This window comes from Marmota marmota, unplaced genomic scaffold (genome assembly GCF_001458135.2).
Source record: "Marmota marmota marmota unplaced genomic scaffold, marMar, whole genome shotgun sequence".
In the NCBI taxonomy this organism is placed as follows: Eukaryota; Metazoa; Chordata; class Mammalia; order Rodentia; family Sciuridae; genus Marmota; species Marmota marmota.
The window spans coordinates 16020643-16092731 of NW_026000164.1; the positions used below are offsets into that span (position 1 = coordinate 16020643).

Genomic DNA, 72089 nt, shown 5'->3' on the forward strand with positions numbered 1-72089 from the left:
ATAATTGTGCTGGTCAGGTCTTTTAGTCACAGCAGTGAAAAAGCTGACTAAGACAACCTGCTATCTGAATTCTAGAGGATTATTAGTGAAGAATGGCACTAAGATGAAAGGCTCCAGTAGAGGATAACAGATGGAAAGCATCCATATTCCATGTTTTTAATGTATCACAGATATGGCCAGCTGGGAGCAGACCAGTTCATCTTTTTAGCCATCTTCTTCGTCTAATCCCTAGGAGTTCTAAATTAAATATTGAATGGAGAGCAAGTAGCAGCGAAGATTTCAGACTTTACTTCCTTCAAATGTCAATTTTAACTATAAAATGAATGTAAGTAAACTAAATCCACCAAAGAAAACCTGAAAAATGATAAATAGCTGTAATAGCTATTAAAATTGCCAATTTTTTTATAAGACTTTATCACTGAAATGGCCTACCCTGACTACTCTGTACTATATACCATAATATTTTGCCCTTAGCTGAATAACATAAGAATGTAACAAACCCCAATATACCACTCCCTCTGCTCAGGTGAATAAATCATATGCACTATATTCTACATTCCCCAATGGCAACCTTCAATTTAATGACAAGGAGAAGTGTCAGGGTGGTAAAATGAGTGCAGTCCTCTGAGTGTTAACAGGAAGACAGGAGTACAAGACTAGTTGAGACACCAGCCTAAAATTTATCAATGAAAACACTTGGAGATGTCATTTGCAGTCACAGAACTTTATTTTTAAACCAACTTTACGTACCCAACAATTAAAGTTCAAAAAACTAAAACAAAACCCAAAATGAACATAAACAGCCATAGTTGTCTATATTGTACTCATTCTAGTGGCCAAAAAAGAATTCTACTGAATGCCAAACAAAGGATGACTCTGGACTAGAGAAAGTTAGGGGCCTTGCTGTTGCTGTTATTGTAGTGGCTGCTGGCCTTCCTGAAGGACCCATCTGTGATTTTCCCATTAAATAAATGGACCTCTGGTCTTAATGACCAAAGCATCCCCTTTCCTAGAGGAAAAGACTAGTAATAAATACCTACATACAGTGTATTATCTAGTATTCCTTACTATCATTTCAGAAAGTCTTATTAAATAAAAGTGAACTACTTATTGAAATAGTGCCCATCCATGGTGACTCTATAATGATTTATTGAACAATAAATACCTTAAACTTCATCTCCACCTGTTACTCTTCCAACTCAGAAACTAACAAAACAACCTCAATTAAAACACCCCTGGTTACTAATTTGTGCCTAATTCAAACGGGCCTAGCAGGAAAGCTAACTCCTAAGACTAATGCCATTAGTTCTTAGGTACTCTAATACTTCATCCCAGCCTGGATAAGTTATCTAGTTACCTATACAAAATTCTGCTGCGCAATCTATCCCTGGAAAAAATATGGAAAATCAGGGGGAAAAAAAGACAGAAATCAGCACCCGTAACACACTGCATGCCATTCCTTCTGCGTCTATTTCTAGGCAGTACTTGGAGACACTATGGGACTTTTTTCACTTTTCCTTGATCATCCACTTTCTTAATGGCTTGCTGGATAGCCTCTTGGTCACCCAGAAACTGGTGAGGCCCAACAGCACGCAGGTTTTCATCCAGTTCCAGGAGAATTGGGACTCCAGTAGGGAGAGTAATGTTAATAATGTCTTCATCTGAGATACCTGTTGAGCAGAAGAGAAAGGGACAAGTGTTAAAAACAAACTTCAGAGGGAGTTCTGTTTAATTGTTTAACTGCACATAGACTTAGTTCCATATTAACTGTTTGGTTGAAACCAGGCCAGGTGCTGTGAGGGTTTCCAACTATAATTTCATAATGCTGGGAACTTTCTAGAAATTTAGGGATTCACATCAAGTGCTGAATCTTAAAACAGTATATAACTTCAGGGGCAACCTGCTCCTGCCTAGTTACATGTGGAAGGAATTAAAATCATCTTTTCCACACTGGTCTTAAAATTAGGATTTTCCATTAATGTCTAAATCTAGTTCATTTAATGGGAATGTGGCTGCTTTTCAAACACTAAGTGAGCTTGGAAAACCCCAGGAATTCAAGCAGGAATTCTCCCCCAAGGCTTAGGGAACATAGCCCAGGGGAATCAGGAAAGGACTTTACAATATGCTTTGTAAACAGCCCTCATTCTCCAACTGTCCCTTTATATCCCACTAAGAAGATATGCATAATGGACAGCTCACCTTTAATCCTTTTTTAAATACAAATAAATTGTTGGTAATTCAATCTGAAGCAGAAGAATTACCATAGTTGTAATGGTCGCTGTGGTACTAACAATATTTTCATTATTACAATTACTTTTAACAATAAACAGCTAACATTCTGAGCACACACTACATGCTAGGTACTTTTCTTTTTGTGAGACAATTTCCCTAAATTGCCAAGGCTGGCCTTGAACTTGCAATCCTCCAGCCTTAAGCCTCACAGGTAGCTGGGATAACAGGTATATACTACCATGCCTGGCTTACTTATTCTAAGTACTTTATATGTATTATATGAGGCTATAAGTTACTGTTTTCTCCATGTAACAATTTCTGGCACACAGAGGTTAAATAACTCAAGACCACACAGAACAAAATGACAAAACTTGGATTAAAACACAGAAGTCTATACCTGGGCTTCTCCGAGTTCAAAATAGAAAAACAGAAGATATGAGAAAAAAGATGTAGCAAACTAAAAAAATATTCAAATTATTTACTTAAAAAAACAACAGGCTGGACACAGTGGTGCATGCCTGTAATCCCAGCAGCTCAGAAGGCTAAGGCAAGAGGACTGCAAATTCAAAGCCAGACTTAGCAATTTAACAAGGCCCTAAACAACTTTGTGAGATCCTGTGTCTAAATAAAATATTTAAAAAGGGCAAGTTTGTGGCTCAGTTGTTAGGTGCTCTTGGGTTCAATCCTACATACTCCAAACAAAACAAAACAAAAATTCAAAAAACATAAATGCTCTATAATCTCAGTGACTTGGAAGGTTGAGGCAGAAGGATAGCAAGTTCCAGGCCAGCCTTGACAACTTAATGAGACCCTTTCTCAAAATAAAAGATTAAAAGGGCTGGGTGGGATGTAACTCAGGGGTAGAGGGCCCCTGGGTTCAATCCCCAGTAGGGGTAGGGGAGGGGGGACATAAGTGTTTTAATTACATAGACTTTTAAATTCTAATCATATGTTTCTATTCCATAAGATAGAAAGGATCTAGGCAGAGCAAATTGTGAGACGAGTCCAAGGTTGTCCTTATTTGATGGTGGCAGAATAAATTATTACTAGTTAGCTATAAGTGCACTTTGTCAATTTAATAAGTCACTGGTCATAACTATATTAGCCAAGAGCCACAGAATCAATGCACTGAATCCTTACTCGTGGGATGGTTCTTTATTCCAATTTCAGATCTAGGACCAGAAGAGCTACCTACTAACTCTGATGCACAAACTATCCAAATTAGAACAACTACGAAACAAAAGAATCCTAACTTGTAAGAGATTGTCTCTTCCAAGTGTGCCGGCCAATCACCTCCCTTCAATATACTAACTGTAAAATTTTAGGTAAAAAATTTCTCTGGGCTTCCAATCCCTCTGTCAAGTTAAAAAGAGAAGAAAAAAGAAACACATGCTTTACCTTTCCGACATTACCAAAGGTTGTGGGATAAGAGGACTAGCTTAAAAATGAACATACAGGGAAAAGTACCCATTTCTTCTACCCCTAATAGGTAGAGGACTTAAAAGGAAGACTGTTTGCCCTGCGCTCATCTCATGCTGCAGTCTTACTCATGATTATCCCCATAAACTAAAGCTGGCAAGAACAGATGCATTCAGACAGGCACCCAGCTGGTTAGCTGGGAGATGAGCGCTCTAAATTCTAAAAGTCCTCTGCCTCCACTGGGTCAGGAAATGTCTGCTGGCTGTGCGGGAGGGGAGTTCAATAGTATGTGGTTTAGAGCCAGGGCACCATTGGGGCTTACAATCCAGCAGTTCTCCCTCCGAAATCCAGGGAAAATTCTGGAAGTCCTCAATCTCGACTCACCCATCTAACCAGTAGCTGAGTACAGTACTCTAGAGAAGAACAAGTGTGACTTTGGCCAGGATTTTACCTCCAATGAAATGAGGGAGGATAGTTTCTTCCAAAACCAGAGTTTCTCTATTTCATACTTAATGGTTAGGAAAAGCAGAGACATCTTAGAGGTCTGAGAAACACAGGGACACCAAGTACTTTCTATAATCATCTGTTGTGCAAGACCATGTTTTATCTGTTTTTAGAATCTATAAGCCTCGGAGAGAAAAAGAGATTTCATAGATTTCTCTAACTAATCTGGTTTCGTAGGTCTCAGTCATGGTTGGCTGGCTCTGTTGCTCTGAGCCTGAGGTAAGGCAGAACATCATGGTGGACAGGTATGACAGGAGGAAAGCTGTTCAGCTGATGGTAACCAAGAATCAGGGAGGGAGGAGAGGCAGGGACAAAATACAGTCCAAGGCCACTCTCCAGTTACCTACTTCCTTTATCTGTCTACAGTTACCACCCATTAGTCCATACAAACCATTACTCTACTAAATGGATTAATGCACTAATACCACCCAGTAGTCCATACAAACCATTAATCTACTAAATGGATTATCCCTAATCATTGCCTAAAAGCCCCACTCTGATTCTTGCTTTATTAGGGATCATGCTTTCAAAACATGAGCTTTTCAGGGAACTTTTCTAGGCCAAAACCATAGCAGTCCATCAACTAATAAACAGATAAATTAAATGTCACATAATCATAAAAAAAGGAATATTATTTGAGAATAAAAGGAAATGAAGTACCAATACATACTACTTACATGCTAAATAAAACATGCTAAATAAAAAAGCCAGTCACAAAAGGACCAAATATTGTATGATTCTATTAATATGAAATGTTCAGAATAGGCAAATCCTTAATGACATAAAGTAAATTAGTTACCTACAGCTAGGGGGAAGTGACATAATTGTGGGTGGTGACAGCAGAGGGGTACATGAAGGTAATGAAAATCTAATTAAACATCTATCTTCTCAGTCATCATTTCTTTATAGTGAAAACATTTAAAATCCTTTCTTCTAGTTTTTTAAGATATATAGTACACAATTGTCATCTATTGCCTCTCTACTGCACAACAGCACACCAGAACTTCTTACTTACATTTAATTATAACTTAGTACCCTTGGTCAACCTTTCCCCACCCACCTCCTAAAGTAATTTAAAACTGATTGTGGTGGTGGATTTACAACTCTGTGAATCCATATCCACTGATTCCTCACCCATGGATTCAACCAACCAGGAATGGAAAAGACTTTTTAAAATATATCTATATCAAATACGGATAGACCTTTTGTTCTTGTCGTTATTTCCTAAACAACACAGTACAACAGCATTTACATTGTATTATGTATTATAAGTAATCTAGAGAAGACTTAAAGTAAATAGGAGGATATGTGTAGGTTACATGCAAATACTATGTCACTGTATATAAAGATCTTGAGCATCTGCAGATTCTGGTATCTGCAAGAATGTCTGAACCAGTCTTTTATGGATACTAAGGGATAAATGTATACTAAAAAGCAATGAAGGGCTAGGTCTAGGTTTAGCTTAGTGGTAAAGTGCTTGCCAGTGTGCATGAGGCCTTGGGTTTGACCCACAGTACTAAAAATAATAAAATAAAAATCACTAAATTGTACACGATGAGTGATAGATTGTATGTGAATTACACCAGCAAAAACGCTGTTACACAAGTACAAAACAGGTTCAGAAAGGTTAAATAAACCTGCTCAAGTCACAAAACTGTTAAGGCAATCAAAGTGGAGCTGTTCTTAGATTTTGTTGTTATTGTTAATTTCCAAATCCTAGGGCTTACACTATAGTCATCTGACTTGTTTATGGTTATTTCCACCACCACAGAAGGAAAGAGGTGCAATGTTTATATTTTTTTCTGCTCTTGTGACAGGCTAGGTTCTCACTGGACACCAGCACCTGGTGTTCCTAGGACTGAAAAAGGGCATAGACAGGTTTGGCTAGCTCTTGAAGTAGCTAAACACTGGAATTGTGATGGGGCAGGTTTAGGGTACTGTCTGCATGACCCCAAAAAGGGTTTGAGGTCTTTGCAAAGGAGCTAGGGCACATGTGGGACCCACTTGTTTGTCCAGGACTTCAAATCTACCTAGGTCCTCTCTTGAATAACATTCTCAAACTCACACCTATAGCTTCGCTAACAACCCACTTTTGTGTGGTCCACTAAACAAAGGCCACCAGAAACATCATCTTTCACTTATAAAGGAAGAAGCACACAACAAAAATACTCTTTTTCCAATAAATAAAGTTAATATTCCACTTTATCGACTCTTCAGGCCATTCACACAGTAGACTAATTACTTTAAAAATATTTAAAATACTTAGACTGGTTAATAATCAGTCAATGAGACTTAAGAAATTGAAATTTTAAAAGAGCAAATTAAGAAAAACCACAGTGAAGCCATCACTCATTACTCAATCTTGGCATAAGCTATGTTCTCCATCCTAAGGAAGTTAAGCCAACAGAACTCCTGAGGCTAGAACACTGAATCTGCACTGGATTAAACCAAAGTGAATGAGGGGTGTATTATATAATCTTACTACAAACTCATTCACTGGGGCATGACTTGAAAGCTAAAATGAGTGGCTAGCTAGCATATCACCTATTTGATAACTGGCTCTTTTTTTTTTTTTTTTTTTTTAAATACAGTGCTCAAGAATGTTCTACAAAGAAATATCACCAAGTTCTCACACTGAAACTACTTATCTCCATCGTGGTCCCTTTATAGACATCTATTCATGTACCCACTGTCTTTCTAGAATCTTCTTGTAAGGGGCACTTAGGAGTTAACTGTGACCAATTTAAATGACTGGAATATTTCTAGTAAGAAAGTCAAGGGTGTAACTCTGCCTAGAGAGTCATTTCCAGAAAGTCAAATCTGCAACTACAAGTGCCTCCCCCAAGTCATTATAATGAGAACAGTCACATACACGGTACATGGATGGCAGGGCTTACCACTGTGCCTTTAGTGAAAGGGCGTGTGCAAGTACTAGCTTCTCCCATCAACATTATGAATTTCTTGAGTACAGGATCTATGTCTACTATATCTAATCCATTCCTATATCACCCTGGCTCTTAAAGTAAGGTCTTACCATTGCACCAATTTTTATAAATATTTGTTTGACTGCAAGTTAGCACTATTATGGGTTAGCTCCTAGGATCCAGAATATATTTAGTTATATGGTCCACCATATAGACACACTAAATAGACACACTCTATTAATTTATTTACTTTTTCTTTTATTTATTTTTGCAGTACTAGGAATTGAACTAGGGCCTTACATGTGCTAGGCAAGTGCCCTACCACTGAGTTACATCCCCAGCTCCTGTTTTACTTTTATTTGGAGACAGGGTCTCACTAAATTGTCCAAGCTGGCCTTGAACTTGTTATCCTCTTGCCTTAGCCTTCCAAGTCACTGGGATCACAGGTGTCTACCACCATGTATTTATTATATGAATATACTTTTTACACATAACTAAAAGCCATGAGGGATAAAAGATTAATTAAAAATTTCAAAACATAAAGCTAATGTATGAAAGCATTCCAATTGGCCAGATTTTAGACAGATTAAAAGGAAAACATAAACTCCTCAAAAGGCTAGACCTTGTATGTCTAATTCACATGGAGGTGCTAAATCCCTAGGCCCAAAATCAGAACCTGATTTTGTGGACCCTGGGCACATAGCTGAACTGAATGAACTCTAATTTCTTGGGCTTTGAAACTGAATCTAGTCTTTTATGGTTGAAGCCTTGATTAAAGATTGTGTTGAACTTAACAAGAAAAAATGGGAGGGTTAAAAGGCTCTTAGTCCTATACAAAAAGTTGCTTACATTTAGTGCTAATAAATACTTCAAACTAAATGTCTTGAACATATTCTTTGGTTTTCTCTAAACTGTTTGCTAGAAAAATCTTGAGCTTCAGGAACTGGGAGAAGAGACAATAAGGGAGCCAGAAAGATTTGTTAGAGGATAGACTGAAATGCATACATTTTGACACTTTAGGATTAGGAGAAGAGAACCAGCTGCAGTCAGTTCACTCAACTGTGAGGTTCCACCCATTTCCCACTTCTCTTCCAGTCAAGCAAATCATAATTAAAATTCTAGTGACAATTTGTGATAAGAGTTCTATATTTTTCTGTCACCAGTAAGAGCTAAAAGAAGAGATTCTGAATTTCACAGATGGTCAACCTGTTTTTAGTTTTATTTCCTTAAAATCTGAATGCTGTTTATGTACAACTTTAAAACAGGCTAGGGAAACAATTGAAAGTGAGATATTTGACTATTGTAACATGACGATAGAATGGCAGCTTCTGATTTAGAATAAGGCAGAGAGAAGTATCCATTCCACATTTAATTTTATAGTTAATACTGCATATAAGGTTTAAAAACAAAGGTTACTATAAATCTTTTATACTGAAACACAAGAAAGCTTAAGCATACCACCAGGCAACTGAAGAGAGGCCTGAACTTGCTGCTTCTGAAAATATCACACTAAATGCCAAAGGTGACTAATTTAGTCCCCATCCCCACAGCTAGTCCCAAATGACCTTTCCTCCCCAATTCTCTAATTTCACCTGGCCACTTCTTTGCCTTGCTATGCATGCAGCTCCATACAATTCTTCAGGGATCAAGTCTGTCTTAACGTGAGAGTCTTGCCTGCTACTCTTACTCCAAACTTGAACTGCCTAATCCAGTGCTTGGACCTAGACTAAACATTCTACTTCCTCTGGCAAGGTCAGACTACATCCAACGCTCAGTTTGGTACCTGATTTTTCCTTCAATGTGGACCAGCAGGAAACAAACAGGAAGCGACTATGCTGACCACAGAGAAAAGACACACACGCCTGTCTGGAACACTACAGAACAGGATGCTTTTAGATACTAAGACTGTGTTGAAATTTTTCACGGTGCTTTGCAAGAAGTGTGTCTGAACCTGTCAGAGGTGGGCCCCACTGTAACCTGGACTTACTAGCATAGTACAGGTCATTATTTATGTTTCTAAAAATCAGTAAACTAATCCCTTAAGAAGAAATTTTCCTACTATATAATATTGTCATTTTTCTTTCTTTTTCTTCTTTCTGATACCATGGATTAAATCCAGGGGTACTTAATCACTGACCCACATCCCCAGCCCTTCTCCCTTCTTCTTTCTTCTGAAAGTATTAAGAACTATCAGATTAAAGAAAAACAACACACAAACTACATATCATTTACAAACAAAAATATTGTATAAATAACTGGGCACAGTGGCACATACCTATAATCCCAGTGGCTCAGGAAGATCACAAATTAGAGGCCAGCCTCAGCAACTTAGCAAGGCCCTAAGCAACTTAGTAAGGCCCTGTCTCAAAATAAAGAATAAAGGGCTGGGGATATAGCTCAGTTGGTAGAGTGGTTTGCCTCACGTGCACAAGGCCATGGTTCAGTCCCTAGCACCAAAAATAAAGAATAAAAAGGGCTGGGTATATAGGGCTGGTTAAAGTGCTTCTGGGTTTGATCCCCAGTACTCAAAAAAATTATATGAATAAGTCATTTGACATAGTTGAGGCATCTCCATCAGCCACAAAGCCTTACCTAGGCACTGACATGTGTTTCCCATGCTTGCAATTCTTAGACAAGAATGTTACTTAACTCTGAATCAGTAACATTTACTTGTACTATTCATCTGCATTGGCTCCAAGAGGTCCTTGTTGACCTACTCCTAGACTAAGTGGTTGTGAGGAAGAAAAACAGCAGGTAGAAGCTTAATTAAGGCTCCAAAGTTCGGTGGCAAAGAAGCAGTCATAGTTCTGAGATGGAAAAACCTTTACGAGAAGAGCTCATGATCTTTAAGTAACATTAGCAAGACCCTAACAAAAGCTCATGGTTGGATGGAGGATGCAGCTCAGTATAGAGCACTTGCCTAGCATGTATGAGGCCCTGGGTTCCATTCACTGTGACCACAAAAACAAAAACTAAAACCTTCAAGGTCTAGCACCTTATAAATAATTTAAAAAGGCAATTTCCTCTACTGACCATGGTTTGATGTTGCTAAACAGAGGCAGCACCAGAGAGCTCCTGATGCTTTGAGAAGCATAACAAAGACCCTCCAGGTGAGTGCAGGTAGGTGTGTACAGAAATCTTCGGTTCATTCTACAACAAGCTCCCCTTGGCTATAAAGCAAAAAATCAAGGTTCTAATTAGGGCAATGGTGTTTTCATTGGATAAAGCAGGTCTTTTTTCAAGGTATAATTTTCATACCGCAACATTCACCTTTTTTGGTGTATAGTTCTATTGGTTTTGACAACTTCATATAGTAATGTGACCACTACCAGTGACGAAGTAACACAGCTTTATCATCTCTCCAAATTCCCTCAGCCTTTGCAGCCTGCCCTTCCCTGGATGATCTGTTCTGCTTCTTCCCAAATGCCACACAAAAGGTATTATACAGTACATAGATTTTTGAGCCCAGTTTCCCTCACTTAGCATAATGCAATTGAGATTCATCCACCTTGTTGGGTAGATCAGTAGTTTGCTCCTTTTTATTACAGCAGTTTCTTTAGGCAAAATAGCTTAGTGATCAATAATCAAATGAAATAAAAATATGACCTAGATACATAACCATAACTCTCCAGTGAATTCAGAGTCACATGCAAGTTTCTACATTACATGAGATATGCATGTAAAATGTCTCTATTCATATACACTCCCCAAAAGCCCACCTTGTAGAGCTTAGGGAGCACAATTCAGATCACAATATTATGACAACAGCAGTAATGATTTAAGACTCAATGCATTCATTACATTACCTTTGTTGTGGTTTACCTGCCAAGGACTCTCTGGACTCAAGGTGCTTACAATATAGAGTTCTAAATAAAGAATAGATTGAGGAAATTGATATTTTTCAGGAAAAAAAATACACAAAAAACGTCCAGGTGGTAATCACATGCAGCGACTCCTCAGACTGGGTTTTCACGATTCTAACTATCATGATCACGGCCAAGTCATCTGAGCCTCTCTGGGTTTCATTTCCTTCCACAGCACCTGTCTCCTTCCCCAATAAGGAAGAAGCATCAGCCAGGATTTGACTGCCTATATGGTAATGCCATAGTACTGAACACTCGAAAAACAACATAACAACTTAAGAACCACCACTCTCTGTTGCTAAGGTAAACAGAAGACACCTCTAAGTGTAGATGTTAGAGCAGATGAGTAATACTAGCATATCTTAGTGGAAAGATCTTCAGGCACCTTGAGATTGCAGGGTAGACCAATATTCTAATTAGGTATTTAATTGGGGTCCTCATTCTTCCTACCCCAAAATTACAGCTTTTAAACAATTAAAAAAGACAATTAAAAAAGACAGAACACTATGCTGTCATTGATTCCATCTGTCACCACACCTTTTCCCCAGGCATAGGTAATATGCTTTAAGCTTGATCAAGCTGTTTAAGGCTCAGACAGGGAAAAATTGAAAGAGTCCATTTTATGAAAAATTTTTATATAAACATGCAAAAAGCATGACTAGGAATCAGATAAATATAATGACCATAAATATTTTACTCTTTTAACCAATGTAACTTCCCTTATATATAGAAAAATAAGCTTTTTTCCTATATATCTAATCTTACCTTCTATAAGTAATTTCCCTCCATCCCCACCATGGGGTGTCTCTCTAACTACCACTGGTTAAACCTTCTTCCCATTCCCCTTAAAAAGAACAGTAATAAAGAGTTAAATTAGCAATGCACTAATAGGAGAGGGCATCTGGAATGAGCTGTAGTTGGGGCTGCAGAATAATCTGAAAGAGATCTAACTTGAAGGCAGGTGAGGAATAAAAGGCACTAAACAGCAGGGGGCTTTTTTTCTTACTTTTTTGAAGGGGAGTTTCCTGGGCTAAGAAGGGGAGGAAAGAAAGATCCTGAAGGAGACAGTGGTATTTTCTTTGGGGAAGGGAGCCAATAAGATCTAAGCCTCGTCTCTGGAAAAGGAGTTTGCATAGTTGGATAAAACATTTTCTGGCAGAAACTTTGAAATTCTGAATTTCAGTTTGCTGTTGTCCGACAGGAACCTCAACTCTTCTTCAAGCAATAAAATATTATAGTCTATTATGATGAAGTTACATGTCACTTCATCAAATACTTGATTCTTCTGAACAAGGAAGAATCATTTTCCTTTACTTAGCTGAGTAAATGTGTGCGCACACACAAACAGATCAAGTGCCATGTGTAGTCAATGAAGTTATTAATAGCTAATAAAGTCTGTAGATTTTAGATATCTGCCTGAGTAACAGATGTCAGGTGTACAATTATAACAAAGTAATCTCATTAAGATCACTTTATTTTGTTACCAATAGCCTCCTTCTACTTATTCCTTCACAGTATTAACTTTTTCACCTTTACACAGCCTCTTCTAGAAAAGCAAAGCATAGTAAAAAGGAATGATGGAGAAATGAGTCTAAAACCTGTAAGCTAAATGCTAACAGTGATGAAAACAGAAAAATAGAGTAGACTACTCAAACAGCACATCCCTGTGGATTAGTAAAGGGAGGTGGGATGAGGAATGTCCTGAAGGTGTCAGTGCAGTCACTACCACCCCACAGAAGTGAGCCAGAGTCCTCAGTAGGGTTCCTGTGACTTAAGACAAAAGGTTAACAATAGAGTACGACTCAGCAGTTGAAAGAAAATTAAGGCTGATTATCTCCAAGCTTTTATTAGACTCAAGATAAATTAAAAAGCCAACTGTGGCTATATTTTCCTCCCCTGGAACGTTCTCCCAATCAGTGACTAAGCCTGATTTAGGAAAACAGGACTGGAATAAAAGAATAGGTCAGGAAGCCAGGTCTGAAAACACAGTTACAACTGTTTAAAGGTGGAGTCCCCCCCACTGGTGGGGGTCAGCCAGAGCTGGTGGCCCACACCTGTAACCAGATACAACGGCAGGCTAAGGCAGGGGATGGCAAATTCAAGGCCAGCCTTGGCAACTCAGTGAGACACTGTCTCAAAATAAAAAATAAAAAGGGCTGAGGGTGCAGCTAGCTCAGTGGTAGAGTACCCCTGAATTCAATTCCTAGTACTGCCAAAAGAAAAAATCAATTTAAAGTTTGAAGAAAGTGGGCAAAACTGAAGTCTAGATAATTTACTTAACTTGAAAAACTCAAATAAATTTACTCTCAACTCCAGTTTTACAATTTCTGCCCTTACTAGACTCCTTTTATCTTACAACAAAAAATCTTTATATCAGTGCTTCTCAAAGTGTGGAACCCCAAGCAGCAGTGTCAGCATCACCTGGAAACCTCTATGAAACGCAAATTCTCAGGCTGCACCCCATACCCACTGATTCAGAAACTTAGAGGGCAGAACTCATTATCTGTCATACAGGGTCTGAAAACCTCTGCTTCAGGTACTATAAATGTCAAAGGCACAGGAGTTTGGATTTTGGGAAAAAGTTACTTAAGTCTGAAGTGACAAAGGGACAAAGACAAGGAAAGTCTATTATGTAAATAGTGTTTCAATAGCTTAATTTCTAGATTAAGGCCCAACTTTAATACTCAGTGACCTCTATAAGTAGTACCTTCCAGATGTTTCAGGAGTGCTCTACTGCTGTTCCCATGAGCAGATATCAGAACAGTTTTTCCCTTTAGTACTTCAGGCGCAATTCTTTCATTCCAGTAGGGAAGGAGTCTCTCCAGGACATCCTTTAAGCTTTCAGACCGTGGCAGTTGATCCAAGGGTACATCGCACAATTTATACCTCCGGTCACTGTAGATTTCATGGTAGTAGGGATGAGACTCCTCAATGGGAGGTGGGGTCACATTGTAGCTTCTTCTCCAGAGCCTCACCTGTTCTTCACCATGATTCAAAGCCATTTTCTCCCTGTTCAGCCCAATCAAGGCTCCATAGTGACGCTCATTCAGACGCCAGGAGCTTTCCACAGGAACCCATTCCTGCCCCAGCTCTTCCAGGATCAGCCAGGCTGTGTGGATGGACCGATTAAGGATGGATGTGAATACGAGATCAAACTCAAAGTTCAGTGATTTGAGCTGCTTCCCACAGTTCCGGGCTTCCTCCACTCCTTCGCTGTTAAGTTTCTGATCCACCCAACTACAAAATCGGTTCTCCTTATTCCAAGCGCCCTCTCCATGTCTTAGCATAATAAGTTTATACTTGGACATACTGATGGCTGTGGTTCCCTGACGTTTTCGAATGGGATACTGTTTAAGGACAGCAATACATCTAGCAAGAGAAGAACAAAAAGTACAAGTTATATTCTTTATTCAAATGACTACCTAGGAAAGGAAGCATAGTTTTACAACAACCAGTATCTAAAATAAACTGAAATTCCTTTGAACAGTTTTGACGTCAGACATCCGGTATTCATCTACTGTAGTGCATACAAGCGTATTCTCCAGACAATTAATTACAGACAACATAGTTGACTTATATTTTCTGATGGCTGGATAATGTTAATTTTATGATGTAAACATGTAAACAGAACACTTCATTCTCATGGCATGCTGTGTTTCTGCCAGATAAAAACGTAGTTTATGCTTATAGTAGAGAGGATTCAATAGAATGAGTTATAGATGTCTAAAAACATGACTAGTAGCTGGGAACTCCCAGCTCCTAGCAGCTGACTCTACATCTAAGGTACTTTGTTTTTCCTCCAATGGAAAAGAAATATTTACCAGCCTCACCTTCTTATTACAGAAGTTATTAAGCAGGTTATCTCAGTGAGCCACCACATAGATCTGGTATACATCACTGTCTGGTGGCAACCAGCTCTTTTAATTCTATAAGCTACACCATGTAAGAGCAAATTCAAGGTACACAAGACACACTGGCTCAATATTCAAACATGAAAAGTGATTTTAGGTGACACAACCAAATATGGTGTCACCGAAATAATCTTTCACCTGCCTCAAGACAGAGCTATTGGCAGGAATAAATCTGGATGCAAAACAACCTATCCAGTGCAAGTGGCTGTGAGATGTGGCCTGTAGAAAGAGATTAACAGGAGCAGGTCTGTGGGAGGGAGAGGAGCCACACTGATAAGAGGGTACTGCCTCCTCCTCCCCAACCCTGCAGATAAAACTACACACACCAGCCACATCTTAGCAGGAGAAGAATCTAGTAAAGTGGGACATGCAACCCTAAAAAGTGATTTTGAATCCCCTACATTCAAACTGCAGGCCCCAAGATCTATGGGTCCACTCTGTCCCCTGGAAAATCCGCAGATGGGCTGCGTCAGCCGGCCTTCACTCTCCTTGCAGTGGACATATCTACACTGACAAATGTGGCTTGGTTGACATGCCTGGCACTTTCCGCCTCCACCCCAGTGTTTTTCCACACTGGGGAGCAAAGATTATAAGAGCATCAAGGCCTGGTTTTCTGCCATTCTTGGCAATTTCCATTAACTGGAGATTTTTTGTCCCACTTAAACTGAGATTCACAGACAGTTATATAACATCACTGACAAAGTTCACTGGAATTTAGGCCTAATTTCTACTTTTATTTAGTAATTCCTAGAGATTCTAAAGTATAAATGTCTTTTAAATAAGGCTGCAAGACTCAGGAAGGAAATCTGGTTGAGGTGATTAGCAAGTAGCTGAAAGGCTACTAGTTAGGATTGTGATGTCCCTTTCTTGTCAAGCATCAGATTTGAAGCTTTGGTGCACATGTAGCAAGAAAGTCCCAGGTGACTAGAAGGGACAGTGCTCAGGGCTCAGGTGAAAGCATCTCACAGGGCTGAGAATCTCTAGGGAGGGAGTACCATGTCCCTATCTTCAGCCTAGGAGAGGCATATCAGGCAGAAGAGAGAAGCTGACAAAAGCCATCTGGGCAGTGCTTTGCCAGGTGACTGCCTGTGTCCAGGAGCAAAACTTTCATGAGGTTAATGAAGCTCCAGCTTCAGGTCCCCTCACTCAAAAGAAACAAAGCAATACATCCAATGAATGGGTACTGGGGTGTGTGCGTGTGTTTAAATTGCAAAAAAAGACATTTTCTTTTAAAACCCCAAATCCACCACATAATAAAGCTTCAGGCCAAAGGAAAACTGTATCCACCCTTTGTAATCACTTACTATTTTATTTTTTGGTAGTAGTGGAGGTTGGAAAAACAATAAGCAAACTATCAACTGTACCTTTACCTCAACCTCAGTTTGTCATGTCAAGAGAAGCCACCAGGCTGAACAGCTAAAGAATCTATTTCTCTTCAGAAGAAGAATGTGGTGGACAAATTCCATAGGCAGAAACCCTTCCCCATCCTCTTTTGACTATGGACTACAGCAAGGGAACAAAACAATGTAGCAATGAATACTCAGGCAGCCACCACCAAGCTTTGCAGGATCTAATCTGCTATACTGGCTTATTTTGTTTAAAAAATTTTTTACTCAAAATACATATACTAAAACAGAATATAGCCACAAAAATGATGCAAATACACATATTCCCTCACTGTGTGGTCAGGAGGTGAATATATAGGCTAAATACCAAACCCGTAAGTCTATCTCAGGTAAATGAAAACTTCCTTCCCTCCTCCTTGGTACTATCAACTGACTTTCCCTATTTAACTGTTGAATGCATGCAAAGGAGCTCCTGAGGAATACCTACGCCTTAGACCAAGCTGCATCCAGACCGGTGCTAGTCATGTTGTATCTCTAGAACCTACCATGTTATTTGAGGCATATGAGGCACTTAGTAGGTCTGCTGACTGAATCAAAATCAGTTAAGACACATATTACTAAACTGCATTACTGAGGAAAATGCTTAACAATCCTAGAAGTAACCGCCCAAGTAAAAACAGTAGTTGGCAGAGCTGAGATGTTAGCAAGCTTGAACAAAAGAATCCCAGTGTATTTCATGGCAAAACAGAAGCCAAGAATTATTCAGTATAGCTTGATACAGTGAACTTTTATACTGTAAGTTTAGTATGTTCACAGATGGCCATAACCTCTACAAAGAAAATGGAGGTTCTGTTTAACTTGTCCAAAAACATATTGTCGCTAAATGGCAAATTGGGACTGTGATCTAGGCATTCTGCTTCCAATCCCTGTACTCCTCCCTCCTCACCAACAAGGACTCTGGAGTCTTGGTCTGGGGATGTGAGTTTACTTGGCTTCACATCATAGGAGAATCTCTGGTTATAACCCCTTCCAAACCCAGGCTACCATTTCATAAAATGCATATAACAAAGAAAGTATAAAGGAGGGTTCAACCCATCACTGCTCTTGAGATGAACTTCAAGGCACAAAGTCAGGTCAAGCAGTAGTTGCCCCAACTTACGAAGAGGTAACTTACTAAGAATATATGCCTCCGCTGGCCCCTCCAAATTAAAAACTACTACTTTTAAAACCTCGAGCTTTGCTTTCCACTTTATTTTATTTTTGGTAAAGCTCACCACCATGCAGTTTGCTCTCAAGGTTCTTCATCTATCCTATAGCAAGAGTTGCTGACACTTAAGAACTAATTTCCATCAATAATCAAGTAAATTTCATCAATAATTACTTCATGCCAAAGAAAGGCCACACAGGTTATAGGGATTATCATTCCCCAGAATTTCTGCCTTTTTAAAGTATGGTTTGGCTTGAATTAAAAGTTTACTAACCAAATGTCTTTTACATGACTTGTCCTCCCTTTCTTTCCTCTCCAGTTTTTCCTTCCTTTTAACCATTACTTTCTTAGTCCCCTGACACCTAATGTGTGCCTTGACCACTCTATAGGAATGTCTCTCAAAAGGCTGCAGATTAGTCACTTCTTACTAATCGCAGACCTTCTTAGGACTCACACCACTTTGACTCCTATGAAACTGAATACTTCCATCAGAAAACAAATTTGCTAAGCTTTCAGTGCCGCAGTTCCTCCAGCGCTTCTATTGTTACATCCTGTCTTGGTCTCTGTTACCCACCTGTGAAGTACTGTGGTGATGATCATGATGATATTAATCATAACAGCTAACATTCATATGGTACTTACCATGTCCTTGGGATTGTTTGAACCCTCAACCATCATTCCATGGAATAAGTTCTATAATTACTCCATTTTACAGATTCAGAAACACGAGAAGAGGCAGGGCTGGAATTCAGTCTCAGACTGGGCCCCCAAAGCCTATACCTATGCTTTGAACCACTCTATTCCACTGCCACACATAAACCCAAGGGTCTGCCTTCCGTGTCTTTGGAAACCCAATTTTTCTCACTACTTTAATTGCACTAAAATGAATGAATGATATTCCCAAATATCCTTCAGTCTCCCCAGCCTAGTCAATTAACACATTCTGCAACATGGGTTGCAAACCCCATTAGGGCAGGGCACAAGTGTAGGCTTGTGAGGAACATGGACTCCAACACAGATTATGTGTTCAACAAAGCAGTAAGGAAAGGTGATGTGATTTTTTTTTTGTGTGTGTGTGTGTGTCTGTCTAAAGTTGAAAGTAATTCACACCATGAGAAGTACTTCAATCATAAAGGAGGTGGGAAGGGAGAGATTCTTTCTGAATAAGACTTTATGGACATGGCACTATAAGCTGGATTTGAAAAGTTATTTAAGATTTAGATTTATAGAAAAAAGGAAAGGAATTCTAGCCTATGGGGACAATGAAAGGAGTTAAAGGAACAGGTGCTTATACAGAATAGTAAGCCATTCAAACTAGCTGGGGTTATAATTAGGGTGACTATACATTCTGATTTGCCTAAAACAGGCCTGTTTCCTCCCCCAACATTATTACTAGGGCCCCTTTCACACTTAAATGTCCCATTTGGAAAATTATATGGTCATCCTAAGTATAGGGTAAAACCAGGAAGTAGGAAGAGACTAGTCTAAAAAGATGAGACTGAATAGTGGCCCTCCTAAGGAGGACCTCATGCCAAGGAATACAGGTTCTTCTATAAATACTGAGACATCATTAAAGGTTTAACAGCACAAATTTTAGGAGGATCAGGCAGCACTTACACATACAAAGAGAAATAGAAAAAAACAGTAGTGTGAATATTAGTGGTGAAGTTTTTACAATAATTCTGATAACACATAATAAAGACTTAGATTATGATTATGGCTGTTAAAATGGGAGAGAAATAAATGTGAAAGACACTAGCTCAACTCAGATGTTAGCAACTTTTTCTATAAAAGGTCAAATGGTAAATTTTTTAGGCTTTGTGGGCTATAAGACCTCTGTCATAATTATGCACAATTGTGTAATTCAGCCGGTGTAGCCGAATACAGCGGTAGACAATACACAGATGCATAAAGATGACTGTGTTCCCAAAAAAACTTTATGTATGGACACCAAAATTAGAATTTCATGTAATTTTTGTGCATTAAGTATTGCTGTCATTGAATTAACTTCAACCATTTAAAATGTAAAACACATTCATAGCTTGTGGGCTTGTACAAAATCAGATACTAAGGCAGAAGGTCTAGGTATGCAGATCCCCCAGCATAGCTGGATCCCATACTTGGATCTACTAATCACATCAGCATTTATTATTTTAATTAAGTATCCTGTCTCAGGAAACTACCAACATTATTAAATCACCAGATTTTATTTTTGGCCAGAAATGCACAGTACCTTAAATTGAATCCCATTCATAATTGTTTTTATTCTTCACTGAAGATAATACTGAGCATATTTGAATCAGTTTGAATACCTGACTTTTGCTTAGCTGAATTATTTAGGAATAGGTTTAAGATAGAACTATGGATAAAATGTGATTCATCTTGTGAACTTCCTTCAAAATGTAATCTGTCACTCAGGCATGATTTACCCCTATAAGACATCTCCATAAATTATGGCCCAGTGCTTCCATTTCAGGGGACTGCATACTTGCTTAAAAGTAAGTGCTATGCAATTGACTTGGTAGAAAAGAAATAAATAGATGATTCAAAGGACAACCTGTGAAGGTGATTTATGATTTTTGAAAACCTTTCACTAGGGGCTGGGTTATAGCTCAGTGGTAGAGTGCTTGCCTCTCTCATGTGGGGCACTTAGCACCACATAAAAACTAAATAAATGAAGTAATGATATTGTGTCTATCTTAAAAAAAACTTTCACTATATGTGTATAGAAATTCCATTTAGATTAACTATAAAGCAAAAAAAATTTCCATAAATGCCACCATAGCATTTATTGGGCAAGGAAGGGACAGAGAGAGTGGACCTAGGAATGATGCACATGCTAGGCACTATAATTACTGAGGTTACTTCATAATATTTTCAGAATCTCAGAGTAGTGTTAACATATGTAGCATGGCCATCTTGCTGGTGCTTCCTACTCCTGTCTCTTATTAAGCCATATAATTTCACATACCCTACTCCCCATACCTGGGGACCGTCATATCTTCCAAATTAATATTCCTAGGACTTTGCTTCTTCCCTTCCTGAAGTGTTTCAAAATTAATGTGTGAGACTCCAGTATCACAAAGCATGAAAACGTAGGGCAAATTACAGGGTCAAGTCCAGCCTAAAAACTAGGTTTTCTTCCATTTCCAAAAATTGGGCAAGAAACTTAATTAACAATATAATGTTAAATAATATAAAATAAGGAACATAGGCCCAGAATAACTTTAATCCAAAGCTTATACTTGAAGATCAAATACTCATATTGTTTTCCTAGACCACTCAGATATTATCCTTTGTCCAAATCCTCACTGTACAGCTTTGAGCAACTTTTAACCCCCATTGAATTAGAAATATAACTTTATAGAAGATGGGCTGGCTATATTTGAGGACTGAGAAAGAAGTTAACCATGTCTCTGATGAATTAAAAAGGAACAGTTCTCAAGGGAAACTAAATGTGGTATTTAGTTCCTTGGAGCGTCAGTTATCTTAACCAAATATGCCTTCCCCTCAAATCAAGTACAATACCAAATGTTCAAATATGACTGTACCTAAAGGTACTTAATATTCTATGAACCATTATTTTCCCTAAAATTTTACAGTCACTTTTCCATTTGTATTTACAGTAATAAGAACATCTTTGGCTGGGCATGGTGGTGAATCCCAGTGACTTGGGAGGCTGAAGCAGGAGGATCACAAGTTCAATGACCAGCCTCAGCAATTGAGCAAGGCCCTCAGTAACTTAGTGAGACCCTGTCTTAAATTTAAAAATAAAAAGGGCTGTGGCTATGGCTCAGTGGTAAAGTGCCCCTGGGTGCAATCCTCAGTACAAGGAAAAAAAAAAAAATCTCTTCACCAGGAGCAAATACTCTCACTCATGGTGTTTTTCAGACTATTCTTAACTTATATCGTATTCTAACATTCCCTTAACTGATCAGAATGATAAAAAGCAATAGGAGGTAGGATCCCAATCATGGGGAAGAGATATAAATATGTAATAAGATGAGAATTTGCCTGGGCCATGGAGTTTGGTTCAGCCTGCTTGGTATCACCAGTGTGCAAAACGCCCACTCAAGATCCTCTTTCCTATCTCTGGTTATTTACTTCCCTAGGTTAGTAACTCTGTCAATACAAACTGTTTCCCCCAAATCCCAGAAAGTGTGAAATCAAAAAATCCAAACACGAACTCACTCTTCTGCTTCTTGACAGTATGATCTTGAATAAATTCTTTGGATCTCACGTTCCACATCCATAAAATGAGGATAACAAAATTACTCTTCTCAAGGAAGTGTTAAGAGTATTAAATGAATTATGGGAAAATGCTCTAACAAAAAGTGAGTGGTAGAATGGAGCAGACACAGACTAACTCATGAAGACTGGCCCAGTTCCTAGGCCCTTCAAAGCAATCCTTGCCTAGCTGATGGTACTAATAGAAGCAAACTTTGGGAACAAAGCACAGTGATGGGTGAGGTTAAAGAGAAGTTTAAATAGTAAAAGGAAGAATGCAATCAAATGTGGTGGATGGAAGAGGGTGATGGAAACAGACAGTCCTAGAAGCATACTAAATACCAAGAAATATTCTGCAATTCAAATGCTTTAGTAAAGTGGTCAATGTTTAAAAAAAGCATATATTTTCCCACATTTGTGGCCAAGCTTCAAAGAAAGGGTTCATTATAAATATCTTTTGTCCTGTTTCCCCATAAAAACATCCTCTCATACCAGATTTCATTCCAAAGGTATTCAAGAAACACTGCAATTCAAACATTTTCATATCCTCTGTTCTCTAGGCACCAGACAAAGACAAACGCACAGGTGAATTTAGATATATCAATCACTACTTAAAGTGGAATATACCTTTTAATCTCAACCAACCGTAGAAAGCAAAAGAGTAAGAAAGACTAAAAGATTTACTGAAACACTAAGAGTGGTTGTCTCTGAGTGGTGGGATTAAGCATTGACACCTTCTGCCATATTATACTTCTTCTGTGCTCTCCAGATTTTCTACAGTGATCTACTTGATTTGTTTTAGTTTACATATGGAACATGTTCTTGAAGCTGGGAAGTCTTATTTGCTAACAGATTTGATACAGAATTTACTGCAATATGATTTCACTTGTATATCTGTAATAAAACTATCACATTTATTTTAAAATATACTAATATAGGCATGGGCCCCAGAAACAATCTAATGTAACTTCTGCTTTTTAAAGATGTGAAAATTAAGAGTCAGAGTTGAAACGATTTGTTTCAGATCACACAAATAAGTAACAGCTTCAGGACTAAAACCAAGGTATCTCAACTTCTAATCTGGAGTTATTTCTACTATGCCATTTATTTGAATGACACTTCTCTAAAATCCACCATCATCTGGGGAGCATCTATGACTTGTGAGGTGTTACAGAAATACAGAAATGGAAAAAAACTTAGTCCCTGGGTTCAGAGTAAACAGTTTTAAAATAAAAGACCAACTGTCATGAGTTTTGCTTTCACTATAGAAAGCCTTAGTACCTATTAATGAAACTTCACATTTTTTTTTTTTTCCTGAAAGGTTCCACATGAAGTTAGTTAACACTCTGGTACCACTCACCAGCCATAAATCCTGCTTAATTTGTAATGGAGGAGGTGTGGAAAGTTAAGTTAGCTAAAAACCAATTATCCTTCAAAGTCTAACTATGACCTTAACTTCAAGTATGCATTTCTTTCGACTTTCTCAGGTGCAATATCAGTCCCCATCCCGTGGAACAGAGGGAATTGCACTGACTTTTATTTTTAGTGTTTCTGTGAACCTGTGATTTGGCGCGCGAAACCACTGCCTTCACTCACCTCCCTTCCTTTCTTAGCGTTCTGGTAGTTGGTTTCGGGGTTTTTGTTGTTTGCTTGTTTAACTATCTACTCACACTCACAGGACCAAGCCTGCCGCTGCCCTACATACAGTGGCACAGCCCTGCCTCCTTCCAGGGAGTCTGCTATGGAAGGGGCTCTGCCCCCGCGCCTCAGCCGTCCAGGAGCGCCAACCAGACACCACTACCCAGGAGGTTCCTCCTTTCAGCTGACATCACTCTCACAGAGAGGCGCATGCTGAGAAAAGGGACAGCGGGGACGACCCTCGGGGATACCTGAGGGTCACAGCTTGACTGGTGGAGTGGTCGCCTGATTCCGACCAGAGACTAACCTGAAAGGACATAGGAACTGGCCTTCTCCGCACCTCAAAAATAAAACCCCACATTATTTAAATATAGAAACGTTCTCAACGGTAACACTGCAAACAAAACCACTCACCGGCAAAAATTCCACCAGCACCAACTGCCGTTCCTCCGGGCCGCGAAGCGGGTAGCGCCTCCTAGAATTCATCTTTACGACCGGCATCGACGCTCTTTTCTAGCCCTGGAGCCAGACGGGGCAGGTCCTATGTCTCTGCCTATTGGAAGGGCAAGCTGTCGCTCATCCCTGGCTCCGCCCTACCCCCCGGGACTGACCACGGTCTTTTCCGTTCCCCAAATCCCAAGGGTAAGAAGCGAGGCGATGATTAGCTGTATGAGGAGACGAGCTCTCGTCTGGGCCAATAAGAATATGGTTTCAGAGCCGGTGGGCGGGCTTGGGCCTAGGGAAATGGAGAAACAAACCCTGGGCGTCGCCAAGGCAATAGGAAAACCCCAGAGCTTGCGGAGACCCAACGGTTTGAGATTCTAGAAAGTGTTTGGCGTCATTGGGAAACACCTGCCGAGGGAGAGAGGCGTTGGAGGAATCTTGGAATACATGAGGTGATATTCCTTTTATTCACGGGAAGTTTTCGGATTAAACCCTGGGGATGAAGCCAGGCAGGCATCGCAGAAGAAAGCTCCTTTATAACAAGCACTGGTGATTGTAACTCATAGATCGTGAATAAAAAGAAAGCTGCTCAGGTGCCCGATTTATAGGCAATAGCTCTCTCTTACTTTCTCTTACTGCTTTAAAGGCTCTCCTTTGGGTATTCCCTGAAAGATTTTAGCTGGGGAAGAAATGGTGAATGGAATTTCCTAAAAGCTTCTAGAACAGAGAATGGTAGGACGGCGTAGAATGGGAGAGAATTGTAAATTTGGAGGCCAAACAAGAGAAAACTATGAAAATGCTGGCTTGTCAGGCCCTGGAAGCTTCCAAGCAGGCTTGAATTTCCACACAAGGTTTGAAGCGTGTGTGTCAGAACTTTTGTCTGGGTGGGAAAGATAAGGAATGGTATTTTTGTCCAACCACATGGGAAGTTCCCCTTCTTGATTTCTAGAAGCTTTCCTGTCTATTATTTGGGATCCTTTGGATTTTTCCTGTTTCATTCTCAACAAGTCCAGTAGGTTTGTGACCAGCCAGCAGGTCCTCAAAGTAATTATGCATGTTTTTGAAAAGATAATCTTACCACGTTATTTTATTTCATTTTATTTTTTACTGTGACACATTATTATTTGATCCCTCCGTGGTTCTCAAAGAACAGACCTTTATTCCGGGAGAACAGGAAGCCAAGGTCCGACAGCTTCTCGTAGGTGATAACCCCCTACCTAGTGATAGTTGGATTTAAATCTGCCCAAGATTAACTAGAATTCAGGTCAACTAGAGGAGGCAGCTTCCAAATCCTAGACACTTGTCCATTTGCTGTTTTCCCTTCCTTCATACCACATGAGGATGAATTAAGGAAACAGCTTTTCAGATGCTGCAGTGTAATATGTCAAAGCTGATTATTCCACGTGCCAGCTATGTATACTGTGGAGGATAAAGACAGTCATTCAGTGGGCTGGGGTGTGTAGAGCGCTTTCCTAGCTTGTGGGAGGCACTGGGTTCAATTCTCAGCACCACATATAAATAAATGAATAAAATAAAGATCCATCAACATCTTAAAATAATTTTTTTAAAAAAGACAATTATTTAGAGGTGGGAGTGGTGACACATGCCTGTAATCCCAGCAGCTGGGGAGGTTGAAGCAGGAGGATTGTAAATTCCAGGCCAGTCTCAGCAATTTAGTGAGGCTCTAAGCAACTTAGTGAGACCCTATCTCCAAATAAAAATAAAAAGGTCTGAGGATGTGGCTCAGTGGTTAAGCACCCTTGAGTTCAATCCCTGGCACCAAAAAAAAAAAAAAAAAAAAAAAAGCCATTCTTAAGTGGCAAAGTCTTATGACATTTGACACTTAGGGATACTGACTCTGGACTTATGAACACTTGCTCATTGGATTTAATTTTGCTGCTGTTATGGATACCCATGGAATACTAGTTTGTCACATATAGCCTTAACAATATCAAACATGCCCTTTAGAATCATTCATAAGTTACTTTGGTGTAAGATGGAAGCAATTACCAGTGATTCTGTTGGGTAGGAATTAAAAAGCAAATTTTAGTCAGGAGCAAGCGTGGTCTTTGTGACATAGATACACACAGAGACTAACAGAATTACAGTAGTCACTGTTTTCCTATGGCAGGACTGTTTCCATAGTTACCAGGATGTGATATGGTCATATCCTGGACCTTATGTTTTGATCTATTTGATGAAGCATGTCTCTTAGGAACTTTTAACTAGTGAGTTGTGACTCACAAAGTTTCTTAAACCCACCTAAGGCAAAGATGAATTCCAAAGGATTTTAGACTAATAAAGGGCCTTACAAAATAAACTCTAGCTCCTTGTTGTACAGGTAAAGAAACTGAAATTTAATGATTTGCTCAGAAGTTTTGGTTGGAAGCAGGGCTGGGACAAGGACCCAAGGTTGCTAATTTGTAATTTTAGTAAAATGCCCCCTCCTCCTGCTGCTTCTCTCCCAGTTCCCCTCCCAAAGCAATATATAGTTTTAAAACTCAAGATTATTCATTTTAACTTACGTTAAGACGAATTATGAGGAATTCAATTCTGATATAGTAGACATTAGGAAAATAACTTTTCTCACTACTTCAAACGACTTTTGATGTAATCCTGCTTTTATCCACACAAGAAATGAGAAAGCAATAAATTATTAAAGCCATGTAGTCTCTTTTTCTTTCTGTTATGTGTTAATATTTACCTATAATAATACTTGAAGGATTGTCTTGTTCATGACTTGAATAAAATACCATATTATGATAGTCAAAATAATTTTACAGCTATGTACACAGAGTTTTTAGCCTTTTCTAGGTTGAGCTGAACTGAGTCCATAAAGCATAAAAACACCATCCACTGACCTAGTCTATTCTACCTTTTCCTGGCCTGGCATAACCATTGTTTTTCTTCCTCCAGCAAACTCCAGTTAGACCTGTATCCCAGGTTCTGGACCGTCTCTTGTCTTAACAATATCAGGATACATCATGAGCTTGTTTTTTGCTGCTGGTATCTTGTCTCCCACCACACCCACTACCTTTTTCAAAGTTAGATCAAAGTCTGCTACCCTTAATTTAGTGTAAATCAGCCAATGTTTATCTGGCCCCCACCATGAACCTACTTAATACAAGTCCCCCGCCCTTGCTAAAACTGGAAACTAGAAGTACTCTTACAGAGCATACACACACGCACAACTAGCTTAAGCTAGGCTGACCCGCTTGCCTGCATTTTCTCAGCAGTCTCTTAACAAGTATTTCTAAATCCACTTTTACTCTCTTTTAGGAAGCCAGGGTGATATTGGTAGAATATCTTTGTGATTGTGTCACAAGTAACCCCCCCATCTTCTCCTATTATAGAACAGTGGCCTCCCATTGCTCCTCTTTCCCTCCCCAAACCACCCCACCCCGTGGTCCTGGGGATGAACCTGGAGGCTCTGTACTACTGAATCACATCTCCAGGCTTTTATGTTTAATTCTGAGACAGGTTCTTGCTAAGTTGCTTAGGGCCTCCCTAAATTCCTGAGGCTGGCTTTGAACTTGTTTTCCTCCAGCCTCGGCCTCCCAGCCAATAAGATTACGGTTTATGCCACCACACCTGGCTCCAGCCCTTTTTAATTTATTATTTTGGGACAAGATTTTGCTGAATTGGTCATGCCTATCTTGAGCTTGCAATCCTCCTGCCTCAGCCTCCAGAGGAGCTGGGATAATACACCTAACCCTATTGGTTCTCACATTGAGCTTCTTCTTTCCCATGGTCAGTCAGCCTTTTCACATGTATTTTCCCTATCTATCTACCCCACTCCCTTGGTTTAATGAACCTGCTATTCAATATTTCAATATTAGTTGAGTGATCTTTTCTCTAGGTAAACTTATTCCTGCCTGGATTGTATCTCCTAGGTTAATTACATATGGTAACGGTATCACGCACATCTTCTTCCTAGAACTTTACATACATATATTTACATTGTACATTATCTGTCCCTTGTGGTCTGCAAGCTACCTTAATATATGAATCCTATTGGTTTAGTTTACAACTGGTCCACATTATTGGGTATCAGGAGCTCAATAAATGCATGCATCAGGGAAAGAGAAGATTATGCTCCCTCCACCTTTTCTCACTAGAACTTCATACAAATAAATAAGCACATGTCTTTTTAAAAATTTATCCATTCAGATCCTAGGAGCTTGTTGAGATAAATTATGATACATGCACACGCACACACACTTATAAGAACTAATATTAAATTTTATATGTGTAGACTCAAACTGTTAGATCTGAAAGAAACTTGAGAAATCATATAATTTATATCCCATACTTTTTCTTTCCTTTTTTTAATGTGTGTGGGTCAGGATACTAGAAATGGAACCCTGGAGTGCTCTACCACTGAGCCACTTCCTCAGCCACTTTTATTTTTTATTTTGAAACGGTTGCTAAGTTGCCCAGCCTGACCTCAAACTTGTGATCCTTCTGCCTCAGCCTCCCAAGTATCTGGGAGTGGTTACAGGTATGCACCACCTTGCTCATCTGAAATCAAATTCTTTAGCTTACACAAAAGTGAGAATTTGTGATATTTGTCTTTTGGAGCCTGGTTTATTTCATAACATAATGACCTCAGTTCTGCCCGTTCACCTCCCTTTATTTTATATTTGAGAAGAACTGAGGCCCAAAGTGGTTGAGAGAATTGCTTGTGAACAAGAGCACTTAAAACTCAGAATGAGAATGAAAGTTTCCTAACTCTCAGGTTGAATCTCAAGTGCAAATGTTTTACTGGGGACTAATAATGATACACCAGGGGCACAATGGGACTTATGGGTTCAAAGAAGTACAACATTGCAGTGGGTAAGGGGTGTGGACTCTACTCTGTACCAACCATGTGATCTCAGGCAAGTTGTTTAACATCCTTGCCTTATTTCTTTGGCTGTATAAAGGGCATAATGGTAGCTACCTTATAGTTATTGTGTATTTTAAAAAGTTTATATATGAAAAGAGTTCAATAAATTTTAACTTTAAAAAGTTTCAGTGATAGGGCTAGGGTTGTGGCTCAGTGGTAGAATGCTTGCCTAGCACGTGTGAGGCACTGGGTTCAATTCTCAGCACTGCATGTCCATCTGCATGTCCATTTCCTACATCTAGGAAAAAAAAGTTTCAGTGATAGACTAAGGACCCAACTGGGAACTCAGTTGGTAGAGTGCTTGCCTTGCATACATAAGGCCCTGAGTTCAATCCCCAGCACCACATACACACACATCAAAAGGACCCAATATAATTTCTTATGTATAAAATGAAATCACCTTGTCAATTTTTTCTTCTAGGGAAAAACAAATATAGCATGCAACTGGGAGGCCCTCTTAGGGCAATGAAAGGCTGGTTCTAGCAGATAAGGTTTCAGCAACTGCGCTAGGTAGAGAAAGGCGTATGATCGCTTAGTCAAAACAAGTGCTGGGCCACAGATGCTAGTCGGCATAACTGAAGCCTGAGAGGTTTGAAAAGTACGCAGAGGGGAAAACATTTTAAAGAAATCTAAAACAGCATGAAAATCATAACAGAGGACAAAAGACTTTAATGATGTAATTATCTTATATTTCTAAGTGAGCTCTTTTAATGTAAAATGTTTTCCCAGGGTGTGAGCATTAAAAATAGAGTCCTGGGTAGCACTTTTTTAAATGGCATGTTCTCTACTGACTTTGAGCACTGTTATTTCTACTACTTGTAGGTGCTGTTTTATGTTGGAGGGAATTACTTAACTGATGAATCTTTGTCTCCAACATGAGGGAGACAAAGTACTTTCTGTGTCCCATCTGAATTCTCAAAGAATCCTTATAAAATAAATTTAGGAAATAGCTTGATTTGCTTTATCTACTGGTAACTTTTCAAGTAAGAATAAGAGTAAGTGATTCATTACCAGTGTTGTATCGTCAGAGAGAGAACTGAATTTTGGTCTCTTCCTGCTAGGTGAGTGTCCTAACTAGTGTCTGACATTGCCACTCTGTGAGGTGTCAGACAAGAGAAACAGATAAGTCACTTGGCAACCAGGGCATTAAAAGTTAACAAAAAAAGGAAAATTCCTCTTCTGCCTGGTGCTCTGTATACTAATTATGAGTTAAAAAGTGATGTGTAATGGCAAAGACTCTGAAACTGGTGATTCTAGGTAGGATGATGTGCCAAAACTCAGGGTGTTGTGATCCATGATCACTTTGATAGTAGAAGCAAGGACTTCCATCACTATTAGAACACTAAGCAAGTAAGGGCCAGGAATCTTACCTTGCTAGGGTTTTTCTGCTGTAGAGAAATATTTTTAGAACTAATAAGGATCTGTGTTCTCAGCTCCATATCCAGCTATATTAAGCAAAACAACAATAGGCCATCCTCAAACAAAATATTATGTCAAATGTTTTCCATGTATATAAGTATGTATATATATATGTGTGTGTGTGTGTGTGTGTGTGTGTGTATATACATATATATATATATATATATATATATATATACTTTTTATATGTATATATAAATATATAAATATATATCCCTCTTTTCTAAATTTATCTATCTCCTTAGACTTTGTACATCTCCATCTTCTCTCTAAAAATGGGGGAGGAATAGAAAAATAAGTAAAACCCTCAGATCTCTGAATCTGAGCTTAATAAACATATCAATAAGCAACTAACTATTCATCAAATGCCTCCTGATGTTTAAGAACTTGCATTAGAAATTTTGAGGGAAGTGAACTAATATTTTTAGTGCCTACGGTAAACAAGTTACTGTGGCTTGGTGCTCAAGAAGTACCCTTAACAGTCTGTAATTAACTAATCATGACTTTTTGTCATTCCAAATATTTCGAAAAGGAAGTATTTAATTTGATTTATTGTCTGTTGATGTATTTGTATTTTCCAAAGGGTTAGTGGAGGTGAAATCCTGATTTTACAAACACTCCATTATACCATTCTTGAAAACCATATGTATTTCCTTTACTGAAGAGATGGACCATAAAAGTCATGGGTGTGAAAGAATCATTGTTTTTGATGGCTTATAAAGTGATGGACTGAATTTCTGTGTACCCTTAAAAAGAATACAGCATAACACTTAGTACTACTTGCATCTCTTGAGAACACAGTGACATAAGGGAGCTTTGCAGACTGTGCATTATATAATTTCATATATAAAACTAACAGAAAAGGCAAAATTGTAGACAGGAAACAGATCACTGGTTACTGAGAGCCTGGTGTGGGAGCAGAGATGAACTTCAAATGGACATAAAGGAATTTCATAGGGTGATGGAAGTGGTTCTAAAATCAGATTGTGGTAGTGGTTGCACAACTATATTCAACTCATTCAAACTCATCAAATCATATACCTCAAATGGATAATTTTATAGTTTTTAAATTATCTCAAACACTTTTTTAAAAATCTATGGTATAGAATCAGACTTAGACAGATTCCTGGCTCTGCAATTTTTTACTTAATATAGGCAGGTTAGTTAACCTCTCTGATAGTCAGGGTCCTTAGGTAAATAGGAATAATACTGTCTACCTCTGGGTTGTTGGGAAGGTTAAACAGGGTAGTGTATGTAAAGCGCTTGCTACATAATGGGTGCTTAGTATATGATAGTTCTCTTCCTTTCCCAGAGATGTTTAATGAGTGTTTAATTATATGTGTTGTCCACTGATGTCTTTGATGTCCTTAAATGGGGTGGGAGCCACTGTAGCATCTTCTGACTTCCTTTCACTAGACCTTGATTCTTACTCCCACTAATTATTCTCCCATTATCTTCTTCCTTTTCCCGTCAAGCACCTTTATCAAGCCTCTTACCTTTACTTCCAATGGTATTGCTTTATGTCTTTGCACATGCTGCTGTTTCTGCCTACAATGAGTTTCTTATCCTTCCTCACTGAATTAACCCTAATCAATGCACTTTGACACATCTTTTCTTTTGGGGGATTTAAAAATTTAAAAATATTTAAAAACAGAGTTTACTAGGGAATAACTTGTAAAGTCCAGCTTTATGACATCTTAACATTCTTCCATATTTACTTCACAACTTTTCATTTGAACAAGTCTGTGGACTAATTTACTTGTTTGTTTTTGGGAGGGTGAGGTGTGAAGTAGGAACTAAATTGAAAATATAATTTCTGGGGTAGACTACATGCTGAATTATACAAATAAGTGTTTAAATTTTAGATTTACTTTGTTCAGCAAAATCATTTTCATTAACAATGTTCTACATATTTTTTATCAATTCCATTATTAACACATTTCATAAAGCAGTGATAATTTCCCACAAGTTTGTTGATAGGAAAGAGGTAGGGTAATAGCATCATCCCATGGCAGGACATTGAAGTTTCTTTCACTACTTCACTTCCCCTAATACAGTAGACTTTCATTCATGATTTTGATTTTTTTTTTCAACATATAAATTGATTTTATTTTTTTTATTTCTTTTTTTGTAGATACACATGACAGTAGAGTATATTTTGACATATTATACATACATGGAGTATAACTTACTCTAACTAGGATCTAATTCTTGTGATTATACATGATGTGGAGTTACACTGGTCGTGTATTCATGTATGAACATAGGAAAGTTATGTCCAATTCATTCTGCTGTCTTTCCTATGCCCATCCACCTCCCTTCCCTTCATTCCCATTTGTCTAATCCAATGAACTTCTATTCTTCCCTCCCCCCCATGGTTTTGATATCTGAAATGTAAACTTACTGTGATCAGTCTGTCTAAAATGATCCAAAGAACCTGCTAAAGTTAAATCAATTATTGTTTTTCCCCTGAAAAGACTGACATAATCAAATGAAAACACAGTAATACCCCAAGCCCTTTTCAAATGAGAAGTGTTTGTGTGTCCTACTCTTTTTTTTTTTTTTTTTGGTCATTGTTGAAATGTCTACTGGACAATCAGACAATTCTTCTTTGTAGTCCTTCTCTGTTGGCATTTTGTTCTTTCTCTTTAAGTCTTTTTGTTTAAAGTGCTGAGGGCTCTCTCTTCTTCAGCCCTGTGTGTCTTGCTCTCACTTCACAATCACACAGCCTCCAATCAGCCAGAGCACGGTTACATAACTTAGCCATCTGAATGGCCTTTTTTTCTTCATGCATCTTTTACTACTTTGTGGGGAAAGTTTTCCAATATTTGCATATTTAGCTTTACCAGCATCTTTACCAGGTAGCATGGCTATAGTACTAAGTAAATCTGAGGACTTCAGGAGTTTGTCCCTGCCAGGGATTCTCCAGAGACTGCGGGAATCATGGCTCCTGAGTGACTATTCTCTTTCCTATTCTTCTCAGTCTTCTGTTTCGTATATTTCTTGATCCACAGTTTTTCTCTACCCCCTCCCCGGGCTTGGCTTTCCCTTTGCATCTTAATCACCATCATTTATTTTAAAATTAAGAATCACTGTCAATTAATTATTCTTTTTCTTTTTTGATAATATTTTGTCGATTTTTCTTAGACCTTTCTTTTTGAGCTATAGGCATCTGCTGCTCGTCTCTACCCCAGATTCCTTTTCTGAAGTGGAAGCTGAAGCGGCAGCTTTCATTAATCAGAATCCATCTCAGAGGTCTCTGAAGAGGGTTCACATATGATGGGAGTTCCTACTTTTCTAATCTTCTCTCTCAGTATAGGTTTGCTTCTTGTATATGAGGTTAAGCCTCAGCTTGTCACCAGTATAAGGCAAGGTTGCAATGATCAGGAGAAAAAGACAAAAAAGCAAAAAGATACTTTAAAAAACAGGGATTGAATGCAGATCCACTTAACCACTGAATAACATTCCTAGCCTGTTTTACTTTTTATTTTGAGAAAAGTTCTCGCTGAGTTGCTTAGAGCCTCGCTGAGTTGCTGATACTGGCCTCAAACTTGCAATTCTCCTGCCTTGGACTCCTGAGTTGCTGGGATTATGGGCATGCTATAGTGCACCATGCTTGGAACATGGCTTATTTCACTTAGCATGATATTCTCCAGCTCTATCCATTTACTGGCAAATGCCATAATTCCATTCTTCTTTAAGGCTGAGTAATATTCCATTGTGTATATATACCACATTTTTCTGACATTTCTGATATTTTTTGACAGAAATTTTCCTGGTTGTCAAGTGATGATTCAGCCATTCACTTTTTTTCTTTTTAAAAATTTGTTCTAATTAGTTACACCTACAGTAGAATGCACTTTGACACATCATATATAAAATGGAGTATAATTTCTTATTCTTCTGATTGTAAATGATATAGAATCCACACTGGTTGTGTAGTCATATGCGTACATAGGGTCATAATGTCTGATTCATTCTACTATCCTTCCTATCCTCATATCCCTCCCATTCCTTCACTCCCCTCTACCTAATCCAAAGTAACTCTACACTTCCCTAGCCATCCCCCTTATTGTGAATTAACATCCACATATTAGAAAAAACATTTGGCCTTTGGGTTTGGGGGATTGGCTTATTTCACTTAGCATAATATTCTCCAGCTCTATCCATTTACTGGCAAATGCCATAATTTCATTCTTCTTTAAGGCTGAGTAATATTCCATTATGAATATATACCACATTTTCTTTATCCATTCATCAGTTGAAGGACAGCTAGTTTGGTTCTATAGTTTAGCTATTGTGTGTTAAACTGCTATAAACATTGACGTGGCTGTGTCACTGTAGTATGCTAATTTTATAAACCGAGGAATGGGATAACTGGATCAAATGGTGGTTCCATTCCAAGTTTTCTGAGGAATATCCACACGGCTTTCCGTAGGGGTTGCACCAATTTGGCAGCAGCTATTTACCCTGAAGTCTCCGGCTTCAGAACTTGAGTGCTTTTCTCTAAAGTGTAGAAGGGCAATATTGGTCTGCTCTCTGGTGGTCAGAGGAGAAAGCACACAAGGGCCTTGTCAGGTCTCAGTTTCTAGATACATAGTAATGATCAGTGTAGTAGCAACTGTGCCTAGCCCTGCGCCAGGCTCTGGCTGACTACTGCATGCTCCTTGTCTCATGAAATTCTCATAACAGTCTTGACATATGCATCATTTTAGCCCATTTTTCAGGTGAGAATATAGGCCTCCCAGAGTTGAAGTGAATGAGCCATAGTCACCAAGTGACTGATAGATTTCTTTCTCATAACTGTCTGAGACCAAGCCCAGGCTCAGCATCTAACCCATATGTCTGTTGGATGACTGCAAACTCCTTAGACATCTTAACATCTGAGTAGACCTTCATTATCTGTTCTTTTTCTTTCCCAGGAAAAAATGATTTTCCCATATTTTGACCTGACTCCAAACTGGATACTTCTCCCATCTGTGACTTCTGTTCTGATTATTAGATCCTGATCTTTTTCATTGTCTCTTATTCTATTAGTAAAATCTATTAACTGATCATTTTATAATATTATATTCCTAGATTTATACTATGTAATATGTAGTTATTTAATACTTACCATCCTTTAATTTCTGAAATAAAAACATACAGAAATTATTAGCATTCTTGAATATTTGATGGAGTTTTCTTGCCGAATCATTCAAGTTGGGTAGATATTTTAGAAGATAGATATTTTCATGTGCTCTTTACCCTCCAGCCCCACATCTCACTTCTGGTGCTACTGGTCTGTTCAGGTCTCCTAATTCTTCATGAATCAGTTTGGGTTATTTGTTTCCTATATAAGTATCTGTTTATCTAGATTTCCATTTATGGCACCAAAATTGTATGCCATGTTCTCGTATAATTTTTAAATATTTTTTTATATTGGGAATTGAACCCAGGAGCACTTTACCACTGAGCTACATCCCCAGCTTTGTTTATTTTTTAAATTTTATTTTGAGACGGTCTTGATAAGTTGTTGAGGCTGACCTTGAACTTTTGATTTTCCTATCTTAGCCTCCTGAGTTACTGGTTTTACAGGCGTGCCCCTCTTCTTAAATATCCTTTTTGACTAAATAACCCTTTTGCTGTACAGGTTGCCATCACTTCTTATTGTCCACAATAGACTGACTGGTTTCTCCACATCCCTCTAACTACCCTTCACTATGTATGTGTCTCATCTTTTGTCATCCCTTGCTGCTTCCATCAGTGAGTAAGAGAGAGATAGGAGACCTTAATTGACAAACCCCACACATTACAGAAGGCTGTTGAAGTGGTAAAGCAATTGTGTTCTTGAATCCCAGCTTAGATTTGTGAGACAGAGCCCTGTGTCCACTCTTAGTATTTGGAGTTGCCATGTTACTTACATCCTAGCCCTCCTTGCCTCTGTGAATGTGTGCAGCTTCCCTTCACTGCTCCTTGTTCTACTCAGCCTAGCTGCATCTGTCCTATACGTGCTGCCGCCATAGCTTACTTCTATTATTGGAAAAGGAAATGAGGATGTGCTATACAGGTCATCTTGAGTTCTCAACAATGCAGAAAAAACTGCAGCACCTGTAATCATATGAGAGTCTGTAGTGCTATAAACCAACAATCATATGTCAGCTTTCACTAAACAAACCACTAGAGAAACTCCAATCCAGTACTACTGAGACCTAACATGAAAGGAGGAAGATAAATACAGAGACAGTATGCACCTCCCCCCACCACACACGCATCCTTAGATGACAGGTGTAAATCCAGGCCTGTCTGCCTTCCACCAACCAGCTACAAATTAGACATTCTCATGACCCCCTCCTCCATTTCCATAATTTCCTAGTACAGCTCAAAGAACTCAGAAGTACATTTATTGTTACTAGCATATTGTGAAATCTACAGCTCAAGAATGGTCAAATGGAAGAGGTGCATAGGTAAAATGTAGGGTAGTGGGGTGCATGGAACTTCCGTGTACTATCTGGCAGCGCCACCCTCTCAGCATATCTCAGTAGATTCACCAACCTGAAAACCCTCTGAACTCTGTCACATAGGGAGGGGTTTTAATGGTTTCATCTTTATGAAAGATGTAAGTTATTGGCCATCAACAACTGATTCGTTCTCCAGTTCCTCCCTCCTTCCTGAAGTTTGGAAGAATGGGGCTGAATGTTCCAAACTTCCAGTCAGGCCTTGGTCTTTATTTTCTTTCTTCTTCTTCTTTTTTTTTTTTTTTAAAAATTTCTTTTGGTTGTTGTTATTGGTGGTAGTGGTGGTGGTACTGGGGATTGAACCCAGAGACACTTTACCACTAAACAGTACCCCTTTTAATTTTGAGACAGAGTGTCACTAAGTTACTGAGACTGGCCTTGAACTTGTAATTCTCCTGCTCAGCTTCCCAAGTGGCTGGGATTACAGGTGTGCACCACCATGCCTAGAAGGTCTTACACTTTCTGGCAAACAGTCAGCTTCATTGTTCTGAAGCTATCTAGAGCCCCACCAAGAGTCACCTCATTAGAACAAAGATGCTTCTATTGCCTTTATCGTTCAGGAAATTCTGAGGTTTTGGAGCTCTATATCAAGAACCAGGGACAAAGACCAAATGCCTTTTTATGTGTTGTACATCAGTTACAAGAAATAAGGAATTATCCCAGGTACCAAAAATGAAAATTATAAACAACTAAAACTGGAATTGGGGTTAAAGCATTGGGATTTGAAGATTAAGCATTGATTTTTTTGCAAAAAGTATGATAAAACTCTTCGATTAGTCCAGTATCTTTTAAGGGGACTAGAGTGATCTCAGATCAGTAATCTTCCCTGGATCCAGGAAGAAGCAAATGTAAATCTCCGATTAAGACCTTCTGGTTTGGAAAGGTTAAATTCAATCAACTATAACTTATAAGAAGATGCTAACAAATATATCGTGAACAAAAGTTAGAAGAAAACAAAAACAATGCATAAAATGGAAACAACCTAACTGTCCATTAGTGGATGAATTAATAAATAAATTGTGGTATATCCACTCAAGGAATGAAGAGCTGATAGATGGTAAAACTTGGAAGAAACTCAAAAACATTGTACTAAGTGAAAAAGTCACATAGTGTATGATTACATTTATTTAAAATATCCAGAGTAGATAAATCCATAGGGACAGATAATAAATTATTGGTTTCCAGAGATTAGGGGGAGGAGAATGGGGAGTGATTACTTAATGATATAGAATTTCCTTTTTGGGTGATGAAAGTGTTCTAGAACTGGATAATGGTGATGGTTGTACATCACTGTGAATGTACTAAATGCCACAGAATTGTGCCCCTTAAAGGACTAAATGGTGTCTTTTATGTTATGTGAATGTTACCACAATAAAAAAATGTTCGCAGGGCTGGGGATATAACTCAGTAGTAAGGAGCACTTGCTTAGTGCTTGAGTCCCTTGGTTTAATACCCAGAACCATAAAAAAAATTAGAAAAATATATAAGTCCAAAAATTATGTTATGATAAAAGATCATGAAACTATGTAACAACAAAGTATGCTATTACATATAAGTATAATGTACCAATAAAAGAAAAAAAGATCATGGAAAAACTATCTCATTTGTGTAGTTTTTTAAATGAGAACAGTGATGTACAACTATAATGCCGGTGACTTGGATCTCAACTTCAAGGCCAGTCTGGGCAACTTAATAAGAACCTGCCTCCAAAAAGGGCTGGTGGGTGTAGCTCACTGTAGAGCAACCCTGGGTTAAATCCCCAGTACTGCAAAATAAAATCGAGGCAACATGACATGTCAGTTGAAAAAGGGTAATCAAAAAAAGGTAAGCGTTTTAAAGTCCTGTGAGTCCCTGTGTGAGTGCCATTGGCTCTAAAGTGTGTTTGAAAAAATAGAACATTTTTTACATTGCTGCCCAGTGTGCACCCATATGTACAAGACTGAAACAAAATTTAACAATACTTGCCGTGTGTGTTGTTCATGCTTTCTACATTAATTTCATTTTCTAAAAAGTTAATTGTTATTAAGTCAGTTTTCTAACTCATGAATGGATTGTAACCCACAGCTTGAAAAACACTAGTATGAAGATTATGTGGTAGTACCCATATAAAAAGGTGAGCAAGACAAAAAGAAGAAGAAGAAAAGGTCTTAGCAGTTTAATCTAATTCTATGCAGTCAAGTATAAACAAATGGTGAATTGAGGGTACTTTCCAAAATCTTTTGAAGTGTCATCTTGTTGCAACATCGTAATCTCCACAGGGCAAAAGAATATTTTTACCTGTGCACTGGAAAACTCTTGAACAATAGTGTATTTTTGTAGTAATCTGAATCACCAAGATAAATTTATCTTGAGTTATTGAAGAGGACGAAGCTAATGGAAAGCATTTCAGATTAATGCACATTGTAGTATATAGTCTACCCCAGCTTGAAGAAATCAGAAGATCTGAGATGTGGTTTTACCTCTTGCCACCTTGGATGAATCTTATCTCTCTTGGTTTCAGTTACCTCATCTATAAAAGAAAAGGGAATTTTAAGTTCCCTTGCTAAAAAAACAATCCATAACTCACTCTTAAGTCTAAAGAGTCCCAACTTTACACACACATACACATTCACATGCATAAATGCAATGCATTAATATGAAGGAAATTTGCTGGCTGCAGTGGTTCACACCTTGGTTCAGAGCTTGGGAAACTGAGGCAGGAGGATCATGAGTTCAAAGCCAGCTCAGCAACTTAGCAAAGCCCTAAGCAACTTAGTGAGATCCTGTCTCTAAATGACATTTAAAAAGAGCTGGGGATGAGGCTCACTGATTAAGTGTCACTGGGTTCAATCCCCAGCACCAAAAGAAAAAAAAAGATGAAAAAAAAATTCTACTGGAACATCCATTGACAGTACCCTGTTTCAAATTAAGAAGTGATGAGTAGGGTGATTTATTGAGCATGTTTCTTATATATCTTCAGACATATAATTTATTATTTATAAGACAGCTTTTTTATTAGTTGTAGGTTGGGTGTGCTGTAATTTAGGAACTTTACTAAGTCAAGAAAGGATATTTTACTGGTCTGATCCTGTATCCTCAAACATGACCATAAACATGGAAGCTAATTGCCTCATGGCTAATTACTATTCCAATTGCTGCCAGGTACCTCAAGGAACAATATTTGGTAAATTATGTTTATACTTGAGATGTAAATGTCTGTTTTGCCTCTTCAGTTGTTCACTTAACATTAGCTATTCACTGTAATCCATGCTGTGGAATGAGATGTGAGTTAGAGATTTGGTGTTTTTAGTTCACCATTGTCTGGGAGGATTCCTGTGAGATGAAAGAGTGGAAAAAAAGTCTCTGCTCAAGCCATACCAAACTATTTTCAGTTCCCTGAAAGCCTTTTGGTCATTTTTACTTGTCTTTTTAAAAAAAGTTTTGGTAGAAAATTTCAAATATATATACATAGACTATTATAATAAACTCCACTTACTCAATGCTCAACTTCAACTATTTTTTTACTTTTTTAAAAATTTATTTTTATTAGAATACCACACACATATAAATATGCAGTTTGATGAATTATCACAATGAACAAATTCAGAATACCAAATCCACAGTACCAAAAAAAGAAAAAAATATCTAGTTCCCTGGACTCTGCCCCATTTCCCAATACATCCTGATCAAGAAATAAAGTATTACCAGCAATCTGGAAGCTGCCTTTTTGCCCTCTTATTTTTTAAATAATTTGGCATACTTATACAAACATGGAGTATATTTTATTTTAATTAGGACCCCAGTCTTGTGGTTGTGAAATTCACTGTAGTGTATTTATATGTGTACATAGGAAAGTTACGTCAGATTCATTCACTGTCTTTTCTATTTCCTGTCCCCCTCCCTTCCCTTCCTTCCCCTTTGTATAATCTATTGATAATTGTGTGTGTATGTGTGTGTGTTTTGCTGGGGATTGAACCTAGGGCCTTGTGCATGCGAGGCAAGCACTCTACCATCTGAGCTATGTCCCCAGCCCACTTGCCTAATCTATTGGAACTTCTATTCTTACCTCCCCTTCCCCTTGTTGTGTGTTAGCATCCACAAATCAGAACATTTGACCTTCGGTTTCTTGGGATTGGCTTATTTCACTTAGCATAATAGTCTCCAGATCCATCCATTTTCAGGCAAAAGTCATAAAGTCATTCTTTTTTATTGCTGAGTAATATTCCATTGTGCATATATCCCACATTTTCTTTTTCCATTCATCTGTTGAAGGATACCAAGGTTGGTTCCATAGCTTAGCTATTGTGAATTGAGCTGCTATGAACATGTGGCTTCCTCACTGTATACATTGTTTTTTTAAGTCCTTTGAGTATATACCAAGGAATGGAATAACTGGATCACATGGTGGTTCCATTCCAAGTTTTCTGAGGAATCTCCATATTGCTTTCCAGTATGGCTGTACCAATTTTCAGTCCCACCAACAATGTATGAGTGTACCCTTTTCCCCCACATCCTCGCCAACATTTGTTGTTACTTATATTCTTGATTGTTGCCATTCTGATGGGAGTGACATGAAATCTCAGTGTAGTTTTAATTTGCATTTCTCTAATTGCTAGAGATGTTTAACATTTTTTCGTGTATTTGCTGACCGTTTGTATTTCTTCTGTAAAGTATTTGGTTCCTTTGCCAAAAGTGCTATACAGATTCAATCAATCCCTATTAAAATTCCAATGATGTTCTTCATAGAAATAGAAAAGGCAATAATGAAATTCATTTGGAAAAATAAGAGGCCCAGAATAGCCAAAGCAATCCTTAGTGAGAAAGCTGGAGGCATCACAATACCAGACCTTAAATTATACTATAGAGCTTTAGTAACAAAACAGATGGTATTGGTACCAAATCAGACATGAACACCAAGGAACAGAATAGAAGACACAGAGGCAAACCCAAATAAATACAGTATGTCATACTAGACAAAGGCCATAAACATATTGGAGAAAAGATAGCCTCTTCAACAAATGGTGCTGGGAGAACTGGAAATCCATATGTAGCAGAATGAAATCGAATCCCTGTCTCTCAACCCTGCACAAAATTCAAAGTGGATCAAATTATACCAGAAACCCTATATCTACTAGAAGAAAATACAGGTCCAACACTCCATCACATCAGCTTAAGAACCAAGTTCCTGAACAAGACTCATAAAGTGCAAGAAGTAAAGTCAAGAATCAAATGGGAGGGTTGGAGTCATGGCTCAGTGGTAGAGCACTTATCGAGCATGTGTGAGACACTGGTTCAATACTCAGCACCACATAAAAATAAATAAATAAAATAAAGGTATTGTGTCCATCTACAACTAAAAAAAAAATTTTAAATCAATAAATGGTCCCAGAGCCATAGTGCATGCCTCTAATCCCAGCAGCTCAGGAGACTGAGGGCAGGAGGATCACAAGTTCAAAGCCACCTCAGCAACTTAGTGAGGCCTTAAGCAATTTAGTGAGACCCTGTCTCTAAATAAATATATAAAAGGTCTGTGATGTGGCTCGTGATTAAGTGCCCCTAGTTTGACCCCCCATACCAAAAGAAAAAGAAAGAAAGAAACATCAATAAATGGGATGGTATCAAACTTAAAAGCTTTTTCACAGAAGAGGAAATAAGAATGTGAAGAGAAAGCTTACAGAATGGGAGAAAATCTTTGCCACCTACACCTCAGAGCACTAATCTCCAGGATATATGTAGAACAAAAACCTTAACACCAAAAAAACAAATCAGGCCAGGTACAGTGGTACAGCCTGTAATCCCAGCAGTTCGGGAAGTTGAGACAGGAGGATTCCCAGTTCAATGCCAGCCTCAGCAGAAGCATGCTAAGTAATTCAGTGAGACCCTGTCTCTAGATTTAAAAAATACAAAAAAAGGGCTGGGTGTGTGGCTCAGGGGTCGAGTACCCCCGAGTTCAATCCTTAATACCTCCACCCCCCGGAAAAAAAAAAAAAAAGCTTCAATTATTATGAGTATTCTGCCACTCTTATTTCATCTGTATCACCCAGTCCCCAAACACTGTAAAAAGAATAACAGTTCTTTACTCTAAAAAAGTAAAATCAATAAATGGTCCCCATAAATGGTCTTTACTTTTTTAAAGAATGATTATTCTTTTTACAGTTTTTAAGGTAAATTTTACATACATTGAAATGCGCAAATCTTAATTGAATAATTTTGACAATTGGGTATACCTGCATACCTACACCCTTACCACATTTCTCTCTCATGAGAAAGAATCCTTCCTTGGGATTGATTCCTTAACCCCCTAAAGGCAACTACTGGTTTGCTTTCCCCTTGCGTTAATTTCACCTATCCTAGATGTCCTATAAGTGGAAACATACAATATATACTCTTTTATTTATGGCTTCTTTTCAGCATTGTTCCATTTGTTCATATTGTTGCATATATCAACACAGTAATTCATTACTTTTTATTGCTGGGTGCTAATATACCACAACTTATTTACCTGTTCTTTTGTTGATGAACATTTGAGTGGTTTTCAGTTTTGGACTATATTAGTGAGGCTGCTATGAACATTCTTTGCACAAGTCCTTTTGTGAATATATGTTTTCACTTATCATGTGTAATTGCCTGAGACTGTATTTGCTGGATCAGAAGGTAAGTGTTTTAACCTTATAAGAAACTGGCAAACTCTTTGTGAGAATGATTTTATCATTTTATACTCCATCAGCAATATGTGTTACTTCTAATTGTTCCATATCCTTACTAACACTTGGTAATTCAGTCTTAATTTTTAGCTATCTATTGGATGAAGTAGTATATATAATAATTGGGAAATCACCACTTCAAACACAACTTAGACTCTCTCTAGACTCAATTATTTCATCGACAGAATATTGCAATAAAACTTAGAGGTTAAAGGAAATAGGTAGTGTAATTGAAGGGACTTTGTAAAACATGAAGGCCAGACTGACAAAAACTGAGGTACCAGATGTTCCATGTACTACAAGATGCCATAGGTGGGAAACAGATGTGCTGGAAAATAAAACACATTACTTAACATTTCCTTGTTTTCATATTGTTTTCCTTCTTGAAAGTTAAGTATAAAAAGACAAATTCAGGTAATTAATTAACTGGAACCTCACTGATCAAGACTTCTAATCACTCATTCCAATTACCTATTGGGCAACCAATAAATATGAAGTTAGATGATGCAGTATGTATAGTTACACATTATGTGAATGCAGCTCTTATTGTCCTTTTAAAGAAAGTATCATTTCTTTATAGAGAAAATCATGTATCTTCAGGCATGATCTTCTTCTGTTCTACTATTCAAGCAATGCTGCCAGAGCTCCCAGTCACCCAGGCTACTTCCAATGGCTGTGATTTTCATAATTTGACTAAGTAATTACATGTATTGACCATCAACTGAAACCATAGCAACCATATAAGGAGATTTTATTTGAAGCAAAAATACTGTGCTACTTTTAGACTTTTTTTTTTAAATGGCATTTACTAGTGCCTTCTTATCCTATTTTCTTTATCAAGGAATCCTTCCAGTGAAGTCAAGAGGTAAGAAAATCAGCTTTAATGTTACATGTGAATTAGTTTTTGAGAAATGACAATGAAAAATGTCTAGCTTGAGCTGAATGCAGTGGTGCATGCCCAAAACTCAAGAGACGCTGGCAAAAGGATCTCAGGTTTGAGGCTAGCCTCAGCAACTTAAGCCCATCTCAAAGAATGAAAAGAACTGGGGATGTTGCTCAGTGGCAAAGCATCCCTGGGTTCAATCCACAGTACCAAAAAAAAGAAAAAAATATCTAGTTCCCTGGACTCTGCCCCATTTCCCAATTTAGACTTACAAATAAGTCTTGTTGGTGATTCAGTTTGGTGTTTAAAGAGATCCAAAAAGCTTGTAAGACTGGTATTCAAGTGAGATTGAGACACCCATAAAAATTTAAAAACAAACACAACAACAAAAACCAGTGCTATGTGGACTTTGTGCCTGAAGGACAGTAAGCCATTTCCTTTTGAGGAGATAATCCTTATGGCTCTCAGCCTGTAAAGAAATAGGATAATATAGGATGATCAAAATTTACAGCATAAGAGAGCTATTATTTACATGGAATATAGACACTACATTCTCAATGATGAAAAAGCATTGCATTTTCTTGCTGGATGTGTTCCCTAAAGCTTCTCTCCTGACCGGTTCCTGATGTCTTCTGAGAAACAAATTTTTCTCAGACCTCCATCAGCCTAACCTTCAATGCTTGCCTGGGGATTTAGGAGGTGCATGCAAGGACCTTGTGTGGAAAGAAAGTAAGATTATAGTTTGTGCTTTCCATATCTAGCCACCTTCAGTTGCCAGTCTTTTGGATTTCTGCTAGTAAGAGGGAGTTTTAATAGTGCGTTTGCAATGAATCATGCCTCTGAAGTAGATACATTTAGTGACCCATACATATCTCCCCCACACTAAGGTTCTTAATCAAGCCAATAGCCCTCTACTGCAAATGCTTGCTTCCCTTAGCTTGAGAGCACTCTCTGACCACAGGAGCATTCTAGGTGCCAGAAAGGTTGGAAGTATCCAGGAATTAAAATCTCTGAAAATAGCTGGGCATGGTGGTACACACTTGTAGTCCCAGTGACTCAGAAGGCTGAGGCAGAATGGCAAGTTCAAGGCCATCTTGGGAACTTTAGCAAGGCTCTCTCAAAATAAAAAAGGCTGGAGATGTGGCTCAGTGGTTAAGCACACTGGGTTCAATTGTCAGTATCAAACAAAAACAAAAACCCCAAACCTCTGGAAACAGTTCTCCAACTAATGTAGAGTGGGAGTAAATCTAAATTCTCCAGCATTCTCATCCTTTGGGTAGGATAAATGAAGCATATTCTATGCTACCTTCTAGAGTTGCCCAGTACAAATGAGCTCCAGTTCCCACAGGAGTAACCTACTCAGTCTCATCCCTCACCTCACCAAGGCGTCCTCAGCATCTGGTGCCACAGTGTTGTCTCATGATGGAAATTCTTGAGGTCAACATAGTGCCATGCTTCTACTGGACCTGTTACAGATTTTTTAATTTTCCATTCTTTTTACAACTCAGTTCAAAATCAAAGACATGTAAACTCTCCAGAACCAATTTCCTTGTAAACATAATATCTGTCTTGCTGTGCCCCCTCTTGCATGCATGCTTTCTTACCTGAGGAAACCTGGGCAAGTAATGAATATCTATCCTGGTTTTTCTTTGAATCTTTGTAAATCCATCCTCTATGCTTCCCTGCTATGTTGTTTGTCTTGGGAGCCTGACCTCTATGGAATATGTCACTCAGGTTCCTTACCCTATGGCCAATGGAAGGAAAGAAAGAAATCAGGATATTTATTCTTTTCCACGCACTCTGCCTCACTGATTTTGACAATGACCTCATCACCAAAACTACAGCTATGCTATAGTTGGGCTGCCATTTTTGCATCCAGCCCCTCGATACATAGACACTATATTTTATTGTATGTAGAAGAATTAATATGCTAGGAAACAACTTATGCCAATTTGAGAAATGTATTAGCTGACTATCCATCTGAATGCACCCCTCTTAACCAAACTCTGTTAACAGTTTTCTCTTCCTCCTCTTCAGGCTTGGGGATCCTAAGAGCACCTTGTTGTTCCTCTCTGGTAGCAAGCATCCCTACTAGGTTCTCTATTTAACCCACAGCTCTAAATACTTCCTTTATGAAAAAGCCTCTACCCAACTAAGTTGAGTATACTCTCTTTCTTGCTAAGCCCCTGGCTGATGTAGCCTCCTGCCTTGGAGTTCTCAGCAGTTCAGGGATAGATAGAGGATCAAAATCAGATTCCTCTGAGCTTGGACTCAAATAAGTAGCTGTGCATGTAAAGGTATCACAGTTCTTTCTGTGCATTCCCAACTCAGACGGAAGTGTGGTATCAGAAATTGAAAAACAGGTGTGGTGGCACATGCCTGTAATCCCAGCAGTTTCGGGCTGAGGAAGGAGGATCAAAAGTTCCAGGCCAGCAACAGCAACTTAGTAAAGCCCTAAGCAATTTAGACCCTGTCTTAAAATAAAAAAAGACTAGAGATGTAGTCTGGTGGGTAAAGTGGCTCTAGGTTCAGTCCCCGGTATCAAAAGAAATAAAAAAAAGAAAGAAACATTTGTCTGAAGCACACTATACCACTGGAGCTAGACACAGGAAAATATATTTGCATTTTTTAGGGTCTGTATGTGACTTCACCCACCTTACACTAGACGGGTCGGGATGGTGGAGATGACAGATGTAAAACAGGATGGGCCCAACCACTGCGGCACATTTCAAGGCCCTGTTTGTGTCACTTCTGCCAAAGCAAGTTCCATGTTCAACCCCCCAAAAGTGAAGTGGTGGGAGAAATACACTTCCCCCGTAGAATTGCAAGAGGGAAAGTTAGTATTTTTTACAATAATATACAGATAAAATAAGCAACAGAAAGAAAGGTAATTTGAGGATAGACCAAAGTTTGTTCAATTTTATTTCAATCTTCACGAGTGAACCAGATTGACTTTGAAAAATATCAGGTTAAATTTCTGAGATTCCAGAAACACAACTACATCCCCAGTCCTTTATAGATAGGTGATATTGTCATACAAATAACAGCATTTTAAAGTTTCAGGTATTAGGCAAATGTTATTATGAAGATTCCATTTTCTGTTCATATTAAACCATGATTGCCACACTTTGGGACCTGAATATATAGCCTTGTCCATTTTTTATTTCCCATCAGATTTCAGATTCTATAAGAATTAATTTGATGCTGAATCTTGAGGTGAGACTCAGCACATTCCAATGAATATGCCCATTGGAGATTCCTCAACCCAGATATCCAAAAAGTGGTCAAAGGATCTGAAACTAATACTCCCTTCTCTGTACAGCATTTTCCTCATCAGAAATTTATATGAGGCTTAACTGGGGCTTATTCAAGAGCCCCTCAATTAGGAATGGTTTCAAGTTGAAGATCCCAAGAGTTTTCAACACCTTAGGATCCCCCAATGCTTTCTCTCCCTAAGGAAGATAGAAAAGTGTTTCCCTAGCATAGGGATTCAAGAGGAGCAAAAAGCCCTTGGTTATCTCAGTCATAATCCTAGGCAGCAAAGGAAATAGCTCAAAGATCAACAAGAAACCTCAATAATGCTACTAGCACACTGTGTAAACCAAAGAGTGTCCATAAATAATGGATGATTTCAATAGAAGCATTAGCTTGAGTTTCTACCTCATGAATAGCAGTATAGAAATTCATAGCAGTGACGAACTGTAAAGATCAGCTGGTACTAGGATTGAAATTTAAGAATATATTGCTTTGGCTAGATTAAGAAGAAGAGAAATGCACTAGGAGATACAAAGTGTGAGAAATGTTTTGGAGTTGGGAATGAATATGAATGTTTAGGGGATAGTGAGAAGATCTCCTTGACCAAAATGGGGAAAGGGTCAGAAATTAGGTGGGATAGAAATGATGATGCCATATTATGAGGACATTAATAGCTAAGAAATTTAAATGTTGTGTGGTGGATGTTAGAAGCCATTGGAATTCCTGAGTGGGGAGATTATTTAGTGCAAACATCTGCAGTTGTCATAATAGTCTAGCTTTCATTGTGACTCTAGGCCAGCTTTTGACTTGGAGATAGTAATGATCATGGTGTATGAAAGGGGATTATTCATGTGTATTTTGTCTTCTTTACAAATTTGATTTTAGCCTGAATCATAGAGAGAGTGTGTTGTCTTTTCCCATAGTTTCTGTTGGCAGCAGCTGCATGTTCTCATGGGAACATACACCACTTACCTACTCAAACCTTCCTTTTATATTTTTACCCTCAGCTTCTCTTCACTGGAATTTCATCTTTTCTGTGGAGCATATTTACATATAAGCTTAGAGCAGCTGTTTTTTTTTTCCTGTAACTAAGGGTCATTCTGAATATTTCTAAATACATAAAACTCCAGGTATAACTCTAAGTAAAACATGATGAAAGGAGGCATTTTGACAACCCCTGGAATGATAACATCAGATTGAACACCATCTGGCATAAAAACTTTAGCTTTCTGCAGTGACCAAATGAAGGACCATGGCTCAGTGGGCTTTTTCAGTGATTAATACCAGAAAGCCTTTGCTGAGCTCTAATTCCAAATAAGAAGTTTCTGTCCATCCCATCCTGCTCCTGCCATGTACTCACAGAGCTTGTGATCCTGGGGGAACCGTCTTCATCTGTAGGAAAGAAGTTCTTCCCTGACCATAATGGCAAAGCCAAGAACGTCCATAATTCTGCCCTGAACTCTTTGCTCATGTAAGACATACTAACTTTCATGGCACTTTGTTCCTTTGCCAAATTCTAAGAGTTTGAACTCTAAAATAGATAGAGTTAAATCATAGTAGTTGTATACTTTGGGAAAATTTTGAATGTTATGTAGATTTACCAAGTTTTGCTTTCCTTAATTGATATGAACATTATTTGTTGAGCTAGGTTCTAGAAAGTACTAGTGATTCAGATATGAATAAATCATGCTGCTTCCTCTGGAGTGTTGCAAGTAAGAAATGAAAAAAAGTAAGCTATAATAGAATTTAATAAGCCATTAAGTGGAGGTGTTCAGTTCTGTGAGCACATGGAAGGAACCATAATTAATTTTGCTATTTCAGAACAAAGCAGAAGACATTTGGGCAAGTTTTAAAGGATAAGCAGGGACTCCTTAAGTGAGGTTAGGAACTTAAGGCAAAGAACAGAATAAATAAAAGCATCAAATGAATAAAGCATCAAAGTGCAATGCTGGTCATCTCTTCTCATTCCAGATGAAACAAGATAGGCCTTCAAGAATGCAGAATCGGGGAGGTCCTCCTCCAGACAGACTGCTCAGCACAGACCTGCTGCTAGCTAAAGCTTCAGGACCACAGGACCAGGCTGATTAAACCAGAACGTTATGACTTCCTGGAGAACAAAATATTTGTAAACACTTTTATGGAAATGGGCCAATGGGCTCAAAATAGCCTCAGACTATCCAGATATGTGGTTTCTGGAAGAGGAGCCATATTCTTCTAGAGGGTCTAAAGGAAATGTCCCAAAGTTTAGAAACTTTGGTGGTCCCTGTCTCTTTCCCTGTCCCCAAGAAATGCTTCCTTGTCTTTTCCCCAACCATTCACTTTTACTTTACTGAAATATGAGTTCACTACCTTTGTCAATTTCCTGTGGCTACCATAACAAGTTACCACAAAACTGGTGGCTTACAACAACAAATAATTTTTCTCTTATAGTTCCATATGACAGAAGTCTAAAACCAAGGTGTCAGCAGGGTTGGTTTCCTCTGGAGAGTTTGAGAGAGGCTCTGTCTCATGCCTCTCTCCTAGCTTCTGGTGGTTGCCAATAATTTTTGGCACTTGCAGGTATAGTACTCCAGTCTCTGCCTCCATCTTCACATCATCCTTCATTTCTGTGTCTCCATGTGTATCTAATCTCCCTCTATCCTACTTAACATCTCCAAAGATCTTGCTTCCAAATAATAATAATAGCCAGGCATGGTGGAGCACACTTGTAATCCCAGTGATCTAAAGGCTGAGGCAGAATAATCCCAAGTTCAAGGCCAGCCTTAGCAATTATCAAGACCCTCGGCAATTTACCAAGATCCTGCCTCAAAATAAAATTTTTAAAAAAGGACTGGCAATGTAGCTCAGTGGTAAAGCACCCCTGGCTTCAGCCCCAGTACCACAAAACAAATAAGTTGATAGTAACAGGTTCTGGGACTTAGGAGTTGGAAAGGTTTTCTGGGAAGACACGATCAGCCCACTGTGTACCACGCCTGCACACATCCTGTAGCTTACATTCAATGCCTGTACCCAAGCAGCTGAACATAGCTAGAGAAAGACCCAAACGTGCAACTGCTCTTACTTTAAATTTATGGCCACTAACCTCCAATGAGCCTTTGGTGCTTCTTGATCTTTCTCCAGTTCCCTCTTCAATTTTCAATTTCTGGATGATTAGTTCATACCTTCTCCTCTCTCCTCAGTTCTCTAACAGCTTTTCCTCCTCAGTCACCAAGTATCAGCTGACTTCTTTGGTTCTGTCCAACTTGGAACCTCTTCTGAGTGCTGCTGAACATTTCACCACCTGTCTGTATTCTGTGACCAAACCCTCTTCCTCCTCTGTTACTGTTGACGAACAGTCTTGTGTTCCTAAGGAAGTTGCCTTCTATTGTAGCAAGATCTCATTCCCTTTGCTCTTTTCCCTTCATCATGGTTTTTGTTTGTTTGTTTGTTTGTTTCTTGTTTTGCTTTGTTTTTGGTACTGGGGATTGAACTCGGGGGAACTTGACCACTGAGCCACAACCCAGCCCATTTTTATATTTTATTTTATTTTTATTTTAAATATTTATTTATTTTGGTACTAGGGACTGAACTCAGGGGCACTCGGCCACTGAGCCTCAACCCCAGTCTTATTTTTTGTTTTATTTAGAGACAGGGTCTCACTGAGTTGCCTAGTGCCTTTCACTGAGGCTGGCTTTGAACTTGCCATCCTCCTGCCTCAGCCTCCTGAATCAGTGGAAGTATAAGTGTACGCCATTATGCACAGCTCATCATGGTTTTCCCTCTCTTAACTGGATGGATCCCATCAACATAAAACCATGCTGCAACATTTCTTATCGTAAACAAGCACATATGTAAAGCCTCTCATTTAGCCCCTATGCCCCCTCCAACTGCCTTTCTGCTGCTCTACAACAAAACTATTTAAAAGAGTTGTCTATATAGATTGTCTCCATTTTTTCTTCTCTATTAAATTTATTCCCTATTCTGAACCTCGCCTCCAAAAATCCTCCTGTCAAGGTCACTAGTAGCCTTCAAGTTGCAAAATCCATTGGTCAATCCTCAGTCTTCACCTTACTTGACCACTCTGCAGCATTTGACATGGTTGATCTCCCTGCTTGGAGCACTTTCTTACCTTAGATTCCAGGACTCCACTCTCTCTTTATCACTGGCCTCTTTTCAGTCCCCTTTGCTGGTTTCTTCTATCTCTTTGACCTCTAAGTATTGGACTACTCTAGAGCTTTGGTGACAGACACCTTCGCTCTCTGATTTCACTCATTCTTAGGGTGATATCAGATAGTCTCATGCTTGGGTTCCTCACCCATGTCCCCTCAAGACTTGGCTCTACATTCACAGGCTGTCTACTGGGAACACTTTGATTCTCTGCCTGGGGACCTTTTATTACCCAGGAAGCCCTGGACTCTTGCAAAGAAGCTGAAAGGGCTAGAGAGTTAATGCCTTCAGAGAAACCTTCAGCCAAAGATGAATGCAGTCTGGTGGGTAATTATCCTGGCTTTCTGGTCCCTTAGTTAGGATAACTTTGAGGCCTGTTCTATATTCTCTCTTAGAATCTCACAATTGGGGGGAAAAAAAGAAGAGGAAGAAGAAGATGAATCCCACAATGAAGCTGTTGTGGGATTATAGCCACTGTAAGGTAATCTGCAGGGGTAACTTACTTCCAATGTACCAATTACTGACTTCCTTCTTTTTCTGTCTCACTTCTCTAATTTTCCACCGGTATTTCTTAGACTCTTCCCCCAGATAAACTGCTGACACTCCAAGTTTTGTCAGGATCTAGTTCCAGGGGAACTCAAACTAAGACAAATACTATTTATATGCTAATGATTCTCATGTTTTTATCCAGCCCCAAAGTCTCCCAAATTACAGAATTTTATATTGCTTATTAAGGTGCCAGAAATGCTTCTAAATGCTTTACAATTAAGTTACTTATCTAGGCATGGTAATATATGCCTATAATCCCAGCAAATCTGAGGCAGAAGGATCACAAGTTTGAGGCCAGCCTGGGCAAAATAGGTCAGCCTGTTTCAAAATAAAAATACAAAGAGCTGGGGATATAGTTCAGTAGTAGAGAAACCCTGGGTTCAATCCCTAGTAGCACAAAATAAAGAAAGAAATATTGGGTTATTCAGTCCTATAATGTGAGTTTCATTATCATCCACATTTTACTGATGTAAAACCTGAGATACAGATTTTGTTGAAGCAAGTTGCCCATGTTGATACAGCCAGTATGTGGAAGAGCCAGGATTCAAGTCTAGGACTTGTATTCTGAAACACAGTGCTATGCTGCCTCTATGAAAAGGGATACATTTGAGAAATCATTTGGGGGTGGGAAAAAGAGGGATGGAGAGGGACAGTGCATCTCAGTTATTGATAAATATAGTATCTTCAAAGAGCCATCCTACAGTAGACTTATTTTCATTTTGGTGGACATCTAGACTGGAAGATAAGAGTAAATGCAGCATAAATTGTGTGTGTAGACTTAGATAAGGCAGTTGGCAAGATCCCTCATTAGAAATGTGAACTGGATTCTAGATCAATTAAGTAAATTCATACCCAGTTGAAGAGCTGTACCCAAAGAGTGCTGATTAATGAATTTCTTTCAACCTGTTAAGAGGCTTCTTGTGGTAAATCAAAGGGCTTTGGGCTGCCTCCTGTCCTATTTAAACATTTTAGCAATGTCTCCAATAAAGGACATCATTGGGAAACCTGTCTAATCTGAGGAAGATACGTGGAATGAAACAGCATTGTTAATGTGCTACAGACTAAAACGGAGGAAATGAATCTTACAGATGGAATTTGCTGGGTATGAGAAGTCCTTTACTCAGTTCTATTGAAAAAATCACACAGGGGAAAAAAAGGCTTAGGAGTTTCCTTTGGGTAGAAGTTAAATATGAGTCAACAGCCAGTTGTGGCCACTAAACTCAACAAAACAAAACAACACCCTAAGTAAATCAGAAATGTAGCATGCAGGCCAAATTGAAGGGCCCCTTCTGTTTTTCCTTCCTTAGTCAGCCACACCTGGGCAACTCTTTGAATTATTATGTCACAGAGGAACAGCCACAAACCATAGTATCCAGAAGGGGACAGAAATGGGTAGAAGTAAAACGATCTCATACAGAGAATGTCTGCAGGAATAGGGAAAGAAATTGATCAGGGGATATAATATGTCATCAGGGAGGTGATGGTCAAGGAGGAAATTTATAGGATAGAAATTACTTACTCTGTGTCAGTCATTCCCATCTGTAGGAAAAGGGCAGAGAGAAAACTTAATATTGAATATCTGCTCTTCCTGGAAGTGATGGTCACTTTATGTTTGTTGTATGTTGCATCTTATACCAACTCTCTGAGACAGTTATTATGTGTTTTCAACACCTTAGTAGCCCTCTAATAACTTTCTTTTGATTATCAAGTGAGGAAAAACACATGCTTATTAATGTCAACACAGTGTTTTGATATTGGATCCTGGTAATCAACTTCAGAGGGAAAGGACTCTTTCCACCCAGGGTCTGACACAGAGGTGTACAGTTCACTTCCTGTATCCAGATCAGATCAGACAGAAATGGGGCAATGAGTAGGCACAAGGGAGGAAGAACCTATTTGGATACTACCAAATCCAGAAGGGATGGCTCAGTAACAGGCTTCTGCCTGCTTCCAACTCAGCTATTGCTGACTGGTAAACAGAACAAAAACTTAAACTGGCGTGATAGCATGTGCCTATAATCCTAGATACTTAGGAGGCTGAGGCAGGAGGCTAACAAATTTGAGGCCAGCCTCAAACTTAGCAAGACCCTATCTCAAAATAAAATAAAATAAAATAAAAAGGACTTGGAATGCAGCTCAGTGGTTAAGGACTCCTGAGTTCAATTCTCAGTACAAAAAAAAAGAAAGAAAGAAAAGAAAAGAAAAAAAGAAAAAGAAAATAATGTACCAATGGAATCTAAATCCTGGTGTCCAAGACTCTCCAGCTATAGGCCAAAGAGGTTTTACAGGGTTTTTGTTTGTTTTGGTACCAGAGAATGAACCCAGAGGCACTTAACCACTGAGCCACATCCCCAGCCCTTCTTTGTATTTTATTTAGACACGACCTCATTGAGTCACTTAGGGCCTCACCAAGTTTCTGAGCATAGTTTTGAATTTGCAATCTTCCTGCCTCAGCCTCCTGAGCCACTGGGATCATGCGCATGGGCCACCATGTCCAGCTCTGATTTTACAGGTTTTGTTTTCCATTCCATTCCATTTGTAATAGGCTCTTGTTTCATCTAAATTGGATTCTCATTCCCAGTATCTTACTGCCATGCCTTTTCCCGTTGCTCTCTCTACTTGGAGAGTCTTCTTTCTCCATACCTTTAGTCATTCCTTTTTGCGGGGAGGGTGCTGGGGATTGAACCCAGGGCCTTTGTGCATGCACAGCAAGCACTCTACCAACTGAGCTACATCCCCATCTTTTCTCCATATCTTTAAAAATCATATTCAGCTTGCTTAGATATCATCTCCCTCATGAAACCTCCTTTGATTAGTAAACCCACCCCACAGATTCTTTTCCTTCCATGAGCCCCATAGTACATAACTAAAACTTTTGTATAGCAAATGTTATTATTTCCCAAGTCTCTGACACCAGTTCACAAATTATGGTGTGCAGATTGAACATTTTGTTCTCTGTGTTTATAAGGACAGATTCCTGGTGGTTACACATTGCACAATGGCTTATTTTAACCCATTTCCTAAATGGAAAAAACAAGTTGAAGCTTTGGGAGGCAGTCACATCATTCTGTTCTGCAACACTTGAGCATCTAGTTATTTGAAGTATCTGTGATTGTTAGTGTACAGTGAGAGAAGAGCCTATTTCTCTTCCACTACTGCTTTCAGAGGTGCTAATGTCAGCCAGGTGCTGTGGCTCATGCCTGTAATTCTAGTGACTCAGGAGGCTGAGGCAAAAGGACCACAGATGTGAGGCCAGCCTCACCAACTTAGCAAGACCCTGTCTCAAAATAAAGAATAACAGGAGCTGGGGATGTAGTAGAGTACCCTGTATCCATTTTCCAGTACCAAAAACAATACTATTGTCTCTCCTTACTCTCTGCCTTGGATCTACCATGGGTAAATCAATGGCTTTTCAGTCACATTTCTTTCTCTTTTAGGTATTCGAACAGTCTGATTTTTTAGGTACTAAAATCCACTTTCCAGTTTAAAACTTTAAACGTAATACATTTCAAAGTGCTCCCGTTCCCTGAATCCAGAACTGACGTGGGGTAAAGAACTTAGCAGAGGAGGGTGTGTGGTCTTTCCTTCACTCTCCTGCTCTTTGCTTTCTCCTTCCCAGCTCGTCCTGCCGACGACGTCTGCGGTCATTCCTGGTACACTGCTGGAGTATCTCCTTGGAAGTTTGGAAGAAATTAGGCCTACAGTAAGTGATGTGAAGATGCTAGAAATTCTTTGACAGGGATAGGAGTCAAGAGGCTTAGAGAGGTAGGCGTGTTAGAACTGACTTACTATGCAACACCAAAGAACTACCGTGTGATGACGTTTTCCAGGAAGACGCAGAGGACCTTTTATTCATTCTTTCATAAGGAATGCATCCATGAGGAGGCAATGGCTTCTGAAGATACTCAGGGTTGTCTGTCCCATGGAGGCCAGTTATTTATTCATTTAATATATTTATTTATTGGTACTAGGGATCGAACCCAGGAACTTTTTACCACTAAGCTAAGCTACATCCCCAGCCTTTTTTTTTTTTTTAATTTGAGATAGGTTCTCACTCAATTGCTTAGTGCCTCACTAAGTTGTTGAGACTGGCTTTCAACTTGTGCTTCTCTTGCCTCAGCCTCCTGAAACCCTGGACAGACACTGTCACCACACTTGGCCCATAAGCTAGTATTGACAGGAGATAGCCCTGAGCAGCTGGGCTCACTGGTGTCAATAGAGATGATATTTGGAATTAGACACAGGGGGCAGCATAAAGTGTCAGAAAGAAAGTTGGTTCTGTGGAATGAATTGTCTTAATTGCCACAATAAACCTGAAGGAAGACAGGTGGATATAAGTATCCTAAGGGACAACAAAACAAGGCCAGAGTGACAACTGTTGGACTTTGACTTCATTAATCTGTGACAAAGGTGAATAAAAAAGTAATATCTTCATAGCAAGATATATGGGTATGCAATAAAGTATTGCTTAATTTATATTTCTAAACAAGATAGAGTGAGTCAGCACCACAAATTAAAATCATGGCCACTTGTCCAGTTTTGATACCTGAGTCAGTTTTCAGATTTAGAATGAACTGATTGAAAGGCCATGTCCCCCTTGAGGAAGTTCCCTGCAGCATCATTGCAAGTAGTTACCATAACTATTCATGATCCTTCCTCAAAGGGCCAATTGCCATTTATCCAGAGTAAGTTTACACTGGGAAAAGTGAATACCCAGGCATTTTTAGGGACATGAATAAGTTATCATGGATACCAAGTGACCCAAAACAGCATCAATCTCCTAATTTGAGTGGGGATGTTTAGAAATCAAGTGATAAATTGAGTCTTAGCCCAAATCATATGCCTTTGGACTCGTTACAACTGAAAGAATCTTTCCCTGGTTTCCAGTGGAAAAAGTTAAGTAGAATCCCCTAAAATGCCTCTCTGATCTCCTTTCCTGGGCAAAGGTAGTAAATTTAAGCCATAAAGCATCCTGTTTTGTGTCACCTTCAGAAACTAAAAGAATGCAGGAATGAACTAGGCCTAGTGGCATACCCTTGTAATCCCAGTGACTCAGGAGGCTGAGGCAGGAGTATCTCAAGTTCAAGGCCAGCCTCAGCAACTTAGCAAGGCCCTGTCTCAAAACAAAAATTAAAAGAGCTGGGGATTTAACTCAGTGGTAAAGCCCTTCTGGGTTCAGTCTCTGGTACCAGAAGAAGGAGAAGAAGCAAATACAATTGACTCAATAAGTGAGGTTAAATCTATACTTCTTTAGGACAATGCAGGAGTTCTATTCTCTATGAAAACTCACTCAATTTACCAGGGGTCCTTGCTTAAACTAGGTAGATGATGAACAATGACAATAGTCCTTGACCACCTGGACATTCTGGCCATTGACTCACTATTTTGATGACACTACTGACCTGGTAGCAGAAAGAGGCTAGAGTTCTGAATGCCAAAGAAAAATGTTTGTACCTCAGATGATGGACACTGACACCCAGATGATGGGGAGAACCCTTACAAAGACTCCGAGACCTGACACATCTATGGAATTTTAAGAAATACAATATCCTAGCCCAGGAGTTGGCAAACTACAGCTCACTGTCTGTTTTTTTGTTTGATCTGCAAGAATAGTTTCTGCATTTCTACATGGTTGAAAAAAATCAAAGGAATATTATTTTGTGACATGAAAATTATTTTAAACCTTACACAATAGGTTAAGTATTACAAATGAAGTCTTGTAACACAGCCCCATTCATTTGTTTACATATGGCTACATTTGAGTTCCAACAGCAGAGTTGAAGATTGCAACAGAGACCATATGTGGAACTCTCATCACAAAATACTGCTGCTCAGTAAGTCGTAGCAGCATTTCATATGCCAAGCATATTTGTTTTATTTTCATTTTATTTTATACTAACAGTACATATCCTTCAAGTCAAAACAAGAAAAATAGACTTCATCCAGGTACTGTGGCACACACCTATAATTCCAGCAACTAGGGAGGATAAAGCAAGAAGATCACAAGTTCAAGGCCAGCTTGGGCAACTTAGCAAAACCCTGTCTCAAAAATAAAAAGGCTAGAGGTATAGCTCAGTGGTAGAGCACCCCTGAGTTCCTTCCCCAGTACTGAAGAGGAGGAAGTAGGAGGGGAAGAGAAGGAAAAGAAAAAGAGGAGGAAGAAAAAGAAGGAAAAGAAAAGTAGACAACTTCAGATGTTGCCGTTTTAACTCACTGCAGCATGTGGCTTGTTATTACATTTGATGGGAAAGCATGCATTTATTATATATTGACATTATAACCATGCTAAAACTGTATAATATGTCAACATCACCAGGCTAAGCACTCATCACAATGTTTCCAACTCACAAGGAAGAACAGGCAGAAAAATTTGGAAGTTTAAAATGGCATATCTCATAGGAGGATTTCTTTACAAGAATTACAAATGTAAATCAGGCATGTAGGTGCACACCTATAATCCCAGCGACTCCAAATTCTGAGGCAGGAGGATCACAAGTTTGAGGCCAACCTCAGCAACTTAGAGAGACCTCTGTCAAAATAAAAAAGGCTGGGGATTAGCTTAGTAGTACAGCACATCTGGGTTCAATCCCCAGTACCAACAACAAAACAGTCACCTTCTAGATAGGTTGGTCGACAAAGATATTTTAAGAATCAAAAGGCACCAGGAGCAGTGGCCCACTCCTATAATCCCAGCAGTTTGAGAAGCTGAGGCAGTAGTATCGCAAGTTCAAAGCCAGCCTCAGCAACTTGGCAAGGCACTCAGAAAGTTAGGGAGATTCTGTCTCAAGGAAAAAAGGGGTAGGGATGTGGCTCAGTGGTTAAGTGCCCCTGAGTTCAATATCTGGTACCAAAAGAGAAAAAAAAAAAAGGTGAAAATAGTTGCTTGGCTCAAGAAAAATCAAGTATTTGAAACTATTTCCCATTTAAAAGGTTAGTTAACCCACAGATGTAGTATCAACTTCATTCCTTACAATCACCATTAGTGAATTTTCAACATTCAAGTCAATTCAACCAATATTTTATAGACAATGTACTGGTAAATGTGAAAAATTTTAAAAATAGTGTTGAAATGTGGCCCTAAAAAAGAGCACTCACCTCTGAGTGGAGAATGTGGATGGCCCTTATAACTAGCTGGCCCTGAATTCTTTGACCTTTGACTTTAATGTCCTTCTTCAGTCTTTTTCATGTACACACAGACAGGGCCACTCCTGTGGTATTATTCTCACCCACTACTCCTCCATCACTAACATTTATAATTTTCGAGGGGAAGATGCGTAGTGTCTCACTGGAGGGTTCTTCTGCCCAGAGGAATCTGAGCCACTCCAAATACCCACTCTAAATCTTAATTTTACAAATAATTAATCTGCCCTAAATCTTAATATCTCAAATAATTAACAAATAATAAAACACAAACACTCAGAAATATGTTTACAAAAGTGAAGCCCCTCATAGATCTAGTCCACTTGGGTTCTTAAACTAGACAAAGACAAAATGGCTCCGGTGGCTTATTTAAGGGGGTACATCAAAGGCAGGGGTAAGGTTTCAAGAGTGAAGTCTTGCTTTGTGATGTCTTGCATTGACATCTTGGCAGGTCACACCCATCTCGAGTGCTGTGTGGGATCTCAGGCAGAGCTTGAGGGGGTGCTACAGGGAGTTCACAATGCCAGATCTGTGATAGTCAAGCCAAAGTGACTCCATTTTGTTTAGTAACTCCATTTTGTAAAACAACCATGCCAAGTGGAAGGGTCATGACCAGGGCAAGATGTTCTTTTCCTTTTGCTATAGAAACCTTTAAGAACACAGAACTACCTAATGGGGCATTGTTTCTGTAACTAGGGTAACAGGGCTCTGTTTCTGTAACTGGGGTGGCTGGGCTAACTGTGATTGGCTAAGCGTCCCTCTGCCTGACTGCACTCTCCCGCTTCTCTAACTTGGCTTGCTTGCATTGGCTGGACCCCCAAACATCCCTGTTGCAGTGAAGCACCCTTGCAATTATTCAGGGCTGATCAGGGGAACAACTTTATGTTCTGGTCAGCCGCCACTGGTGTGCTTCAATAAAGGCTTGATTTGATTATACGTGAGTGGTCTGGAAGTCAATTTATGAAACCCCAGGACGAAGCCTTAACTATAACATCTGGGGGTTCATCCAGGATCCATTTCTTCCCTACCCTCATGTCAAATTTGCCTCCGATGACGGGCCTTTGGACCTAGGCCCCGGAGTAGAGGGGAGCTCCTGAGAGACGTTCCTCAGCCTCACTCCGTGGGTGATTCCAATCCGTCCTAGGATGCTGAGAAGCCTTCTGCTGGCCTGTCAGATCTGATGAGTCAACTCCTCTGGGGACAGGGTCAGATTGGACGCAGTTGTGTACACCGAGTACTAAGACAGGACACGACATTGTCACTGTCTCCCTGGAGGCCTCCCTGTGGGGCCTCATCTGTTCCTGGGGGCAAGAGGAGACGTGGTCTCTGCCCCACTAGAGGTTTCCCTGTGTGACCTCACCGATTGTTTTTCCTGTGTCTGACTTGTTTGCTGTTTGTCATTTCTCCAGTGTCTGTCTATCTTGCCGGCTGTGTCCTGTGTCTATCTTGTTTGTCTAGCAGTGTGTTGTGCGGGAGCCTTTCTTATTTTCATAACCACCCTTCTTTCATCAGGACTCCTTCACTCCCCCGACATTATGGGACAAGGAAGTTCTACAGAGAACTGGCCTCCCTAGGTCACATCTGACTCTGGTTTATGTCTTTGTCTGTTGGTTTGTTTTTGTTTGTCCCCTTTGTGTTCTGTGTTAATTTCTACCTTAGTTTGTTTCTAATGTTAATGGTTACAAAGGTTTTAACTGTGCTCACTAAAGCTTGCATTAAAATGTAAAGTGCTGTCAACAGACTAAAAGAATTGTCAAAAGTAAAAGCTAAAGGTAAAAAAGGCATTCCAGAGATTGCCTTCATTTAGGAACTGGGCCAGATGGTCAACAGGGTACATCATGTCAGTTCCTATAGAGGACAGATTAAAACTGAAGTGTTTTATAAAATTATTATTCCTGAATTGTAAAACAAAGCATAATTTTGTCTAGGAAATTTGGCTTTTGTTTCTCAGTATTTGCAAGCATGTATTAACTCCCAACTATTAAAAATGATCTATTTTTCAATGTCAGGCTAAAATTTGGTGGCCACTATCCAAGAAACCAGAAAAAACAGTTTGAAATGGGACCCCAACCTGGGGGACTCTCCCAAGGAGACCAATGGAGCTGTGTCTTTGGGAAATTCTTTCTGGGAAAAATAAGGCCCCTTCATTTGTCTATGTTCCCTTAACACTTTCCAGCTTTGATGAACAGGACGACCTCAGGAAAAAGGTCAGAAAGGCTTTTAAAATTCCATATTTGTTAAATTCATGATTTTGATCTGACATTTTTAGGTTAATATGTTTTTCTGATTACACTCTGCTTTATTCTAAGGCCAATTTAACAAGGGTTAACTCTCAATCTAATATGTTTTTTAAAAAATAAACTACAAGGCTTTTGTTTGTCTGTTTGCTTTGTGTGGATACACCGGTGTACTGTCCATGTATATGTATTGCCATGTCTATATATATTTGGTACCAAAAATTGACATATGAGCTCATAAAAAAATGGATTCAAATACTTTTGTTTAATGTGATTTAAAAGGTTCAATTTAAATTAGGAAAATAAATAAAAGTAAAAATGTCTTTAAAGTTACTAATGCACAATTTTGTTTCTAGGTGGTTAAATAGTTCTTAAAATGTTAATGTCTATAAAGTGTCTGATATCCATTGTCTCTAAATTACTAATGCTATTCAATGCACTTGTCTGATACTTTGTTTTTAAAAAAGATATGTAAATTACATCTGAACGTTTGTGAAATTAATCATGGATGTGTTTGTTAGAGATATCTGATTGGTTTACAAAGTTAAAATGCTGTTTAATATTATATCAAATACTCTTAACTCCTTAAATTTCATAAGGTAAAATGCTTAAATATTGTTGGCATTTTCATATATTGTTAAATTAAAAAATTTAAAATTACTTTATATTATCACAAGAACAAGGTTACTATAAATTAAAAGTCCCAACAGGTATAATTCTACATAAGGAGTCAAGAGGTTTCAACTGCATTTCAATTAAAGTACTGTAAATAGCAAAATATTTTATCTTATTAAAATTGATTAATTTATCTAAATTCAGAAATTTATAAGAGTTGTTTTAAAGTACAAACCGAAAGAAGGTTCAATGGATTAAAAATTATTAAAAGGTTCTAAATATAAAAATATATTTAGTAAAAAAATGTTTCCAGGTTAAAAAGTCTTTATGTGGTAAATTATAATTATAATACATCTAAGTAAATAATCAAAGGGTTCTAATTAAGTAATATAAAGGTCTATAAATAAAAGATAAATATTAAAAGGTTTATATGTAACAAAGTTGGTTATGTATGTAACCCAAATAGTTAAAACTATTCAAGGTTGGTTCCCTAAGGACAAATATTAATGTACTGATATATTTATATATTAAAATGACAAAAACTTCTAAAAATATTAATTACACTGTGTCTGTTAAGTTTTATTCTCTAGAGCAACTAATCTTGGAGAAATTAAGGTTTGTACATCTGTGGTTAAACAGTGTTATTTTAAAGTATTGTCCTACATTACAGAGTCTAGATTTTTCTTTAAAAGCTAACCTTGGTTAATATAAAAACATCAATAAAAGTGTGGTACATTACTCTTCTTTACAGATTAAATGTATTCATATCTTTCAGTTATACAAGTCTTTAAGGTAAAAGATTTAAAATAACATTTTATCAAGCTGGTGTTCTCCAAACTAAAGTTGTCTGTAATTGTAATTTTAAACTTATAAGGATAATAGATGTATTGGGGATTTATTTATATTATTTGATGTTTTGTAACCAAACCGTATGTTACCTTTTACATTGGGATATAAAAATTTAAAGGTATTTTAAAAAGTAATGAGAGCCTAATCTATTTAAAGGTTAATATTGTAAAACATTTTTTTGCCACTTTTCCACACAAAAGGAAAGTTAAGAGCTCTCAGCCTTTTCTTGATTCATGTTTCAGATATATGTCATATTGTGTTAGCTAACATTCATACAGACTCAACTGTAAACTTTATAAAATGATATCTAAAAAGAGAGATAAAGATCAGCTTCAGAACTAGAACACTTTACCTAAGATTTGTAAAAAGCCCTGCCTTACTTGAGATAAGGCTCTGCCTCCTACCTTACAGCATGTCAGAATGACTTCAAAGTAGGCCAGACTTCAGTTGATTTAAAGTTATATTCAAAAGATTGATTTTATTATAAAGATTACTGTTTCTCAAATAGGAAATATAGTGTATAACTCAGCCAGGTTTCAAAATTATATACAAGCTAAATATGTTTTGACTATTGTTAATTTCACTTGTATTTTCATTACAACTGAAAGGAAAGTGACCACGACACTTGGAGTGACCAAGAGATCTTTATTGTGGCAATGTCTGATTAACAGAAAAGGAGGAGAAGAGAAAAAAGAGAGGGGGTCCAGCAGAAGAGAGTTTTTATAGCCAAAATCAAATGGGGTCTCTGGGTCTGCAAGCTGCCTTGTTGATGTACAGTGATTGGATCATAGAGTAGTTGCTAAGAATGTCATCTTCTGCTTTCAGGCTGACCAGACAGGGGTCAGATGCGGGATTCCATTGCACCAGACAAATGAAAGTCAAGTGTTCAACCTTGAGTAGGGCTGAGTGTTCAGCCTTGAGTGGGATTGAGTGTTCAACCTTGAGTGGGGTTGAGTGTTCAGACTTGAGGCAAATAAGCAATAAGGAACCAGACAGGTGAGGGTCAAGTGTCCAGGCTACCCTGAAGCTAACATTTGTTCAGCCTGCTCTGCAACTAACAATAACTGATGCCTGTTAATGTTTTACAGAGGTAATACTTCATAAACACAACCTAAATTAATTTGAGATATTAAGCCATCATTATATAGACAGATAATAATTAAAAGGGATTAAATTAACTGTAAAGGGGTTAAAGTTATAGCTCAGCAATAGAGTGCTTGCCTTGCATGTGTGAGATACTGGGTTCAATCCTCAGCATTACATAAATTATAATATTTTATAATTTTTATATTTAATATTTTTATAATTTATAATTTTATATTTTTATATAATAATTATATTAAAAAATTAACTGTAAAGTTATAAACATTAAAGTTAAAGTCCAGCATTCTTAGTTTAAGACTGGTAAAACTGACTTGCTGGATGTTTAAGGCCAAGGCTTAACCATTTAGGTTAAAATAAAGGGGCCAAGAAAACCAATATTTGGCTCTTACCCTCTGAGTCAGCCAGAACCCAGGAAAAGGGGAAGAGCTTTGCAACTCCAGGCCACATAACCTCCCAATAAGGGAGATTAATGAGACCATGGAGAACAGAAAGCCAATGGTGTGCATGCTGCAAAAGAGGAAAGTCATTGAAAAGGGGATACATGCCTGATGCTTCCAAGGGAAGCCACATGGTCAGCAAGACCTTGACCCATCCTAATGCAGATGACACTAATAGAGCTAAAATGCTGCTCACAAGTTTCCTAAGAATGTCCTCCAAGGAAACTCAGCTGACTCTTACAATAGATAGAAACAAGGTCAGTTTGACCAGCTTGGTCTTAAACCAAAGCACAGCCATTCCTGGGCATTTAACTTAAAATGTATACTTGTATTAGTAGCCCCCAAAATAAGTAAGACTGGAGGCAAAAGAAGAGAGATTCTTAGGCAAAAAATGCCTGATAACTATCAATAAAAACTGCCAGAAGTTTTTAGTCAGCTTAATGCCTATAGATATTTCTAACCTCCTACATAGATAGATGTAATAAGTGTTTATTAATATAATTATCTAACTCTAAGTAACAAAGGGATCTTTACATTAACTAACTTAACTAATTTTTGTGTCTACATTCCTGATAACTCTGACAATGTTAAAGATTTATATTCCCTAAAAAAGGGCCTTATTAGGCTTTGTTAGGCCTTGTTATGGGGACAATTTCTCAGGTCTTCCACCTCCTGGTAAACAATTATTAATTTCTATCATTTTCATGATATTCATGGACAGGTTTTCAGATGCTACAACTGCTATTTTTTATTAATCTTATTTCAGTACTCATGTCTTTTTGTTTCTCTCATAGAAGTGCCCACCCCCAGGTGAATTTACAACTGTTCTTCCTGAACCAGATTTTTACCATGGACTCCTTAACCTACTCAGTTTCTAAAAAGGGACTCAAAACTGCTTGCCCACTGCACATAGCCCCCTCTCAGTTTGAAGCAGCAAGAACAGTCATTGTCCTTTTTTCTTACAGCAGTAGGAGGTCCCTAACATTAGAGGGGAAATTATGGTCAGTATAGATGTTCGCCAATATGTCTAGCTCAGGAAGATATACCTGGGGAACTACTCCAAGATCACTCTGGGTGATCTCCAGCTTTCACAACCCAAATTATAAATGGGACAACTCCCTGTTCACCTCAAATTTTGCTTCAACTATGTATCACAATTCATCTATTTCTTCAAACCTACTATTTTGATGGAGTGAAAGGAAAAGAACACCTGAACTTATTAGAAGGCCAGGGCCCACTGATTTACTGACACAAATGGACACAAACGGGCTGCCCCCATTTTAGTTCCCCTCCTGGTTGGTTTGGGAATAATTGGATCTACTGCTTTAGGAACTGCAGCTCTTATTACAAGCCCTAAAAGTTTTAAGTCCCTCAGCTGCCTAATAGATATAGACTTAAAAAAACTAAAAAGTTCAATCTCCAAACTAGAGGTTTCACTAGACTCTCTGGCAGAATGACATGATGGGATCTAGATCTTCTCTTTCTAGAACAAGGAGGATTTTGGCCCTAGAAGAAACTTGTTTCTATGCAAACCATTCTGGGATAATAAAAGACAGTTTGGCACTAGTGTTAAACAGGTTAAAGGAAAGAGAGAAAACACGAGAAGCTTCAGGTAATTGGTTCCAAAACCTATTCTCATGATCCCCTTGGTTGAATACCATGATCTCAGCCACAGTTGGGCCCCTAATCCTTCTCCTGATTGGGATTACTGTAGGAACCTGCCTCTTAAAAACCCTCCTAAACCATATATACATAAATGTAGGGAAGGTCAACTTATGGTCTTGTGAATCCAGTATGGTCCCTTAGAAGAATGGGAAGAAACTGAGGCCTAATGATGTGGGGAATGTGATAGTCAAGCCACAATGACTCCATTTTGTTTAATAACTCCATTTTGTAAAACAACCATGCCAAGTAAAAGGGTCATGATCAGGGCAAGATGTTCTTTTCCTTTTGCTATAGAAACCATTAAGAACATGGGACTACCTAATGTTTCTGTAACTAGGGTAACGGGGCTCTGTTTCTATAACTGGGGTGACTTGGCTAATTGTGATTGGCTAAGCATCCCACTGCCTGACTCTCTGCACTCTCCTGCTTCTGTAACCTGGCTTGCTTGCATTGGCTGGACCCCCAAATGTCCCTTTTGCGGTTTTCGGGCTTATAAGGAGCACCCTTGCAATTGTTCGGGGATGATCAGGGTATCAGCTTTATGTTCTGGTCAGTCGCCACCAGTATGCTTCAATAAAGGGTTGATTCCATTATATGTGAGTGGTCTGGAAGTCAATTTATGACCCCTGGACAAAGCTTTAACTATAACAGACCTATCTCCTCAGGAGGCTACTATGTGAAACAGTCCACACACAGCCCATGGACAGCTAGTGACATCTGACTCTGAAAGTCTTTTAGGCTATAAACTCTTACTATTCTGTATTTCTTGTGCCTAATTGTTTTTTTCTTTACCATCATCGTGATCTCTCCAGACTTTTTGAATGCTTGATATCTAAATCTTTTGCTTTTGTCCTTCTAGCATACACGCAATGGACTAGCAAGGTGACCAAGGACCACTAGATGGCAACAGAGTCCTAACTAAGCTGTCAGACACACTGGGTCAGGTAAAATAACATTTGTAATGGAAGCCTCATGTTTGAAGGGGCAAGATAAACAAGTGGAATTAAACTGAGAATTAAAAAGCCAGGTTTTTAGTTCCAGCACTCAGGAGGCAAAAGTGGAAGACCAGCCCAGACATCATAGGAAAACCCTATCTTAAAACGAAAACAAAAAGGTTTCAGCAGGGCATGGTGGCACAGGCCTATAATCCCAGTGGCTCAGGAGGCTGAAGCAGGAGGATCACGAGTTCAGAGCCAGCCTCAGCAACTTAGAGAGGCCCTAAGCAACTCAGTGAGACCCTGTCTCTAAATAAAATACAAAAAAGGGCTGGAGATGTGGCTCAGTGGTTAAGAGCACCTGGGTTCAATCCCGGAACCAAAAATATAAAACAAAGGATTCAGAATACTGGCAGATCAGTCCACCAAGGACAAGCTGAGCTTGAGCCCCATGCAAGTGTAAACCAGAGAAGTGGCTGTACCTCAGCTGTGGGGGAAATGACGTGTGCTCAAGTTCATTGTCTATTACCATTTTAGACCTATTCATGAGGTTAGTCTTCCCCAAGATCCTGTCTCAAAATAAAATAAAAAGGACTGGTGATATAGCTCAGTGGTAAAGTTCCCCCAGGTTCAATTCCCAGTACCAAAAATTTTAAAAATAATAAAATATAAAGGGATGGAGATGTAGTTCAGTGATACAATTCCCAGTACTGGATTCAATTCCCAGTACTGGGGGCAGTGGGGTGCGGCAGGAGGAGAAGGTGTAGTTTCTTAATGGCAGCAAGCCTCCAGGAATGCTTTGCTCTTAACTCTTTACTAATACCCACTGCTTAAAGTCAGTCTTCTTGTCTCCATTTTTAGGCAGCCAGGTGCCCCAGCAGAAAATTACAAAAGTCCGCACGTTGACTGAGCTCTAAATTCATAATATCTTACTTCAGTGGTGACCACAAGGCTATTCAGCTTTCCTTCTTTTCATCTTTAGTTAACTCCTTGGGGAATTTCCCATAGAAAGCAGTTCTGAACTTTTCCAATCCCTATAAACCCTTTCTCACATTTCAGCTCCCCCAACCACAGCAGATGGCCTTACATCCTCCCTTCCCTGGAGTGCTGGGACCATCCATCCAGTAGACAGAGCACATTTCTCCACTGTAGACAGAGCACAGAAACTACTCAGTCCTACGTGGTACACTCTCAAAAGTTGCATAGGAAAGACATCAGAAATTCATTCCAGCTGGAGAGTAAAGAGCTGTAGGCAGCATGGATCTCATCATGGCTCAGGGTTTTTCAGCTATCAAAATGGGCAGAATTCTCCATTGACATATTGGTGGTACCTGTCTGTTTTCTTGCACATGCTGTGACACAATACTAACTGCTCAGAATTCAGCTTGACTCAGTTCACAGACCTTTTGAATGCTTGATATCCAAATATTTTGCTTTGTCCTTCCTAGCATACACGCAATTAACCAAGGACCACTAGGTGGCAACAGAGTCCTAACTAAGCTTACTCAACTTACTCCTCTGAAAGATAAATTACACAGGTGCTACTGCTATTAAGTGTTTCTTTTTAATAAGGTTAACCTGAAGGACAGTGAAGTTCAAGATTTGTCATGCTCACTGGCCACCACATGGTTCAGGATGTGAGCCGCCAAAACTGCAATAGCAAACTGAGATGGATCTGTGAGTTTGCTACTAAAGACAGCCAGCCTTATAAGGAAGGCCATGTGATCCTGGGTGGTGCTCTAGTTCAAGAGAGTGAGGGCTTTGAGGAGCATGTGCCATCTGGTAACTCTTGAGAAAAGAGATCAATCCATCTTTTCCCAGGTCTCTTTCACTGAAAACAAAAGTCTACTTACATACACTGTCACCTTAGCATCAAAATCAGATTCATGTCCTGAAGAACAAGAGGTTGTGAGGATCTATGATGGAATCTTTCCTTCTTTTTAATTTTTCCATCAAATAGCAGTGTGTAGAGAGAATATCAGGTCGTTGCTGTTATTTTTTTCCCTTTTTTTTTTAATATATCTTGAAGCAGAAGAGTCTTCAGCTCTATGGTGGGCTATGTGAGAAAAAAAGTCTTGGCCATTAAAGTGAAGACTATGTTTTTTTGTAAATTTTGAATGAAGAATAGGTCAAGAGCAGAATTTTAAAAGTATTCGAGCTTCATTTTAAAACTTAAAAAAACAGTTATTTTGTTGCCAAAAGCTCAGTCCTTGTCCCCAATGCCATCCAATAACAAAGTCATGGTTTTGAGAAAAAGGGAAAAGAAGGTTTATTGCTTTGCAAGCAAAGAAGAAACACAGGAGACTCCTATCCAAGAGGCTGTGATTCTGCCCTTCAGCAGGAACAGGGGGCTTTTAAAGAGGCGATTCAAAGGCTATATTCCACATGTTCCATGTTGCAGTTGTAATTCACTTGTTAATTTGGGAGATAATAATTTCTGAGATCTTCTAGTACCATCCCTAAAGTCTGGATTACTTTATTCCTATGGTGAATGTGTTCTAGGATGGGGGAGAAAGGTAATCCTGTTTCCCCTGAGATTTGGGAGAGGGAGAGATTAGGAAGGAGCAAGGAGAGAGAAGAGAAAAAAAAAGTCCATTTTAAAAATAAGTCACAGTGGCAGAGCAGCAAGGGCTATATTCAAAGCATAGAGTGGACCACTGTTACAGTTTCACTTGATTTGCTAAGTTCAGAGAAGAGATCTGAATCTGCCCAACACTAAAGGCTCAGTGTTAGCCTGGTTTGTGCTGGCTAGTGTGCCATATTCTTGTTGGAGATGAACTGTAAAACCAGAGCCCATTCTTTTTTTTCAGTCTTGACCCAAAGATTCCACCATTCCTAGTTACTTATCACCACATAACTGGTGTTAATTGGAAACTTTCTGAAATGGGGTAAAATTTCTTGGTTGCCTTTTTTCCATGTAACTTAAGCATAGAAATATAAGTAAGTAATAGTTGTGTGTGTGTGTAGGGGGGGAAATTCCACCCTCTTCAATGGAAAGTAATCAAATGGATATTTGATGTCTCCGAATCAACTAACTCCTCTGAAAGACAAATTCACAGGTTAATAATTAGAGTGATTACTAACTCATGGGAATAGGTAGAGTGGTAGCCTTTACAAATCTCAACTGGAAAGACAGTGGTTTCCAACTATTCACTAAGTAATTAACAAATTAACATAAAATATACTTTAGCCCATCTATTCCTTTCAATTTCAACTATCCAATGATATTCATTTTATCCCAGTGATTCATGATTCATTTATTCAGTCAATTATTTAATAAATACTTAACTTCCTTTAGAATAAGGACTGTGGCTACCACACATACTACCAAATACAGAAATGTGATAGTGGAGGACTCTTATGCCAGGTAACAAATATTGAAGAAAAAGAATCATTCATCCAGAATTTGTCAGAATCTTGCTCCAGGACTACTGGAAGAGAATTCACCAGCCAGCAGCCACATGCCTGTGTGCTCAGTTGGTATGATCAGTTCAGATACTAAGTGATTCAGATTAATTACTATTATTATTATTATTATTATACTTACTGTTCTGATTTTCCAAAGGTTTTCAAGAGCTGGAGATGTAGCTCAGTAACAAAGTGTGTGTCTAGCATGTGCCAAGCCCTGGGTTCTATTCCCAGTACCACAAAAACAAAACAAAATAACAACAAATAATTTTCAAAAGCTTTGTTATCTATTGAACAGATAATGAATGACCAGAAAATACATATATATTCTAGTATGCTTGATGGGTTTCTCTCTCTGATGATGTAAATTAGTATTCTAACATTTATCAGTTTTTCATAAACTAGATTATAATGGAATATCTCCAAGATCATTCCTGAGTAGCTTAACAAAAATGAATTTTTAAAAATGAACTTTAAACCAGGCACAGTGGCATACACCTGTAACTGCAGCAACTTGGGAAGCTAAGGCAGGAGGATCACAAGTTCAAAGGCAGTTCCAACAACTTAGCAAGGCCCTAAGCAACTTAGCAAGACTTTGTCTCAAATAAAAAATAAAAAGTTCTGGGGATGTGGCTCAGTGGTTAAGCCTCTCTGGATTCAATCCCTGTTACAAAAAAAAAAAAAAGAAAGAAAGAAAGAGAGAGAGAGAGGGAGAGAGAGAGAGAGAGAGAGGGAGGGGAAGAGAGAGAAAGAAAAAGAAAAAGAATTTTTTAAAAATTTGAAATACTGTACAATGACCTGTGGTCTTAAAACAACCCCACCAATGTGCTGGCATGCTGTAAGATTCAAATTGAGCCTTCTGTCTCTAAAGCCTAGCAGTATTAACTTAAAGACACATCCTCTTTAAATTGTATAGATTGGATTTAATTTACTGAATTGATTTATCAATTTTATATTAATAAGTTAGTTAAGTTTATTAATAAATTAAACCAATAAACCTGAATTTAATCAGTTGAATTAAATTGTATCCATAAACTGAAGATATTTATCCAAATATAATTAAGTACATCATGTACAACCAGAGAAATGAAAAGTTGTGCTCCATTGTGTAGAATGAATCAAAATGCATTCTGCTATCATGTATACCTGGTTAGAACTACCTACCTAAATAAATAAATAATACAATTGAGAATAAAATGACATAGAACAGATAATATTAACTATATGGTGGGCTTTCAGGAGGAATAGGATAAAACCTGTGTTGTGCTGCCTCCACACACAGAATTGGGATTTATAGGTGGAGAATGCAGCAGGGCATATAAATGCAAGATTTTCCAGAGTTGGAAACTGAATTTCTGCTCACTAAAGGTGTCTGAACATTAGCCAGACCGTGACATTTAAGGTATAGAGAAACTCAGTACTCCTAAGCCCCACCACCATTGACAGTCTGTGACTCCAGTCTGTCCAGCACTGGAGTCTGAAGCTTCTAAATTAGCCATATCCTTTCTAGTGCAGCCTAAAGCCCTCAATCTATTTTAGCCTCTTAGTTCTACATTACTGCCATTACCTTGGCTGCCAGCCCCAGCTCACCTTGTGCACAGAAGCAGAGCAGGCCTCCAGTGAGACCAAATAAACCCATTGCTTGTCAGGGCTATCAGGGATGG

The 72089-nt window shown here is 38.7% G+C and overlaps 1 protein-coding gene and 1 long non-coding RNA gene across 5 annotated transcripts; one reads left to right on the forward strand and one right to left on the reverse strand.

The window, feature by feature from the left end:
* Positions 1-708: 708 nt before the first annotated feature.
* On the reverse strand, positions 709-50615 carry Bpgm (bisphosphoglycerate mutase). 2 transcript variants are annotated; one of them, XM_048786914.1, is made up of 3 exons: positions 50423-50615; positions 13650-14311; positions 709-1670 (listed from the first exon to the last, which is right to left on the reverse strand). In XM_048786914.1, the coding sequence occupies exons 2-3, from the start codon at positions 14248-14250 to the stop codon at positions 1495-1497; spliced, it is 777 nt and encodes a 258-aa protein (XP_048642871.1). In that variant the 5' UTR covers positions 14251-14311; positions 50423-50615; the 3' UTR covers positions 709-1494. The 2 variants fall into 2 exon arrangements, with proteins under 2 accessions (XP_048642871.1, XP_015349302.1); XM_015493816.2 differs by lacking the exon at positions 50423-50615 and adding an exon at positions 23686-23825.
* LOC125611636 lies at positions 23890-60224 on the forward strand. 3 transcript variants are annotated; one of them, XR_007341846.1, is made up of 5 exons: positions 23890-24167; positions 49312-49899; positions 51882-51967; positions 53025-53137; positions 55655-60224. It is a non-coding gene; the product is annotated as an uncharacterized LOC125611636 (long non-coding RNA). The 3 variants fall into 3 exon arrangements; XR_007341848.1 differs by lacking the exon at positions 53025-53137; XR_007341847.1 differs by lacking the exons at positions 51882-51967; positions 53025-53137.
* The last annotated feature ends 11865 nt before the right edge of the window (positions 60225-72089 follow it).

Coding starts and splice junctions, on each gene's coding strand:
- Bpgm (XM_048786914.1), bottom strand. CDS start 14,250: ATGTCCAAGTATAAACTTATTATGCTAAGACATGGAGAGGGCGCTTGG. Junction 1,671..13,649: donor ACTCCTGAAACATCTGGAAG/GTACTACTTATA, acceptor TCTGCTCAACAG/GTATCTCAGATGAAGACATT.